The sequence below is a fragment of the Arvicanthis niloticus genome, chromosome 4, assembly GCF_011762505.2.
Source record: "Arvicanthis niloticus isolate mArvNil1 chromosome 4, mArvNil1.pat.X, whole genome shotgun sequence".
NCBI classification, from domain to species: Eukaryota; Metazoa; Chordata; class Mammalia; order Rodentia; family Muridae; genus Arvicanthis; species Arvicanthis niloticus.
This window is the reverse complement of record NC_047661.1, coordinates 36127102-36199190: the sequence shown is the minus strand read 5'-3', so window position 1 is coordinate 36199190 and position 72089 is coordinate 36127102. Positions and strand designations below refer to the sequence as shown.

Below are 72089 nucleotides of genomic sequence, written 5' to 3'. Positions count from 1 at the left end.
CAGTTTCTAAGACAAAACTTAGTCGTGAGTGCTGCAAAACAGAGAGGCTACAGCCCCTTCTGGTTTCAGCACCTGACTTTCCACAGGACAGGCTGCAGGCAAGCAGACCTGTGCTGGAGAGCCTCTGACTGTACTGTCCTCTGCTCTGCCCTTTCTTTTCACAATCCATTGTCGCCAGGGGAGGTAGAAAGAGGTATTCTGGGTGGATAATTGACATCTTAGCATCTTTCCTGGCTTTTCATTTTTCCTTCACACTCCCTGATTAGGTCTCAGATGAGTTTCTTTGCCTCTAGGGCTGCAGAGGGTCAGGTAATTGAATAGAAACGTGTAGCAGTGGGGGATGGGGAACTAGGGGTAGCCACTAGAAAGTCCCAGACTCCAGGCTCCCGGGACCTAACCAATGACTTTAGCCAAACAACCAACAAAGAGGAACTCCATCCCATCTGCAGACACCAAACCCCAACACTATTGCTGATGCCAAGAAGCACTTGCTGCCAGGAGCCTGGTATGACTGGTCCCTGAGAGGTTCTGCCAGCACCTGACCAAAACATATGCAGATGCTCACAGCCAACCATTGGACTGAGCCGGGGGACCCCAATGGAAGAGCTAGTGGAAAGACTGAAGGAGCTGAAGGGGATTGCAACCCCATATGAAGAACGATATCAACTAACTGGACCACCCAGAGCTCCCAGGACTAAGCCGCCAACCAAAGAAAGCAGCAACTCGGATCTGAAGATGGGTTATTACAGAAAAACTTCAAGACATACTCACTATCAGGCCCCAGAAGAACAGGGCAGGTTATAAACCCTCATCTCTCACCTCTTTTTAACTGTCCCTTTTCTGCAGGCTGGGTTAGTCTGCAGAAGCCTCAAGCACTGAATCCATAGGATGGCGAAACTAGTCAGAGGGGCTTTGGAATGAACTTTGCATCATTGAATGTTTGCCTCTGGTGGTAATTTGAGTGGCCAGAATGCAAAGAGAAGAGAGGGCAGTGAAGAAAGAACGGGCTTCCACTGAGAATAAGGACTCTTTTGGAAAATGGACTAGAGGCCGTTGGTGAATCACCGATTCTATGTTTTGCTCACGCTCTGAAACTTTGAGAAAGGCTTAACTGAGAAGCAGTGGACTAATTTCTTGGATGGAGGAGATTTCAAGCCAGTGTAAGAATCAGGCAGTAGCGTGGTTATTGCTGGCTCCCTTCAGCCAGTTTTATAGTGAAACACAAAACAAAAAGTGAAGTAGAAAGAAGTATTGAAAGGATGTAGTTTGACCAGAAAAAGAATGTACACATGTTTAAATTTTTATATAAAACACGTAAAGACAAAGCAGTGACATGTGTTAAAGAGATTATCGTTCTTAAGGGGAAGCAACACACTGGAAAACTGGAGAGGGGTTTAAGGAAAAATACAGAGCCTAACACAAAAGATGCTCAGAGGTATTGTCAGGAACTACCTTCCTCTCTGAGGAACCGTGAACAAAGAAAACTCTAGAACGCATATTCCCAACTCTCTAATGCTTAGTGTCAAAAAGGGTTTTGTGGTGTGTTCCACCTGAATATTCAGAAGGCATCTAGAGATGACATCATCAATATCATTAGCAAGTGGTACCTTAGCACCTGACACACAGTATGTCAGAGAGGAAGGTAGTGCCTGGCAATACCTCTGAGTGTCCTTTGTGTTAGCCTCATTGCTAGCCCTTGCACCTCCAGGAGAAATTGTACCCATCGTTCAGTCCTGTTCACCTATCCTAAACATTTCCATTCCTCATCTCTGTATTTTTCTTTAAACCCCTCCCCAGTTATTCAATCTCACTTAAGAGGTAGGAAAAAAACAAAAGAAAATAATGCAGATAGTGCTGTAAAAGACTGCCTGGAAGCTGGGTAGGGCAGGGGAATCAACTCTCAGGCCCCACATTCGAGCTACTTACTTGTGGATTCCAGGGCTACTATGGCCTTTTCTTAATAAGAACAAAACACAACCCAACTTACGTGTGACCTGCCTGCCACTGCAGCCTCCAGGCTGCTTCTTCCATACTTGTACATTGCCAGCTCCTTCCTGGCCTGTTTTTATGCCCTTATTTTCATTCCCACATAAATTACTCAGCCTCCTCTCTACTAAGTAGGAACCTGTTTTCCATCACTTGCCTTTCTTACCCACCAGCCAGCAATACTTCCAATGTGCCTCCTCTTGTTGGGTATGTTTTTTCTTGTGCTTTGAATGGCTTCTAGATAGAATGGCTTCTATTGAGTCTTTTGCCTTGAAAGGCACTCAAAGTTGCCCATTTTATCTTTAAAGAGCTGAATAATAAAGCCTATTGCTATGCATGCTGACCTAAAAAATTAATTTGAACAATACTTTGCAAGGACAGACTTCCCACAATGCCTGCCTAACGTTGAACATTTTTTAAGAGTGGGGAATCCACTGTGTGTCAACCACTGGACTCTATGCTTCAAATACATTTGTTCATCTAGTTTTTGAAATGTCTTGGTGGAATGAATTTTATCACTGTCATCTTTGGAGAGAGGATGCCAACGTTTGGAGAGATTTAAAGATCTTGTCTCAGACTCCAGAGTTAAAGAAACTTGAGTGAGAATTTAGACCCATTGCTGGCAGTGTTTAATGTTCAGCTTTATAAATCTTTTTTACTGTCCCTCATTGATAAAATAGTTCTCTTTGCCAAATGTAAGTTCATATGCTCACTTTCATATCATATCGACACTCTGGTCGGACATGTCTGATGAGTTATTTTACCTCCCTGAGTTGGTTTCCTGATCTTGAAAACAGGAATAATAATCTCCCTTTAGCCTGACTCCCTGGATTGTTGTAAAGGATTAATGTAAAGTATTTGACAGAGTGTGTGGCCTAGACAAGCACAGGTTATTGTTATTCTTGTCATTCCTATTCAGAAGATGACTTTCTAAGGATCCAAAGCTCTCTACATGGAAAAAAAGTAGATTTGATATAAAAAGAAATACAATCCACCTAAAAAAATGTCATATTGGCTGAGATGGTCTCATCACCAGTTACAGAACCCTGACTCAATTACCATAAACAACAAGGGAGTCACTCTCAGAGTCAGAAGCTCCAGACAGCGGCACTCCAAGAAAAGTTAGTGGGCCCCTTAATGTATCCACTGCTCTATTTTTTTTTTTGCCAGTCTTACATTAGCTCATCTCATGGAAGTAAGATGGCCAAGTCCACCACCACAGGAAGATACGAACTGTCAACAGAACTGAAGGGTACCCCTTCTTCCTGACCATAACTTCTTTAAGAAAGAAAATAAAACACAAGATAGACCCTCTGGGAATGGGGAGAAGGTTCAATGGGTGAGAATGCCTGCAGTAACACATGAGGACCTGAGTTTGAATCCCCAACCTCCACATAAAAAAAGCCAATCATGGCTGCACACATCCCTGTAATTCCAACACGGTGCGGGGCAGAGACAGAAAGGTTTCTATGACACTTACACCAACAGTTTAGACAGTGCTGGGCCTCGTGTTCAGTGGCAGAGCCCATCTCAATGGAACAAGGCAGAAGGTGATCGAGGACAGAGGAGACATCCAACATCCTCCTCTAGCCTCCATGTAGGCACACATTTATGTACACGTGCACCACACACATACATACATCACACCACACACACAAAATAGAATAAAATAAACCTTCCCAGAGAACCCCATCCCACCGAAAACCGTCCTTCCCATGTCAAAACTGTACCACATAGTCTTGCCTAGACCAATACCTAGAAGCATGAGCAACCAAGACTTTCTTCTGAGGCAGATGACAGTGTGGAAGAGGGTAGATTCTCCAAATACAGACACAGTTCTGCTACCATGGAGGTGAACACGGCTACTGATGAGCAACGAACACCAGGTTCTCTAAATGATGAGCAATAGATAGGCTCTCTTCTTGTCTCCATGAGAGAAGGAAGCACATGGGTCTCCAACCCCATCCCACCCTCCACTTCCATTTCATCTCAGTGCAGTTTGAGTTTAAGGCATTTACAACTCCTTTCATGTTCATAGACTGAAAGATCTTTTTCTCCCCTGGGTCTCTCACTCTCACTTTATTTTGGACACAGCTTGTAGTAATCAGTGCTAGGCTGCTGACGGGCTGATTAACACTTTCTTTTCTAGGCTTTCCCAAGTGAGGCGGCGAAGAGAGGGACTCTAGGATGGGAGGCTTTAATTAAATGAAGCTAAGAGATCGCATCACCCTTGACAATCCTGCTGCTGTTATTACCTTCCTGGCAGATTTAGTCTCTAATGAACACTGTCCCTCCTGTACCCCAGAGAAAGAGGACACTTGTTCTATATGGGTTGTGTGGAGTGTGTGGACATTTCTGGATTTGGTTCAGTGGTCTGTGAACCACAAAGATCGGTACATTCCAGGACAGAAGTTCTAAGCATCCTGTGAACCTCAGGGTTAATTATATAAGAACAGGTAATCACGATTCAGAAGTAATTATTGGGTTGTGTAGCCATAGATGCTGAGTCTCAACTCGGGAATATTTTTATCCTTGGAGTCCACTGGATTTTCCTGTCTTTCTCCTCCTCTGTTTATCCTAAAATTAACATTAATCAACATTTGATTCTCAACACACTGTGTTTCTACCATGTAATTATAACAAGTGTCTTTGGGGGGGGTTGGGGGTGCTCACATGTGTGTGTCTGTGTATGTGTGTGTCTGTGTATGTGACTTTAAACCCTAGCTTCTATCTCTGCCTCAAAGTGAGCATGTGCAGATGTGACTTAGTCAAGCTCCTCTGGGCCCCCGGATATGCCTATAGGACCTCCCCTATACTATGTGTGTGAGACCACACGACCCACACTTGTAGCAACAAACTTCCAGTGAAGCAAGAGGAGCATATTTAGAGTTTGTGTTATAGAGAAATTATATGTTACAAAGGCAAAGATATTTCAATTATTGCCTTTTAGAGACCACCAAAATAGTCAAGAGCAAAATAGACTGGCTTGACAGCTAGTCGTTCCCTAAACATTTTCAAAACCACACTGAAACCTCAAACTGGATGTCATTCTTTGGCTTTCTGGTGCTAATTCCTGTGATACTGGTTAGGAGTCTCAAAGCACTAGTAAGGGGTATGCTTTCCTCCCTCTCTGACCAAGAAAGGGAAGCAAGGCTAACGGATGCCCACTTTTCTTGCTCTCTTGGAAATGTAAATCTACCAGCATGTTCAGCGCCAAGAGTGATCAGTCTCTTTGTTATCAAAACTTCTTGGCTCTTGTTTGCAAGAGTGCAACAATGAAGGTTGCTGAAGCCTCTGGGTACCTTTTCAGAAATCTGGAAGTAACCGGTGAATTTGTGAATTTGCTGTCTCTCTGAGCCTTTGCATAGGCAATACAGGTAGGTCTGTTTCATGGTTCATTGTTTGAATTGACGAATGTGAGACTCAACTGATTTTCCAAGAATATGATTGTTGATCTTGTCAGCTTGATAGTTGACGTGTCACCCAGGAGACACATCTCTGGGTGTGTCTGTTAGGGTGTTCCCGGGGAGGTTTAACTAAGGAAGGAAGAAACACTGTGAAGGTAGGGGATACTCTCCAGCATCTGGGATACTGAGCTGAAGGAAAAAGAAAAAAAAAAAAAAAAAAGGAAAGAAAAGAAAGAGCAAACTGAGCCGGTTTAGTGTAACTAACAGCCTCCGGCTCTTAGCACCATGCTTTCCCAGTATGACGGGCTGAATCAATTCTTAAACCATAACCACAAGTGAAACATAACAAAGAACAGAAACACAACAACAGTGGCAACAACTACCAAACCCTTCCTCCTTTAGGTCACCTTCTTATATGGTATTAGGTCACAGAACAGGAGACATATGTTGTGGATTTGATCTAACACTTGTATTATGTTATTCGGGTTCCCAAACTTCAGGAGAATCCCTCATGAAAGATGCTGAGGGTCCCTGTTCCCAACTGGTTCTGATTGGTGAATAAAGTTGCCAGAGGCCAATGGTTAGGTAGGGAGACAGAGACAGGATTTTAGGATGCATGGGCAAGGGGGCTGAAGAAGAAGCAAAATTGCCATGCCATGAAAGGAATAAGATCCCGGCTGGAAAGCAGCAGGAAGAGAGGCATACTAATCATGGAAGAGCAGGGAAAAGCGGCCCCAGCACCATCCCCACCCCTTCGTTGGGTCCAGGGTAGCAAAGATGGAATACAGATTTTAGTAAGTAATAACTCGGGAGTATCATAGGGGAGGTGTTAGCAACATGGATGTTTGGGAGTGGCCCAGCCATTGAGCTGTTTAAGCATGTTAAATATAAGGCTGTGTGTGTGTGTGTGTGTGTGTGTGTGTGTGTGTGTATGCTTGAGAATCCATAGCAGCTCCAGTCATCTAACTCTTACTCCAAGGCCTCCTGGCCACACCTTTTTGTCCCTGAAACAACAGGCAGTCAGCCAACAAAAGGAAGCACATCCTCCTCTGGCTCTGCATGGACACATCATGTGACACTGCAATTAAGGCGTGATTGACTGAGACAAGGCCTGGGGATGGTGGCCACTCCAAATGTCAGTCTTCCTCTTAGCAGTGCCCGTCAGTGCTGCCAAAGCATCCCAGAGTTGCCTACAGCTCTATCACTGCTTCTTAAGAGTACCTGGTGTTAATCACGGCTGGACAAACTGGCCACAATTATTACTCTGTGCTTCAGCTGTACTGTTTCCAGGCCAGTTCTTCACTTCAGTCCTAAATTTCCCTCCTGGGGTTGAAGAGATGGCTCTGCAGCTAAGAATCCCTCATTCTTTTTCCAGAGGACCTGAGTTCCGTTCCCAGCATCCATGTGTAAATTACTGCCTGTTCACCACAACCATACATACATATAAACCATACAACCATACACACACACACACACACACATTTTAACAACAAAATAGGCAAAAAAAAAACAAAAAACCAAAAAAACCCTTATTCTTCTAATGCTGAAAGGTTGTAAAATATGCATACCTACTAAAACAAAAAAGTAGTAGGGTTAATTATATAATAGAGACAGAAGCACTAAGTTGGAGACATTTTTTAAAAATCATTTAAGAACCTTATTTTATATTGGGTGGGTCTTGTGGCATAGACCTCTTGAAAGGACCTCGAAGTCAGCACAAGACGCCTCAAGACTAAGTTCTCGGCACAAAGATTTATTTTCCCAGAGGGACAAAGGTCAGGGTATAAGAGAAAAAGACAGGAAATAGAGAATGAGGGGAAGGGAATGAACAAAGGAGAGAAGGGTGGGAGCCTGGGGGGGGAGGGGGGGGACGGACACACTAAGAATTGCCTCTAGATAGAGAGGAGACAGACATGGCCCATAGGTAACAGCCAGTTTACAAAGGTGTTAGGCTAAGTTGGTTAATTTTGATTGGACAGGTTAATTAAGGTGGCCAAAAGGGGGCTTTTGATTACTGGACTTCAATACTTTGATAGCTGGACCTCGGTGGTCAGTTTCAGCAGAAGGAAGTGGCCAAATAAGGGAATAGACTTTGGGGGCTAGCTTTAGGAGTGCAATCTAACGGCTTTAAACAATACAGAGGGACTTCCAGGAGAAAGGAAAGGCAAAACCTGCCAGCAGACATGTCTGCCATGCTCAGGCCTACCAGAGCCCTTTATCCCTAACTGCAGGTGTGAGTGGCAGGGGAATGGGGAATCACAAGTTCAAAGCTCGTTGGGACTGCAGGGTGTGTTCAAGGCCTGCCTGGGACAACTTAGTGAAATGTTGTCTCAAAATAAAAGGGGAGAGGAGACAAAAGGATGCGGACCTGTGGGAGAGTGCTTGATCAAACCTAGGTTCGATCCTGGTCACACACACACACACACAAAGCCAACTTATCTTAAAAGACTTTGCTCTCATTACACAAGTCTAGCTCTGCCTCTGCTGTATCTCTACTGAAGGGAACTGGTAATAAATACACGAAAGTGTTTGAGAATACTCTTCACTTCTCAATAAATAAAAAAATAAAAATAAAAAAAAAGAGCCAGAGAAATAAAATGCTTGTAAGTCTGATTATCCCCTATTTTTTCTTCACTCAAATCTTTCTTCAGTCTAATCTTGAATGGTTTTCTCTCCAGGAAGAGAGATTTTTATCACACCTTAGCCCAGGGCTAATGGAATTGTTCCTTCTCTTCCTAGACTTGTGTATCTTGGGGGATGGGTTTACTTGAACATTTGGAAGGATACTGTGAACAAGCTAAGTGACTAGGTTGTTTACAACTGGGGCATTATGTCTATTTGTAACTCTTCCTAAGAATCACCTCACCCCTCTGGAGACTGAGCTGCTCCAGGTGAGACAAATCCAGCCACACCCACCCATCTCTGCCATGGCCTCCCCAGCTCTGCTCTTCTCACCGAACCTGCCCTCCTCCCTCACTAATCCACTGTTCTGTGGAAAGCTTCCCAGTCATTGCCTAGCAACTCCCTCCCTGCGACCTGGGTAACACTCAAGACGAGGCAAACAAGCCTCAGCTTGTCTAGGGCTCCACTGAAAACAGAACCATATTGAAAGAGCAGCTCAACTGACACCCTGGAGCTCCCAGAAGGCTGTTTCACAGGAGAGGCACCTTTGAGGGACCTCTAGAGCCTCTCAGTACAGCACTGCGCACGATAAAGAGTCAGGCTGCCACATCCTTCAGTGCTCACTCTGCAAAGTGAGCTTCCTGTTCACTCTGAGGCCTGTTCTCTTGTGGGCCATCTAGCAAGCCTCATTCGCTGAACACTTCCCAAGCCAGGCCCTGCTGTGGACGGTTTGCACATGCTGTCCACTCTTCTAAACCACCTCCGAATGATGCTGCTACGCCACAGACACACCAGATGAAGTGAAGTTAGCCCCAGGGCCATGGAGCACACAAACTCTTGACGAACCCAGGAGATGGCTTCTCTGAGCCTTCTAGCCCTCCCCTCACAGAGTGGTTGAGAGAATCAATAAAATGGCCCAAGGTGAAGCATTTAGGGAACTGTCCTCCAAGCCCACACTGTCCTGTCTGCTCTTTCTCTTTCTGCTGTCCCTCACCAATTCGGCTGTTCCCAGACACCCACTCACAATGAAGACTAAGGTAGGGTGTCACCAAACCTGCCCACGAGCAATCACACAGTCAGACATTCTGCAGAGGCTGGGGAGTGGGGTGAGGGGGATGAAGCCAGAACCCTCTGTGACAGAAATTCTTTGAGAATCATTATCTCCTGGGTCAGCCAGAGATGCCAACCAAACCACTGGGGTACAGAGGCCGCTGACTCCCAGGTTCTGTAGGAGCCAAGCAAGCTTGCCCTCACCCAATTACTTTCCCTCTTCTGTACCTTAGCTCCTATTATCTCAATTACCAGCCCAGCAGCGGACCCACAAATGAAGAAGGGGTTGAAACCTCAATGGCCAACATCATACTTAATAATAACAATTATATGATTATATATCTCTGACATAATAATATGTAATTACCAATAATTACTATTAAACATCCCAGGGGTGAGCACGGAGGTTCCAGAGCCCTTTAATTATTGTTATCACTGACAATGAGGCAGAGCTCTCCTCTAACAGTGCCTCTGTGTATCACAGACTCAGCTTCCCTGCTGGCCTCCCATACTATCTATTTATCTGTGTGGTTTCACGTCCACGCAGCAGTTGCACAGAGAGATGGAGACCTGCCTGAGAATTTCAGACCAGGTCTCTTTTTCCTCAGTCTCTTACCTGCACACCTTGTGAATTCTGAATACTTCTGTTCTCCTTCACCTCCAATCCAGGACAAAAGCTGCTTAGGTTTCTTGCAATGGGAAAAAAACCTCACATCAAAATAGCTACATTGGTGAAAATGATTTGTTTGTTGCTAGTTTGTTTCATAAGAGAGGGTTTCTCTGTTGTAGCCCTGGCTGTCGTGGAACTCACTCTGTAGACCAGGGTGTCCTGGAACTCGGACCCACCTGTTTTTGCCTCCCCAATGCTGGGATCAAAGGCCCACAACACCACCATGCTGGTGGTGAAAAAGATTTTTTTAAAAAGCATGCCAGAAAATAAATGTGTTTTAAAAAGAAGTATAAAGGTATTACTAATAAGTTTCTTACATTAAAAATAAAGAGAAAAGAAGAGAAGAGAAAAGAAGAAAAAGGACTGGATCAACTGAGACCATTGCCTATACTGCTTTGTAAGCAAGTAACTATAGGGAGCTCTTAGAAAGGCATCAGTGTTCAGGTGCCCTGGCCTTGCTGTCTTTGGCAGCTTGGTTCCTTCAGTCTGCTCTGTGACCCACCCCCCACCCCCCAAGAAGACAAACAGGGACTTCCAGCTTCTTTTTGCAGAATCCCAAATATGTTGGGATGTGCTGGGGAGGTGAGTCAGTAAGATGGAGCAATCATGCAGGAATTTCTTTCTGGAAATTTCTCATGTGAAGGTGTTGTAAGAAAAGTTATTTCTTGCCAGGCAGTGGTGGCGCATGCCTTTAATCCCAGCGCTTGGGAGGCAGAGGCAGGCAGATTTCTGAGTTCGAGGCCAGCCTGGTCTACAGAGTAAGTTTCAGGACAGCCAGGGCTACACAGAGAAACCCTGTCTTGAAAAACAACAACAAAAAGAAAAAAAGAAAATAAAAAAGAAGAAGAAGAAAAGTTATTTCTTCCTCTAAAAACTATTCAGCAGAATTCCAAGTTCCTTCTTCTTCTGTTGCCAGCCAGGAAGGGAATCCCCTAATAGACTGTCTAGAAAAACAAGACGCTGAAACCCAAAGATTCCTGTTTCTGGCTTGAGAGTCAAACCCTCTGATCTCTAAGGGACATCACAGGGGAGAAGAAAAAGCTAAATGTTTGTGTCCCTTCTATAGCCTGGGAGATTTCTAGCTCCGGTGTCAGGACACTAATATGACAATAATGTGAATCCATTTGCTTCAAGCTAAATTCATCGTAAGTTAATATATTTTAAAGAAGAAACAAAGCAAATGATTTTTCTATTCATCAATGGAGAGGCCATTTAAAAAAAAAATGTGTTTCCCAGCTTGACTCACCAGCTACCACTAAGAGGCTAATCATTTTAGCAGATAGTAATCTAAATTATCCCTCACACCTGAGGGAATACTGTACACAGGTGACAGAATAGATAGTGGAATATAAAGTGATTTGGGGGCCTCTACCTCAGTCTGCCAGTTACTCCTCCAAGAAGACAGTACAAAGTAGACAGACAACACAGGCAGAATGTTCCTTGTGGACTAGTGATTCCTACTCCGTGCCAGAGGCCAGGCTATAGAAACAGATTCTCTGCTAGTCACGTGCTCACAGCTGTCTGTGCCAACCCTCTCTTCTGTCACCAAGTCAGCCTATGTCTGAGAGGTGTGACAATGACACACATCGGGTGGATGCCAGAAGCAGCCCCTGCCCATCACACAATCTCCTTACCCAGTGTCACTTGATGTCAGAGCCAGACAACATCCACGGCACCCTATGACTTCGAGAACTGAGATAGGAACATAGGAACAAGCTCTAGAACACAGGAGCCGTATACTCCCTCATGCTCAGAAGTTTCTGGTGGACGGATATCCAATGCATCTAGCAGGAAGCTGAACTTACCTTGGGCCAGAAGTCCCTCTATCTCTCCAGGCAGAATACTCCTATTCTAATTAGGATCCCAACACCAGCCTTCCACATTTCTCCCTAACATCTTTAGCTCCATAATGCCCTTTTTCCTTGTTCTTTGCCAGGCCAACCCTCACTGGTCTTATTTTAAATTTTAAAGAAGTATTTCCTTAGAATTTCCATACCCACCCAATCTGAATGGGCCCAGCTGTGGGACGAGCGCTTCCTAGCTTCCTCCCACTAGATAAAGACAAGCTTTATTGCTTCTTGTTTTACTACTCCATCTCTGTGAAGGGATAGCATTTAGCTCATTTTATTTACTCAGTTACAACATATGACCGTTTACAGGTATTTGTAGAATAAAAAAAAAAAATAATGTTGGTACACACATTGGAACAGTAGCAGGGTCCCCAGGGAATTGCCCAGTGGAGGTTGTAAAGGGGTAGAGGCTGATCTTCTGTACCATGGGACAGCATTCAAAGGGTTAACACTTACTTCTCAGAAATACCCCAGACACTCACCCACCCCCTACCCCTGCCCCAATCTAACATCCAAAAGGGATTTTCCAGGAAAAGAAACTGGGGGAGAAGGGAGGGGAGGGGAGGAGAGAGGGAGGAGAGAGGGGTTTTTCTGAGAATTACAAATCCTCATTTTTGTCTTAGAAATTTTTGACTGAGCTCACAAGAGTGTCAAAAGTTAGAGAGCTCCAGGGTTTCCCCAGACTGCAGTGAACTCTCCAGTTATAGGATGAACTGTTTTATTCCTGGCATTCTGCTTCTCTGTAATTTCCCAGTGTTTCAAGGCAATGGGCTCCATAGGCTTACCACCTTCTGCATGTAGAAACAATCTTACAAACTTCTTTAAAACTCTATTGCTAAAGCCTCCCCCTCCCACTCTGTTTTCAGGCAGGGAAAAGCCCTATGTATCCTTTTCTCCCTGCCTGCTGCCAGGATCATCAAAGCACCGTTTTATTTTGTCCCTCTTGAGCCATAAGCTATAGCTTCACTATAACCAAGTTTTCTTAACTGGCTTGCCTTACAGTGAAACTTCTGGAAGAACGAAATCTTCTTGTCTGTGGTGCTTGCGGCCCCTTGCTTGGAAGACTGGCTCTCAGGCAGCTGACACAGGGCCTGGTGGAAGCTCAAGGTTTCTCCCATGAAGGTTCCTGGTAAGAATCTGCATTTTAACACGGAGGAAGCGACACAAACTTTGCAACTGGACAGAAATGGTTTCAGCTGTCTTAGGGTTTTATTGCTGTAAAGAGACACCATGATCACAACTCTTATAAAGGCAGACATTTAATTGGGGCTGGCTTACAGTTTCAGAGGTTTAATCCATTACTATCGAAGCAAGGAGCATGGCAGCATGCAAGCAGACAAGGTGCTGGAGGAGCCCAGAGTTCTATATTCAGCAGCAGGAGGAGGCTGGATCGCCACACTGGGCGGAGCTTGAGATTAGGAGACCTCAAAGCCCACCCCCACCGCAACACACTTCTTCCAACAAAGCCACACCTCCTAATAGTGCCACTCCCTATGGGTCAAGCATTCAAACACGTGACTCTATGGGGGGGGGAAGGGGGGAGCATCGCTATTCAAACCAGCAAAGCCTCTGGCTTTCTGAAGAGCAGCGGGTTGCTCAGCTCCCTCCTCTATGAAGTGAAGATGATTCTCACCTTATTAGAATCTGTAGGACTGTGAGGCAGACGACGACGTAAGCGGTGTTCCCAACCGTCAGCATTGCCATCCACACACCCATGATAGATCTTGGAGGTTTTGTCTTCACTGTTGTTTGTAAATTGTTACATCCCATTCAATTCTCAATCTCTTGCTTCTTTTATTTTTTATTTTTTTATTTAGCATTAGCAATTTATTTAGCAATTAGCCCCCAGCTTTCTTAACTGACAAATCAAGAAACAATTGGGGACCAAGACCTTAACATCAGAACCAACCGCCCCCCTTCACTCTCCTACTCTCTTACCCTCTGTTCCTTCTCTCCCTAATCCCCTCGCTCTCTCTTACTCTATGTGCTCATGGACGGCTCTCTCTCTCTCTCTCTCTCTCTCTCTCTCTCTCTCTCTCTCTTCTTTACTTCCTTCCGCTTACCCCACCTCAGAGGCACCTCTCTTAATAAAGCCTCCTACGTGAGACCCATGCTGGCTCGGCTGTGATTTGTCCAAGAGGGCACCACTTCATCTAACAACTGTGGTAACTGTGGGGTGGAGCCTAGAAGGAATGCTAACATAAGTGACTAAAAATTTAAGTCTAGATGCTTTTCTATCTTGAAGTCACTTCTTCAAGTGTCCTTACACTTGAGTCCAAACTTCTTTCCTCAGCTGTGAGTTGTACTTTTGCCTATGGTGTCATTGTCCTGGGCTCCAAGGATGAGGCTAGTCAGCCATCCAAAAGATAACTTATAACCCCAGCCATCCGATAGATAACCTATAACCCCAGACGCTCGAGTTCTGCTTTACTCTAGAGCAGTTGTTCCCAACTGGGGATTAAAAATCTCAACAGGCAAACTGACGGTTTCCAGGAGCTAGCGTTGTTAGTCACCCCGTTCCTTTCTCTGGGAAAGGGAAGAGAAGACTGACATTTAGTACACTGAGGCCAGAGAGCCTCAAAACATCCTCCAGTACAGCATTACCCAGGGCAGACCTTAGACAGAAGTGTCCAGGGTCTGAATGTTCCTAGTACAGACGCTGGCTGTCATGCTGCTCCAGATTGATCAAAACAGCATCAGACATCCAAGCCTCTGTGACACTCACTGGGACCTTCTATTCTTTTCGCTGTTCTTCATGTTCCTTCAGCAAGGTCCTCCAAACTCTGTTAGCACTTTTCTGTGCTATCAGCTCCATCACCCCTGGATGCCAAGGCGCTTCTGTGACAATGGTCACTGTGTCATCCTCACTTATGTTTTGTGACCAGAACAACTTAGTGGGTACCTGGGGAGCCATTTGGGCATCCATGGTGCTTTGGCTGCCATTTTTAGAAAAAAGGAGGACACATAAGGCTTCCAGCTGTGAGGTCTCATTTACTTTCCATGTGACACCTTCTCCTGCATGCTTTCCATAGCTATAACAAATACCCAAAAAAAAAAGTTACCTTTGTCTTTGCTGCACCAGCTTATCTGATGGGCATATAGGGAGAAAATGTACTTTGGCTTCAAGTTTCAGAGGATTCGTGTCCATTGTTTCTTATTCCTGTGGTCAAATAAATCATGGAGGCCAGAGCAAGTTATGGAGGAAAGCTGTCTACTTCATGGTGACTGAGAAGGGGGGCGGGGAGCATCAGATAGAGTGCTCCAAGGAGCACCCTGGTAACCTCTTTTCTTTAGCTGGACCCCACCTCCACCAAACTATGCCATCATGTTATGAATTCCTCAAGAGATTGGTATATTCACGATACTACAGTCTCAAGATTTAATTGCCACTGGAAATGCCATCATAGACACACCTAGGAAGCGCTTCACTAATCCCTTCAATGGACAATCAAACTGCCAGTCAGACAAACTGGCACACCTGAGATAACCAATTTATAGGGAAAAGATAGATTTTTATCACATGGTTTTACATGACTCAGTCCATAATTTATTGGCTCTGTTTCTTTCTGGGTGTCTTAAGAAACAACATATCCTGAGGTAACATGGCAAAGAGAGAGAGAGAGAGAGAGAGAGAGAGAGAGAGAGAGAGAGAGAGAGAGAGAGATATGAAGAAGTGACATCCCATAATCCCCTTTTTAAAAGCTCCAGCAGCAGGCCTCCGGTGAAACCTCTAACACAAGAACCTCGTGGGGTCATGAGGTCCACACAACAGCACTATCTTTTCCTCAGTTGTCCTCAGGTATCTGAGCTCTTGACTTTACCCCCAAGGTCATTTATTATTCAGCAAGTCTTCGAATCGAGGAATCGAGCACAGGCCACGCAATGCTTTCCCACTCTCTACCCTCAACCCCCCCACTCACCCCCTCCCTGTTGCCACCTTCTTCCTCAACATCACTGACTTCTAAAGTTTGGGTTTTCAGAAAGCCTGTGTTAAACTTCTGTTACTGGATAGAAGGCCCACAGCAGGACCATCCTGCTGGTGCCCACATTGTGACTCTGCCCACATCCAGGTCATCTTTAGACAGCTGTCATCAATTTCACAGCTCCTTGAAACTTAAACTGTTAACATAAGTCCACCATAACCTGGTGGGGAGGAGGAGGTTGGGGGGAGGTAGTGACTGCTTCTGCCTACATTCCAAACCTTCAGCTAAAAGATATTCCATCTGCTAATCCCAAACGGAAGATGGAGACGTTCATGAAATGGACAGCGTAAAAATGTTCCCGGGTGATGACAAGAAGTAGAAAGGTGTATGTGACACAAAGAGCATAAAAGTTAATCGAGCCGGGCAGTGGTGGCGCACGCCTTTAATCCCAGCACTTGGAAGGCAGAGGCAGGTAGATTTCTGAGTTCGAGGCCAGCCTGGTCTACAGAATGAGTTCCAGGACAGCCAGGGCTACACAGAGAAACCCTGTCTGGAAAAAAACAAACAAACAAAAAGTTAATTGAGTGTTCAGAGAACAACGGTGTGGCTGCCACAGAGTTGGTTTGCCCACACAGGAAGGCACCTCACACAGAATCCCCATCTCATTCTTCTCACTAGATGATTCATTTCTTCTCACTAGATGACTTGGGGTGCCCTGGCTCCCTCCCTCTGAAGGCTTGCCGGGAAACAGGGCAGGGCACACACCTAATAGCCTTGGAGTGTAGACACATACACACTCCACTTTTTTTCTAATAGCTTGAGTTCTTGGTGTTTCCTTCTATTTTCTGAGTTTGCTCGGGTTTTTTTGTTTGTTTGTTTGATTGATTGATTTTTTGTTTTTTTTTTTTTTGTTTTTTTTTTGTTTGTTTGTTTTGTTTTGTTTTGTTTTGGTTATATACTTCAAAAACACCCGAAGTAAAGAAACTAGTTTTCTAGCCTTAAGGAAAATTGGCCCAGGTTGGACCACTAGACATCAGATAATCTCTGCACCTCAAAGCACTGCTGGAGACTCTCTTCAGTAAGGACGAGCATAATGAGTTCTGTTTCTTTGTCTTTACTTCCCATGATATGTTTATCTCTCAAACATTTCATAAAGACTTGTGTGTTGAAGGCCTAGAACTAAGTCTCTGGCACTACTGCAAGATGGCAGAACTTCTAGGATATGGGGCCTGGTAGAGCTGTGTTGGTGAATTGAAGGCATGACCGTTAAAGGGATATTGGTCCTAAAGTCTCTTCCCCTCTTCTGCCCAACCCCTGCCTCCTACATAGGGAAACAGGCCTCCTTCTTTTTGCTTTCTCTTCATGTTGTATTATTCACAGATGCAAGTGGTCATGAACTGAAACCTCGGAAACTGTGAGTCAAACATACCTTTCCTGCATTTAAGTTGATTATCTCGGGCATTTTGTTACAGTAACTGAAAGCTGACTGGCATACTCTATTCCTTCCTTCCTTTCTCTAGTTCTATTTCTCCAGAACCCACACATCTCACAAAATAATTCTCCCAGCACTGATTGGCCTATTTGGATGGAGTTCACCCATACTGCTTGCCAGTAATTGATTCCAGAGCTCAGATTTAAGATAACAGCTCATGACTTTTCCTTTATATCAATTATATAATATATATGTCCTAGAGCAGGACAAGGCTTATTCACCCAGCCACACCTGAGGTGAAGAATGTTTCTTTCATGAATGGGAGACTCTCCAGCTATTCCCATCCTGGGGGTGGGATAAAAACAAAAGCATGCCAACTCTGTTTTTCTCAGTGGTCATCATATAGCCCCAAGTAGAAAAGCTTAAGGATTATCTTAAGCAAAGGACATCAGAGCAGAAAGATATTCATCACAGCTCCACTGAAGTGCACTGAGCCTTCCTGCTGTGAGGCATGGTACCGCTCCTTCCTGTATTGCTCAGATTTTTCTTGCACAGCGTAGATTGTCCTAGCTGACCTCGTCTCCATCTGGGCTGAACTGGGAGGCTCAGGAAGGCAAGTGACCACCTACTCTTTTTCCAGGATTCCGTGCCATCCCCTGACCCCATCTTATTTGAAACTACATTCCAAAATATTCTCCCAGGCCACACAACAGCCAAGACACCTCCATAAAACGTGGCAAAGCACTGATTGGACACAAATGGAAGCCCATTAAACAAAGCTTCTGGGTTACCATGATATCCCGGTTTCTCCCTTTACCTCTCTCGCCCTTCCTGAGTTTACCAGCTATCCCACCTTCCCTTGCCTTGTCTCCACTAACACTCATCCTTGCCAGGGATGTGTGTCCTTCTTTGAACACTTTGCCCATGATGTTCTCAGGTACAAGTGTTTATGACGTTCATAACAAACACTTGCTAATCTCACAGAAGCCACTGAGTGTAGAATCCTGCAGTTTGTCTAGATGAAAAGACTACCTCTTTTTTTTTTTTTTTTTTTTTTAATTCTTCCTTGGCATCGGTGTTTAAGAACAGAATTCGGAAATGGCTGACAGGGCTCACAACTGGCAGAGCATCAGTTCCACCTAAAGGCGATGAACGGGGAGAGGCTAACGAAGCAGAGCAGCTCTCGTATTAACCAGTTAGCTATTCAGTTCAGGACAGATGTGGAAGATAAGCCCATATGAGACAAATTCATTAAAGTGAAATTATCCATTCAACACCTTGATATCTGAGCAGACTGGTGTTTCAAAATTATTATAATTATGATCAGGGGGGTAAAAAAGAGCCAAACTTTTGAAAGAAGACTTGAAAAAAATTAAGAATTCTAGTGCTACCCTGTGAGATGAAAATAATGAGCTGGTCACAAATCCCCGGGATATCAGCAATTGCTCTAAATCCTTCTTGATGAGGAATCTGTGACTCTGAACTCAACATTAATTCAAATGCAAATAATATCTCTTCCCCCTGAGAATCATTATTCCTGATTCGGCAGGCAGTTTAATGGGAAATCTGCAGGTGCACAGCAGACTTTGAACGAGAGAAGTTGTTCCAATGTCAGACAAAGAAGCTTTGACTCCCAAACACATGGACTCAGTCTGAGTCAGAGCCCAGAGACTTGAGTCCCCTCCCTGCCTCCTCTGAGATGGGAATCTCTGGTAAAATACATGGAATGCAGCTGATGTAGAGTTGGTACCTGTGGCCAAAAGAGCATCACCAAATCTGTCTACTTTCTGCAAGCGTGCACCCCAACCTCCAGTTCACTGCATTGGTCTTTCCATGGAAACTCCATAGACAGCACCGGCAGGAGACAATCCATCTCCAGCATCGTCTGCCATAGAGGAAATGCGTAGATGTTAAGGGTAGAAGCTTCCAGCCGTGTTTTGAGAGCTTAGGTTTGAGTGCATGGTACTAGGAATGGTACCATGGACATTTTGTGCCTCAGTTTCTCTGCCAACAAAATATGGCTCTTCATATCACTTACTATGCAAGTCTGTGGTGTAGTTTAAAAGCTGTAACAAGCTTCTCATGGAAGCATAGCAAGTGGTTCACAGCAGGAGTGCTGAAAGCAGGGTTCAAATCTTCACTCTGCTACCTGACTCACTAAATTATCAGTTTAGCAAATACGAAGTGTGCATGGAGGGGTGGTGGTAGTTGGTAATACTGACAACCTTTATGCGTTGTTATAAAGATTAATGACTTTAATTAGTTCACACCAGTATGTCTTGCTCCTGTAACAAACAATACAGAAACACTGAGTACAGAGTTTAACCCATTGTGAGACCTTGATAAATGTTATATATTAGTAACAGAAAGAGCATCAGTGTTTGTGTAAGTACAAGTAACACCAAGGGAAGGAGGGACAGAAAGTGCTGTCTTAAGGAAGGACTAGAAAGAACAAGATGCTTTCTGTTCAAACAAATTGTTCCTTGACAATTCTTTTATACCAGCTTTATATCTGGGGGGGAGGGTGGCAAAAAATACCATAGTGAGCAGCTTACACAATGGAGATTTATTTTCTTATGGCTCTGGAAACTGGAGGATCCAGGTACCAGGCAGGTAGGATGCTGGGGAGAGTGCTGCTTCTGGCTTTCTGATGGTAACTTCTTGTTGAGTTCTCATGGCAAAGAGAGAAATTTCTGTTCCTATTATTTGAATTATTTTATATGTACATATCAGCATCATGTGTGAGCAGTGTGAATAGAAGGCATCAGATCCCTTGGGACTGGAGTTACAAATGGTTGTGAGCCACCGTGTAGATTCTGGGAACGAAGCCCGGGTCCTCAGCAAGATCAGCTTGGAGCGCTCCTCTGTACTTCTTATGAACCCACGGTCTTTCCAGATTAAGGCCTCCACTTTTAGAATGTAATCCACCTAAATTTCCTGTTGAAGATTCTCTCTGCACCAGACTTCAGGAGGCTGATACAGGAGGATCACAAGTTCAAGGCCAATGTGGGCCACAGAGTAAATACAAGACTAGCCTAGGCAACTTGAGTGAACTTCCCCGGGACCCGGGATGGCCCACAGACATACAACAGGCCAAAGGCAGAGCCAGGTGCGTGGTTCCAAGCGAAGCAGAATGAAATAGTTGAGCCAAAGGGGATGCTCTCGCACATCCATGTGTGGTGAGCAAGGGCAGAGTGGCCAGAGGCACAAGAAGTCCTTCTATACCCAGAAAAGCCAAGTCATGGGTTGTGTTTCAAAATTCCAGACACAGCATGTCAGAGAGATAAGCTGTCCTTATCTAAGAGTGTAAACACAGTAGTCCTTGGCTGCCAACCTTACAGGGTCAGGAAGACCTGTCTGGTGTCAATGTTTATATTTTCGTATGCAACAATTAAAAGGGGGACACCTGGTTATTTAAAGAACTAGTCTTGAGAAATGTACTGATTCATCAAATAGCTATTAATACATACTTGGCAAACTTGTGTGATAATTGTAACCTCACATTCTGGGCAGAAAAAAAAATGGAGAAATATATTATGAATGTTTAGTTAAAACAACCCCACATAAAATCCTGAAGAAAAAATTCTTTATCAATATCACTAATCACTCTTATTTATTTTTGTTTTCTGAGGTTTATCTCTACTAAATTATAATTGGAAAACACAAACTAAGTTTACTGAGCTGGGACATATTTTATATGGGAGCCTTCTTTAAATGTGAGATTTGATTCTAGATTTCATTAGTTTAAGTATAAAGGTGTTCAAAGGTAGGTAGCAGTTTAAAGTTCTATCATACACAACTTCCTCACAGGTTACTTCAGGCCAAATCAGTTTTAAAACACTTGCTTGGTAAATATTAACCAAATATTGTTGCACCTTGTCACATCTTCCAGAGTTGTCATTGCCAGAGGTTACAATTTCATTCCGACAGGTAAAGTCACTTGAACTTCAAGGGTAGGGTAGTTGTGTGTGTGTGTGTGTGTGTGTGTGTGTGTGTGTGTGTGTGTGTGTGTAGAGGTTTGGGGTGGGTGGATGGGGGTGTGTGTGTCTATACATACATACAAGGAATTGTGTACTTAGCCTTTAGTGTTGAGGGAAATGACTAAAACCAACTCATGCAACCAATTCCCTTCTCTGCTTCCTAGATATATATTTTTTATTTCATTATCAGTTTCAAAACTTATGAAAGTAAATACACACAATGAAGTCCGTCACAACTGCTTCCCACTGCATCAGAGACACAGGCCTCAGACTTTCCCTCAGCCACATATACTGCATTTTCCTTTAGTTTCAGTGGTGAGGCAAACTTCCCAAACCCAGCCGAAGGCTCTGGCTGCATTCGTGGATTTCTTGTCTTTCATTACCTTGAGAAGCTTTTCCTTCTAAATCTGTTTTTAGCCCCAGATGGACATGAATCACCCATCGGCTCACTGCTTGGACAGGACTGACTGGCCATCCATCTCCCGCTTCTCTCCTGGGTTACAGAGAATTCCCACTCCACAATAACCCATCCCCGGAAGAAAACTGTAAGCTTGGGGAGCAGGGCAGGACCAGGGTGAGTCTCTCAAGGGGCCAGAGAAGAAAACAGTGAACCCCAGACAGAAGCCTCCAGCTCTCTGGGACTCCTGCTGTCCACAGAGGCACTGGTCTCCTACCAACACCTGAGAGACCCCAAAGCTCTCACAACCTCAAGTTCCTTCCCCACTCTTCCAGTCTGAGGACACTCCTCAAGCTAACACAGGCATCGGAGGCATCCGGTAGAAAGCTGGAACAGAAATTCATTTGTCTATTTGTTGTTTACTTTCTTTCAGAAGCAGGAGAGACAAAACCCCAGGAGGCCTGTTTTTTCAGGCCCTTACAGGGTGGTCTATTTATTTCTGTTTCCCATATTGAGTGACATGGGTCTTTCCTCCTCCCGCCACAGCAAGGACATGGCTAATAACATCCACCCTTCCATCAAGATGTGTTGACTGCTCATGTCTATGGCCCTTGTTCCAATACCCAGGTGGCATAATGTGACATTCAGAAATTCTTGGCCCTCTTTCTTGTGCTACAAACGTTTCAAATAGCACAGAAGGAAGGAAGGAAGGAAGCTGGAGAGAGGTTTGATTCTAAAGTCAAGTTGCTCTCCTATGGTTGCCTGTTCTGTGCTCAGCCGAGCGTTCTTCAGAGCCTAGCATTCTTCAGCCATAACAACTGCATCTTTAAGCGTTGCTTGCCCGTCTCACTTGTCCCTTCCGTGTTATGGTTTAAATGTGAACCGCCTTTCATGGGCTCCTGTGTTTGAACACTCGGTCTCTAGCTGCTGACAATGACCTGTCGGGAGACTGTGGGATACTTAGGAGGAGAGGGGCCTAAGTTAGAGAAAGTGGCTCACCTATAGGGCGAGACGCCAGGGTTGCAGCCCAGCCAACTCTGCCCTAGCTCACCTTGCTCCCCTGCCCATTGAGATGTGACACCACCTTGCCTTCCCCACCATGACGGACGGTATGCCTTTACATCCCAGCTCAAGATAAAGCTCTCCTCTTTCAAGTGGTTTCTGTGAGGAGTTTTGTCATAGCAACAAGAAAAGTAGCTCACACGCCTTTCATCCTACCACTTACCAGCCTTGTGTGGATTCTCAGAATGACCAGGTGAACATGTTAACAGCGCCCATTTGCAGGTCCCATCCTGAAGAACATTATTTGGGAGCCATAAGCAGGAACTCAAGAATCTGACTTTGTAACTAGAGAAAGTTAGTTCTGAATAGAGAATTAAGTCTAAGGCCATATTTGCTCCCTGTCTAGGTCAACGTGGCATTTTCTAAATCCTGAAGTGTGCCCCGTCTTTTTAAAAGCATTTCCAAATGGATCTTTTTACATCTTTTGGATTAACTACCCAAGGTTAGGCGCTGCTGTCTGCAGTCTCTTAGTGTATCTTAAGACCTCGTGAAGATGAACAATATATTTTGGATTTGTATAATTGCCTCTTTTTTTTTTCAGATTCAGTAACAATTCTATATTATATACCTAAGGATGTAAGACTGAGAGAAGCTCTGGCCTCCAGAGCTCTCAGGCAATATTAAGCCAACAAGTCTAAGATGCAGAAAAGCCACAATTACAAAGATAGACGTGGGTTGCTCTGCAACAACTGAACAAGGGCATTGCTTGAGACAATAGTAGACAGGCTTCTCAGAGACAGAATCAGAAAGATGAGACAATAGTAGACAGGCTTCTCAGAGACAGAATCAGAAAGACTCGATAAGGAGGGAGACTAACCACTCCTAGAGATAAAAGAGGCAACATCAAAGCTCAGGATGGGTAGGCATAAAGCATACTCAAGCTTCTAAGAGGAGATAGTGTATTCAAAGTCGGGGCTGGTGAGGCAAGGCAGCATGTTAGTTTGCTTCGGCCATCATATGACATACCATAATACATACCATCCCACACCATAGTAACAGACCAACTGCCTTAGAAACAAAAGAAATGTATACCTTGCAGATCTAGATGTTGGAGGTCCTAGATCCAAGAGCCAGCAAAATGTTGTGTCTGGCTTGAACCATTTCCTCCTTCACATTCAGGATGCTTGTCACTGTGTCTTCCTATGGTGGAAGGGATGAGAACGGTCACTTTGGCCTTGGTGGTGAAGATTTTATCATAGAAATTTGAAAGGAGGGACCCAAACGTGCAGTCCGTTCTGTCTACAACCAAGAGGAGATAGGTGAAGGAGATGTCAATCATGTGAAGGTATATGTACGTTACTCATTAATCATGAAGAGCTGTTGGAAGGTTCTGGTGTATTCAGAGAGGGATTGGATCAGGAAAGAACCAACACTGATCACCTTACATCATATCGCCATACTCAAATGCCAAACCTCAACAGCACCAAACGTCTGAGACTGTACTACTATGTGTGCCTTTAATTTATTTAGCAAAAAACCTCAGCATTTCTACTGCACATGGAAACCGCTGGCAACCCTTAGATAGGACATGGCAGTCATGAAGCTTTGACTGTTCACTAACAGCCTTTTCCGAACAGAAACAAAGAAGATGCTAGGGCTGGCGTGATTGGGTTTTGTTTATTTCCTTGTTTTAGAATGCTTCTTCCTTTTGTGAAATCTGTCCCCTCTTCAAGCGCTCTGAATCCCATTGGATTCCATAAGTCATTCTAGGACAAGGCGTTGCTGTCTTCACATATAGTTAGCTGCAGACTCTGCAGCCTGCAGACCTAGCACCCCAAACTCCAGCTGCCTGGAGTCCCAGCCTCCATGCCCTGTTTTCTGATCCTGGGAATTAGAGTCCAGAGCTGCTCTGTGGTTGCCTAAATCTATACATGACTTAGACACTCCCTTTTCTGCTAAGTTCTGATCATTTGAACTCAAGTGGCTGACAACCGTGCTCTTCTCTAATGGCCTGAAAATTACCCTGCCTAGGCTCACAGTAGGTGAGAAACTGTGTCCCTGAGAGGATCACAAAGTGATGACAAATTAGAGCAGGACATGGACTGAGGCTGGGATAAACTATTTCTAACCATGGCATGGTACCCTTTCCCATGACATTCAATTAACCAGATCAGAGGCCTCTGCTCAAGAAAATAAGGACATAAAGGTATGATGGTCAACAGGCCCCAGAACTAGAGGGAGGTAAAAGATTCGGGGTATTGGATATGATCTTCAGATTTAGTAGCTTAGAGAGTAAGTGACCTTTAATAGGGGATCCTGGGGTGCTGAAGAGGTAGGCCAGTCAGTGAAGCACTTGTCTTTACTTTGTGAAAGAGCTGAGTTCAGCTTTCCAGAACCCATGTAAAAAGCCAGACACAACAGCATGCATCTGCAATCTCGACAATGGCAGGATAGGGGTGGAAACATAGGAATCCCTGGAGCTGACTGTCCAGTTAGCCTAGACTACCTGGATGTAGGTCAAAGAGAGCCTGTGCCTCAAACAAAAGTCACATACATGCATATGCATGTACATGCCCACAGATGTGTGCATGTACATGCATGTGCACACACAACTTTATAAAAGAGGATGATGGAATTCTTTGTCTTCAAGTAGGTTGGATTATGGACTGGGTTCCTCTTTGTGCAACTTTTGTTCTTAGCATATCTATGACACTGAGCATGTACTCAGAAATACCAGCTGGGAAGGCGCACACCTGTTCCACCTCCCAGGCCCCTTTAACAGGCGTCCTAGTGCCCCCGTTATTGAGCAAGGGAGGAAAAGAACACTGTAGCTCCTTGGAGTCGCTGAGAAAATGTTCTCAGGCCTAAAGAGATTTCACAGAGAGGAAATGTTAAAGACAGAAACCCAAACCTCTCATTTTATAACTTTGAGTGGGGGCCCAGGGGGAGGAGGGGGAAGGGAAGAGCTTTCATTGGCTACAGATACCACATCAGAAATAAGTAAAGCTGGAGAGCTTCAAACCACATGAAGAGACAACATGTCAACCTCAAGCAGGCTCTTAACACTTAACAAGCTCCTGGTAGAACTGAAGTCTCCCAAATTAAAAAAAAAAAAAAAAAAAAAAAAAAAAAAAAAAAAAAAAGCAGAGTGTTCTTTGCAGTCAAAGTTACCTTAAAAGAAACTCATAAAGTTTCTTCAAATGCAGGACAAAGCCTATTTACATGACTATCCCACCATACTACCTTTCTCTACTCATCAGCACAGGCCAAGACAAGAGGGAGCCCTTCCTGGTGGGAGCAGTTCTTGGTGCTCTGTGGATTGGAGCACCTAGGCCCAGGTGAGCAGAGAAACCGCATAAAACTCAATGTCTGTGTCTGGCCAAAGGGACCCTTGAACCCAAGCATTCTCTAAGCTCAGAGAGGCTGCAGATTGTGACTTAGATCCCAGCATGAGGCACTGACATCTCTCACCAGATGGAGACTTGATACTGGGCCTAAAGGCTTTTCTGTGTGCTTCTTCTGATGGTGAAGAGACCTCCCATGGAGAAGGGTCCTCCTGCCCATACAGAGTGTGACGCTGTCCTAGCTGCTGGCAGCAGACAGTTAAAGAAAAGCATCAGAAAAGAAAAGGCAACCTGGCGCCAAGCAAATGACAGGAGTAACATCCATTGGCCCTACAGGAAGCCAGCCTCGCAGAGCCACAGGAGCAGAGACAGCAATTCAAAGTCACTTACACTTGGCTCTCCAAAGCTTTTTGGTGCTTGGATTTCATTGTGGGTGTGGCTGGCATTTCTATAATTCACAACACATGAGGCCTCTGTGTAAGAACCCGAATCAGTAGGAGGTGGGGAGCCATCCAGCTTCTCACATCTAGCCTGCCCAACTAGCCCTCAACTCCACAGGGCAGGGGTGGAGGCGGGAAATGGCTGGATTCCCAGCTGATGAGAGCAGCCCAGGCGCCTGCTCAAACGAAATAGTCCTCTCTGTGCTGGGAACTCATGCTAATCCTGCGGGGGGGGGGGGGGGGGGCGGGGGGGGGAGAGACAGGAGCAAAGGGACAGGGGAACTCAGATGCCCTTCTGTCCCAGGATTGGGCCCAGATAGGAGAGTGGCTGAAGGACCAGGAGAATCTAGTGAGCCTCAGAGATGCCCACAGCCTGTGAGTTTCCAGGAGTTCTCTGTGGCTTCTGTGTGGGTAGTTCCAGGAGAAGACCCAGGTACCCCAACATGCCATGGATGCCAATGAAAAGAGGGATCAAGCTTTTAGACATGAGCTCACCTCGCTCTTCAGGGGTGTAAGGAGAACGCTTTCACATGGAGCCAAGTATGGAGGCAGGCAGAGTGCAGAATAGCATGGTGCAGATCCTGCAAATCTCTCTGCTCCCTTCTGGAAAGTTCTGGGTGCACTGAGTCAGCCCATGCAACGAAGACGCCATACACGTAGTAGCTGTGTTAAAGAGAAGAAAAAAAAACCCCACAAAACACCCAAAAAAACAAAATATCACAGCCACCTAGAGACAGGGTAACTTGGTAACCACTCCTCAGAAAACGCTTCCCAAGACTAGCCTTGTAGAGATGACAGAATGGGGAACCCATCCCATGCCCACAGAAGGCTTGAAATGGGGAAAAAAAACACCATACATTTAAAATATATGAAAAGATCCTAGGGCAGGCATAATGAGATGGTTCAGCTTGGCAACTTGAATTTGATCTTTTGAACCATGTAAAGGTTGAAGGAGAGAACCAACTCCACAAAGTTGTCCTCAGACTACCACAGGCTCATCTCAGCCTATACACCCTCTGAAACACACACCTTGTGCACACACATAAATAATTTTTAAAAAGGAACCTGTATGTTCCTAAAGAACCTGTGTGGGCTTTGCATATGTCAGCTTAAGAAGGGTCCTTTCCCAGTAAAGAATGATTAACCATTAAGTCCTTTATCCTTTTAAAACATGTGATAAGTCCAGCAGGATGTCCCACTGGGTGAAACCAATTGTCACACGAGCCTGACAACTTGAGTTCAATCCTTGGGTGACATGGTAGAAGGAAAAAAGCACTACCTAGACGTTGTTCTCTACATCCACACTCGCTCCATAACATGCATGTACATGCAGTCAAACAAGTGTACATGTGTACACACACACACACACGAATGCATGCACACACACAGGCACACACATAATATTTTAAATTGAGAGATAAGGAGATAGGTGAGCCTTGTGTATTAATAAACTCCCTTGGCAAGACCAACCAATCCACAATCCCATCTTCCAATAATTTTTTTCAACATTCTCTCTGAAATTAGTATTTATATGAATTGGCAAAATGATTTCTTTCAGGTTTTGAGGCTTTGGATGAATTCGGCTTTTTATTAACTCAACGCTGACAGGTTACAAGAAGAGCTGACATTCTAGATGGATTGTGTGCTGGCATCAATCCGGATTCTTTCTTCAGAGTCCGTCATTAAACTCCCAGTGTGACTGTGGGGTAGATTGGACTTAACCTGATACTTTCTCAAAAGAAAAACAGAAACTTTATAGTGTGAACCAAACCATATGGTGGGGAGGCTAGGATTCAACTGAGCGCTGTCTGACTTAGAAGCCTCCTGTACCTCAGCCTCAGCTGTCCCTGGCAATATCATGCTCATATTGCCAGGCCTAAAAGGTCCTGCAGCCTCAGAGTCAGCAGGGAAGATTGAGGCACAGGGAGGCAAGGGGACTTGCCCAAGTTTACTGAGTAACTGGTGATGGAGTCTATCACCCGTCGCTCAGCCCTGTGCTTTCTCTCCTGGTCTCACAACCTTCCACTCCTGCATTGCCTTACCACACAACCACCAACCACAGACGAGGAGATGGCCACCTGAGTACCGCCCATATCTTCGCTGAGAACAACAGACATCTCTTTGCAGCTTGCCAGTTATGGATGTGACTCCCAGGCTGCTGACGAGGCTCACCCCACTCAGGGCTGCTGAGGAACAAGCTGAGAACTAAACTGTTCCTTTGGCCTTTGCCACCCTGCCTGTTCAGGCCATGCCTGGAGGGAAGCAGGCCCTGAGGACAAAGGAGCATTGTGTCACTTGATACAAGGCCCCTGAGTGTATAGACGCTGTCTTACCACATTTCCTTTTAATTCCCCTCAAATGAGGACATTTAAAGAGCCCAATAACATTTTTTTCTGAAAGGAGCCTCCACCCTTCTTTCTCAGAGGAGGAGCAGATTCGTTTGTCTCCCAGGGGGCCTCCGAGGAAGCGGAGGGGGGAAGCAAAGGATGGTTTAATAGCATCTTCTCTCTGGTGAATTGGGGCTTCATTTTACACTGTGGCTTTATTCTCTGGCCCTTTGACACAGCCAGCTGCCTTCACATTCCAGCTCAGAAACAGGCTGGCTTCAGGCTGTAACAGGCACGAGGTTCCAAAGTCCTTTCCCTGGATGACTCAAGTTAGCCTGTGAGAGTCTGTGTGCCTAAAACTGCAGGGCCATAGAGCTTTGTTCTGGCTGAGACTTACACTCGGCTGTAAAAAGCTTCGTGCAGTAACATGATGTCCTCTGAAGTCGCCTGCCTACCGTGGGCCTGCATAATTGATTTCGAAGCAGAACCTTTGGTTCCTGTCTCACTTGGGTTCATCTTGTTATCAATGCACCAGACAAGAGGAAATGACATCACACACCCAAAGCGCTGCTCTGAAGCTGAAGGTGCACACCAAAACATTGTATGCAGTGCTCACTTGGGGCAGGAAACCTTCTTATGGACCATCTGTTAAGCTATTTAAAAAGTAAATAGCATGGGCCAGGTTTCTTCAGTGGGATTTTAAAGTCGATGTTCAAAAGGTAAAAGGGGGCCTTTTGTGGATTCTGCACTTAGCCCAGAGGCTACAAAAGGAGTGGAGATGGGTTTCCCCTAAGTGCCTTGAGACTTAATTCTTGTACAAAGCACAAATATCAAGGGGAAATGTTCTGCTGAGCAGCTTTCCATGTGGCCAGTGAAGCAAAGCCACTTAACACGAGTCACTAGGGTTCTTAGCCAAGTGTTCTGGGCCCCATGTCTGTTCGCGGGCTACTTTTCTATATAAGAGTGTTTCCTGAGCAGAGTCTCTGGGGGCATTCTCAGTGACTGGCAGCTCTGGGAACGCTCATGTGGAGCTGAACAGCTAGCAAAATCACTTTACTTTGAAGACAAAGGACATCAGTTTCCTGTAGTTTTCTTTGCCATCTCTATCCCTCTTCCCTTTCCAGCTGACTCCCCCCCCCCTCCTCTTTCCCCATGGCACGAAATAAAATGCTTGGAAAATGAAAGGCACAGCTGCCCCTTCTTCCCATTAAAACAATCAAGAATGATGGTGAATTTAATATATTTGATTAGAGAAACTCCAATTTGGTACACTTGAATCAGCTGCCTTTGTCTTCAGCTCCCTATGGCCCAGTTTCAGTGGAATGTCCTCACTGTCCACTGCCAGCTCCCTCGGGCTCGGAGAACATTCCACATTGGCCTGGCATGCTCAGAAACAGGGCAGATATACCGTGGAAGATGCCAGGCCCGCTCTGCCCTAATCAGGGGGCGAGCCACTTCATTAGTTCATGGTCGCTTGCTGGTGACCCTCAAGGCTGTATCCTGAGGAGAAGGGGATATTATGGTCCTCTTTAGCAATGTTGATTTTTCATGGGTTTTATTACTTTGCTCGGTTGGTACTTAACCACTGAGATTCAGGCCTGAACCCTGTACAAACAGCCCCAATGGACTCCGGTGTTCAAGTTGAACAGATGAATTTTGGAGGAAGTGCTCACATTTACATATGGAGTCCCTTTCGTTGAAAATAAATAGAACCTCAAGGGAAAAGAGAAAAAGTGTCCTCTTTCCCCCATGGCATTAAGAGAGGCGGCAGTAGTGTCTAAGCAGCACCCACTTTGCAGAATCCTTGAAAGGTGTTTCGGGAGAGCAGGGGAGTACAGGCTTAGACAATGTTACTTATTCACACTTAAAATGCATGGCGATTTAGCACTGTCACTATATAGTCTATATAGTCTAGATAAGTGTCTGCTTGGTGAACAAGTAATAGATGAATTAAAGATGAGAGTCTGAATAGCTATCACAGGCATGTTAGCGCTCTCTTGAATTTGTATCTCTGAGATAGTTTCTGCTCAAACCACTACCAGTATCATATTGAACTGAGATGAAAGAGGCAACAAAGCTGCTAAACTCATTGCCTGCACTTTAATCACAAAGGAAAAAAGTTGGTATCTGCCCCACATTGCCACCTGGCTTAGTCCCTGCCTACCGGCCTCTCTGTGGGTGTCAGCACCCATATGTAGTCTGTGAGTTGCCCTGTCACCAAGAGACTTAAGAGTCTCTGCTACATTTGGGAAGAGTTACCGAGGAAGGAGGGTACCCTGCTTTCCCCCAGACCTGATGGAAAACCTCTCACCCACGCCCTGGCAGTGGGTGGCTGGGGGCTGCAAGGGATACTTCACTTGGAGACCAACTGGCAGCCTGTCAGCTTGGCCTGCTACACAAGTCAGAGGCCTCTGAGGAGGCCTGGAGATGTTTTGTCTCCACACCCGAAAGTACTCTGAGCGTGGGGCAAGAAGAACCAGCCAGTCTTCTAGAAGAGCCAGTTTCCCAAGTGCAGTGAGGGCTGCCAGGTTCAGGGTCATGCAGCCAAGGCCACCAGGAGATGTTCTGAGCTGTGTGGTGAGGGAGAGAGAGAGCTTCATGCTACTCAGCTAGCTGAATGTGATCAAACACTACAAAGAGCTGGCTGCCTTCTACCTCTCCCTTTTCAGTGTAAAAGTTGAGTTTGAAGATTCCTCTTGTATAAGAATTAATATGAAAAGAATTCTGAGTCCTATTATGGCATTGTGTTATAATAATGGAATGCTCTCCCCGCCCAATCTGGCTTGCTCTCCCCTGGACCGTGCCAATAACAATCCAGTTCCACAGTGTGTAAGGGTGGCTGTGGGGACAGCCTCCAGAGCTGACAGAGAGGCTATGAATGTTTCATGATGGTCAAATGGAAAGAGTGGGTCCTGGGACGCCAGCTACCTTTCTGCATACACATATGGACATCGGAGGGCACATGCTTGGTGCTGGGGTGTCTCTTCCCTCTGAGAGCTAACGTGGACCTGTGTGGCTAGTGTAATGCTGATGGCTGCAGCTGAGTGACCAGCTCATTGTCCCTGGTGCAATACACAATGGGTTCCAGAATCACAAAACAAAATGCTCTTTAAGCAGTGAGTTGTGTCCCGGGTGGAAATTAGGAGTCCAGAGCAAAAGATTTTCCTGCGCAAACCAGATGGGGAGGGGTAACTGTGGCTGCACTTTTAATCTGTTGGATAATTACAGCTTGTTCCCTGGAGTGTAAGGGTTTGACAAAGTTTTTTTTGAATGTACCAGTTCAGAGAGACGTTCTAATGACCAAAGGGGGAAAAACATCTATTCTCAAAGCCATCAAATGCCTGGATGGCTCAGGAAAGAGGAAAGGGTGACAGTTTCTTTTCCACTTTCATTTAAACTTTGCAAGTAGGATTGAACTCCAACTGTAGCATGAGGGATCCGGGTAAGACATGAGAAAGGTCTTCGAGCGGGAGGAAGGTTCAGCCCTGCAATGTGTCACTGGAAACAGATGCTGAAGCATTGCCTGGGCGGGAATGTGTCTGATGTGTGAGGGGCGGAGTCCTGCAGCTCCACAGAAGCCCCTGGCTGCTTAGGCAGTGATAAGGGAGGTTTGTTTATGTTGAGAGTCTGCGTTGTTGGGTTCCTATCATTCTGTCTTCTCCCAGAATCTCTCTGTTGGAAACAGAGCACCTTTGTCCATTTCCTTTTGACCAAGTCTAAAGTCCCCAGACTCTGCTTAATCTTGCTTTAGGAAATGCCTCTCTGGGTGGCCTCTTCCTTTCCTGCCAGGGCTGGGCCATTCTGAGGATTGAACAATGGCTGTGGAAGGTAAGTCTGGTTGAGTTAGCTGCTGTGTGCCCACGTGTGTGCATACATTTCCTTTTCCCTATAGAATCCATTTATCTACTAATATGTTTTAACAGCCAGGCCAATCCTCTTCCACACAGAGCAACGTCAGAAAACCCAGGAAACTCTCAGAGCCAAGAAGGAAGCTATTACCAGTCTCCATGGGCGTATTCTAAGGCCCAGATGTGAAAGAAGGAGGCCTCACCCCACGGGTGCACAGAGAGCTGAACACTAGTTGAAGCTGCCCCAAAGCTGAGGAACTATCCAGATGCACCCAGATGGACAAGCCAACTTCTTCAGATTAAAGGAGATAAAAAAGGACCCCCCTCTTGCCCATTTCTGTGCTACTCTTAGGGCACAAACCAGATGCCTCATTCAACTATGTATCTTTACCGCATGGGAAGGCATTCATTCTGCAGTAGTTAATGGCTGCTAGCTTCTGAATAGGCACATGAATAAATTTCCCCCAGATTCAACATCAGAAAGGCATTAATAAATTATACAATGGGAAAAAAATGAGGGTTAGTAGGTTAATGTCACTAGTAAGAAGATTGTTGGGAGAGGACACATCAGCAGGACTTGGTCCCAAAGATTCAGAACAAATACAAAGAAGGAATTATTCATGGGTTTGCCTGTGTTGTCCAGTACCCACACTGCCACACGTGCATGAATGGAAGAGCAACCCGGCCACTGCCGAGGATACGGTCAGTCAGGTAATCTCAACCAGAAAGAATAAGCAACTCACAGAATGTGGCTTCCAACATACTTGTTCTCATAGCTGTTCCTTTGGAATAAAGAAACTGTCCTGGAGCCGAAGTCATGGGCTGAGCTGTGTGCTTTTCCGTTGGGGAGTAAAGCAGGTCTGTGTCCTGTGAAGCCTGTGTCCGTGGATACCTACTGGGCCTCATAGAGCACTGAGATGAGCATCGAGCCCCACGGACATTATCATCAAAAATACTGCGACAACTGTGTTTTTGATGAGTGCTATGCTCTGAGCTCTGTGAAGGGTCTATGAGTTCAATTGTATAATAACCGTAAAAATGCGCAATAATAATAATTGCATGTCTCTGATGGCAAAGAAAACTGTAGATCCACACAGAAAAGGTAAAGAAAGGACGTGCTTAGATCATAGCCTTTATCAGTGTTAAGAAACTGCTGGTATGGCACTGGAATGTTTACTTGGGACACACTTAATTTATATTATATATGCATATATCTAGTTTCTGGCAGCTTTCTTTCAAAACACTGGAAAAACGCAGTACCCATGAATACTTTAAGGTTGCACCGAACTATATATAATTCTTTTTTGAAATGATCAAAACCTTTCTTGACATAATACCACAATGCCCTGAACTATCTCTCTTTGAAAGCCAACAACAACGTCATCAGCAATTGCGATTTCTACATTCCTTAACACCCTAGGGAATGGGCAAGACAATAAAAGCCATCAGGCCACACATTTGCATCAAACCCCAGAGAAAAGCATTAAGGAGAGACAGAACACAAGACAAAGAGACAGGTTGAGGAAAGAGCTAGAACAGGATGGTGTCTCAGGGGAACAGTTGGGGTTTACTGCCAATGCCTCAGCTGACTCAAAGTGCACCCGCTGCCTCTTCCTTGTGACAGCCTAGTATGCAATTATCAAATGGTACCACGAGGATAGAGCACACATTAAGAGCTTACTGCAAGACTGCTGAGAGAGACTGAGCAGCAAGCATGGATGGTGGCTGCACATCACACAGGATCCTTGGAGCCAGCCGTGGTGTGACCTTCGATGGGCAACAGAGTGATCACAGCAAGGAAATGAAAGTCAAAGAGAATCAAGCATTGAAGGATTGGGGGGGGGGGCATCCCCACTATTTTTAGGTTAAAAATAAATTATACCAAAAGCAAACCCTAAGGTCAACAGTCATTGATGTGTGGCCATCAACACAAGTGTATTGGTCTGCTGCAAGACCTTGACGTGAGCCAAGTGGGGTGAAAGTGGGGTAGAAACGTGGGATATCTGTCTACTGTCTATGTGACTCAACTGTAAATATACAGCTGTTTTGAACTAATAAGTTTCGAGAGTAAGGGATCTATTACAGTCCCTGAAATAAGCAATTGGGATATTACATATCCATGGCATTCATCTTGGTGAAAACGGAATAAGGAAACATCCAAACACAGAGATTAAACCTTGAGTCGGCCTATCCCAGCTTCTGCTCCAGAGGAAGTGACTCCCAGAGTTTTGCTGTGAACCTGTTTCCAAGCTTCAAAGTAAGTATTTTAATGATCAAGAATCATAAAAATGTAGTTGACTTGGTCCTGCATCTGCAGCGTTTCTGAAATTACTTCCCTAGAGCCATCTTGAACATTCAAAGGTCATGTCCATCATCGCTGCGTAACCTCTCTGCAAGATTTGCTGTGCTTCTACGTGCTGTGATATGGATGCTGGTGACTTCCTCCATGTTGGCCCATCCAATAATAAATCTTGCCCTCATCTCCCTGGTTCTGTGACTCCCAGTCTGTGTCCAGCTTCCCTCAACCTTACTTTTGGATCATAACTAAGGCTTCTTTCTGCTCCAGGCTTGACCAATTCCTAGGTCTGCATTCTAGGTGTCCCCATGACAGAGCCAAAGCTTGCTCTTTCACAGCTGGTCCTTAAACATCCTCCTCCTCTCTGCCCTCTGCCTCTGCCTCAAATCCCTCTCACCCTGTCTGTCTCACCTCTTGAACATTCCTGCAATCCACTCTCACTCCTTTATATTTGTTGTGACCACTGGTGATGTTCAGGGTTTTTTGTTTTGTATTGTTGTTGTCAACAGTGCCTAGATTATGACAACAGGCTCTCAGCCTTGTGGCTTGTCCCAGACTCCCAACTATTCTTCTCATTGTCATCAGACACAGATGTGATCTTACCACCCCTCTTTTTAAAAATATCATGGCCTTGGGCTGGAGAGATGGCTCAGAGGTTAAGAGCACTGACACTCTTCCAGAGGAGCTGAGTTCAATTCCCAGGAAGCACATGGTGGCTCACAACCATCTGTAATGGGATCCACAGCCCTCTTTTGGTGTGTCTGAAGAGAGCAACATTGTACTCACATACACAAAATAAATCTAAAAACAAAACAAAAAAAATGTGGCTTCTTGCCCAACAGCATCCCATTTAGCCCATGGCACACAAGCTTCTGCTGCTAGGCTCTCCATGATGGCTAAGCCCATCACTTATTATTCTCCCACTCAATGGCCAAATCTACAATGTGGTCTGCAGACTAGCAGTCCCAGTACCATGTGGAAGCATGGAAAAATGCATTGTCAGGTCCTGCTCCAGGAGTACACTCTGCCTTTTGATAACATTCATATTCACATATCCTATGCACATGAAATCCTAAGACTTACTTCTCCAGAGAGCTGAGCTGCTTACAAAAAGACACACAACCTTCTGCACACACAGAAGCATCTGATTAAAACTATTTTTATGCATATTCCTTTTTATTTTAACTTGAACTTTTGCACATATATTATGAGTTGTCCATTTTAACACACTATCCTGCACATTTGGCTATCCTCTTTATTTTGGATGGAATGGTGGTTGCCTCTCTGTTGGCTGAAGCTACTTTTGTATTTTCCAACATCCCCTCTTCCAAGCTTTCCCCATCCCTTCAAACAGCTTGCTTCTGCTACCGTGCACTCTTGCAAACATTATGATTGCATTGTTTTGGATGGCTTTAGTTGTTGCTTTGCTTGGGGGCCTGTTCGTTTACCTCTCTAGACTGTGGTATCCCCAGGGACAAAAACTACGCCATCCCTAGCCCATAGGATAAAGGTAGAGAACTGACAGTTTCCTAACAAATCAAAGGAGCTCTAAGTACAGAAAATGCCTTTCACAACACATGGCTGCCGAGACTTCCAGCTGATTTCTAGTTGCTGACACCACAGCTGAGCAGATAACTGGAGAAAGACAAGGCTGATCCTCATTTACCTGTAAGCAATCCAGAACATTCCAAATAATACTCTATTTTTTTTTTTAGTTCTGTGTCTCTTTGGGGTATATATATTCTTTTAAGATGTTTAACTTATCATCATCATCATTAGTGTATGTGACATGTGTGAGGTGTGTGCGTGAGGTGTATATATGTGGCATGTATGTGACACATGGGCTGTATGTGTGTGTGAGAGCATAGTGTAGAGGTCAGAGGTCAGGTCTGTGGAGTTGGCTTTACCCCTCCTCCAACTCCATGTAGGTTCCAAAGTTTGGGCCCATGCCACCAGGTCTTTGGGGTGACCATTTTTCTTAGTTGAGCCAGTCCCCAAACTTTCTTTTCTGTTTTACATTTGCTAACATATTGGGTGGGGGGCAGTGTATATGTATGTATATATGCATGCGTGGCACAGTGCATACATGGAGATCAAGGACAACCTGAGAGATTTGGTTTTCTCCTTTTACCATATGGGTTCCAGGAATCCAACTCAAGCCATAGGCTTGGCAACAAATTTCTTTGCCCACTGAGCCATCTCATCAGCTAGGGGAGATAGATTCTATAGGGTAGAGCAAAAAAAAAAAAAAAAAAATCTACAAATGTCTGACATGTTTTGCTTGGTGCATACTTTGAGCTTAATAGATACACAGCCAGGACAACATGACTGCTCATAGAAGCAAAATTCTCATTTGGAAGACACTTGTGTCATGTTTCTGTCTGCTCCAGGGTAACCCTGGCTGATTCTAATCCTAACATGACATTAAATTAATTAGTGGAATAATCTGACATCTAGAAACAAAATAGTAGCTAATAAATTATTCAGATACACACACTTCTCTAAATCATTTATAACGAAATGTGCTGTGTCCACAGGTCAAAGAGACATTATTGAACCAAATCTTTCTGTTTTCTTTTTCTGTGGTGTTGGGTAAAGAAGGTTACCTAAGTGCTCAAACACTGCGCTACATCTCAACCCTAAACTTGTTTCTTTATACACAAACTTGAAATTAGAGCAATATTTCTACCTACTACACAGGGTTACTGTGAAGCTCTAAAAGGACGGTACATAGAAAAATTACATATTTGGGGCCAGCAAGCCAGTTCATTAGGTAAAGATGCCTGCTACCGAGCCTGATGACTTGAATTTACTCTCTAGTGTCCACAAGTGTGGAAGGAGCGAACCAATTTCCTCCACGTGCACATGGGCCATGCACATGCCCCACCCCCACTTATACATCTGCACACAATATAAATAAAATAAAATCTAATATACCTCAAGAGTAAAGTTGAATTTACATTTTTAAATTAAGAAAATAAAAACTATGTACTTGAAAACTCTTAAAATGTATAGCATTATGTATTGACATTCATCTCTTTAGTGATTTTTTTTTAATATCACTTCTGGCAAGTGGTTGTACATCTTCTTTCTCCCTTAAGTGTTTCTTCCTGGGCTAGAGGGATGAGTCAGTGGTTAAGAGCACTTGTTTGTGTAGAGAACCTGGGTTCAATTCCTAGCACCCACGTTTGCAGTTCATGACTTTTAGTAATTCCAATTCTAGGATGCACGGGATACTCAGTCAGATGAGTAAAATGCTTATACACATAAAAACAAAACAAAAAATAATTTAAATGGCTCTTCCTGTCTTTTCTGTATGTATTCCCCCCACCCCGACTCTTTCATTCCAAGGGTACAAATGCCACTTCTAGCTAATGGTTACTCAGATATATACAGAGTGAGCTCTTCAGGGTATACACAAGGCTCTCCACTCACTCACTTTAATCAGAACTAGAACAAATTAGACAGACACATTCTCCCCTGATATATGGTGTACTTGACACTGTATAGAAGGGCTCGCAGCCAAAAGGGTGACATCATTTCCTGTTGTTTGAGTTCCTCTCTCCTACCCTGCCATGTGTATCGCGCTGGATGAACGTGTGTTTGCTCATGTGGAAAACTGCACAGACACAAAGTAGGAAACAGACAGGAAACAGCAAAGAGGCCAGAACGTTGCGGTATCACTTTCTCTCTGGCCTCAGCAGTGCCCGCCACTGGCTTCTTTTAACAGTAAGATGCTGGATCCAATCAAATTGAGCTAATCAAACTTTATGAATTTCCTATTGCTATTCTATTCCAATCTCCATTAACCAAAAATGCTAATTAAAATAATTAAAGTTGACAAAGCTCGGGGTTAAGTGAACCTTAGTATTCTGAAGGCCCTAGGTGATTTCCCCAGTGCCAAATAAATAAATAAAATGAATGTGCCTAAATAACGTTAGCTCCCAAGGCTGTCCTCTCATCTAGCAAATGAAGCAAATGAGACCCACTTTGTGAAGGAGAGTATACCTGTAGAGAATACACAGGGAAGCTGGCTTTGAACAATTAAAATCTAAAAGTAATAAAATGATTAATTCATGGGAGACAGAAAACATGGTCATGCTTGGAGTCTACGCCAATAGTGAGAGGTGTTACTCTCACATTTTTCCTCAGAGTGCAGGCCTCAATTAGAGACCCAGAGATGAATAGTGGATAGGAACAGAAGGGATCCACTCAGAGAGTAACAGTGGGTGAGAATAATCCTGGGTGTGGCCAAGAGCAAAGGACCTGCACAGAGGCTCCAGCTGCGGCTTGCCAGGCTGTCTGTCCCACCGGCAGACCGGCTTCATCAGGAATGAAAAACATGTAAATATCATTGAACTTACTTATGTGGCTGGTTTTTTAATGGTTCGTATTAATGGGTCTGTAATTTGCTTATGATAACAGTTTCCCTGATATACTTTGAACCACCTGCATGAGCCAACTCAAGTCTAACAAATAGCCTTTTGCATGGCAAATATTCTCAGCGGTGTTAAGAGAGCTAGATGGTCTGCCACCAGCTTGCTGTGACTTGCTGCTATAGTCGGACTTCTCTTCCACAGGACTTTACTTCAGCCATGGAACTGCCGTGATAAATGATAGCGATGTCGGTCTTGAGAGGTGCCTGACTTTGAAAGGCCCACCGGTCTCACCACCTTTCTGTTTCTTCATTAGTCTGAACATATGTCAGCTATCACTATAGTTTCAGAACCGTTGCTTTGAAATTTTCCCTCGAGCATCCTGAATAAAACGTGAGGCAGGACATTTGATTTCATTTTCCACCTTGTGATGGATATCAGCTTTCCAACATACATTCTGAAAGGAACAAGTTGGGGTTTATGGGATAACAGTGGATTGTGTCAAGGAGAAACGGGGACAGTCACACTGCATTGCTCAAAGCTGCTCTGCATTTAAGGACAGGTGGGCGAAGCAAGTAGTGTGCGCCTCATTTGGCAGCTAGGGAAAAATTTCAGAAGTTGAAATGCTGTTTAAGATTGTATGCTCCTGACGAGGGAGGAGTGATAATTGTGATCAAAATACATTATGTGAAATTCTCAAACGATTAAGAAAATCTTTTTTAAAGTCACACACCCACAGGTGCCCATCGGGTACAGAACTGGAACTTGAGTTCTCATGTATTCTGCAGACTGGACGTAACTGCAGCAATCGCAGGACATTTTTTTAAAATTAAGGTAAAAGATAAATCACCGTTCATATGCTACCATTTTAAAATGTATCTCTCAGGGTTTGGCAGCAGGAAATAGAGGCCATTGTAACTATTTCAAACAGGAAAACTAGTGATCAGGAAACAGGAAAGTAGGCTGTAGGCTGGGTTTCCAGACGTGGCTTCAGGTACACCCTGCTGAACTGTCCTTTCATGGGGCTGTTCTTTCTACCCTAGTAAGGAGATGGGTGTGGCCCATGACTTTGGGGTTCTAGAACACTGACCCAGCCCTGGGGGACTGGAGATAGTTGTTTCTCTAGACACTTGAAACCAGTGACCAACCATACACGCATGGAACTTGGCTACACTAAGCACTTTGCTTGCTGCCAACTGTACCTAAGGCTAAAGAAGGATGGTACTTGTCCTTGTCATATTCCTATTTTCAAATATTGAATGGATACATCTAGTGGAGAAGCCTGCTCTGCACAGTTAACTACTTAAACCTACCTGTGAAAGACTCTGAGTAATGTATGATTGCAGTGAATACTGTCAACTTATAGGCAAATTCCAAAGCATTGAAATTCTTGAGAGAGAGAGAGAGAGAGAGAGAGAGAGAGAGAGAGAGAGAGAGAGAGAAGAGAGAGAGAGAGATGGGAGGCTTCTTTTTATATGCATTATGTTATTCCTTATTTATTTGTCTTTATGACTTGTCTCTAGAGTTAAGTGCAGAATATGATTTTGGATTCTGGTCTTCTCACCCCAACAAAAACATCGAGAGTGTGGAATAAGCCAGAAGGGAGTGGTGGTGCAATAACAGGTCTGATCCTAATGGTACAAGCACCCACTCTCAGCCTTAGAAGAAGAGAAGAGGAAGAGGAGAAGGCTGTCATCTCCGCATAGGCAAGGGAGCCATAAATCTGGGAATGGAGGAACTCAGATAATCAATAGAGACTTACAGGAAGGATGAGCTGGGCTCAGGGATACTGCTAGGTCTGGTGGTAAGCTTAGCACGCTGTTCAGGTAGGCAGAATTCCCTGTGGCGTGAAATAATTCCTCTGAATTACATTTACCATTTGGTCATATGCATTTGAGGCATAGATTAATATACAGCAGAAGAATGTATAGATTTTCTCCCTATGCCTCCAACTCATTTCAAAGCACATGGCATTCCTCAGATAGAATCTAGATGGAAGCATGAAGTGATGAACACATCCAGGTAGGTACTACCAGTGCATGAGCGGAGCGTTACTGGTCTTCGTGAGCCACCCACAGGAACTGGCTCAGAGCGGGAGAGTGGGCAATGGTGAGGAGATCTGGTGCCAAAGCAGCAGTACTGCATAGGGAGAGGCTAAAGTGTGCACAAGCAAAAGAGCTATGCCCATGAACTACTCAGCCTGGAATGAACATGGCTTCCCTGTGGACAGTAGGAGAGTATGAGTGAGCAGGCCACTAGGCAGGTTTGGGCACCGCTGCCAGGGCAGGGAGTTTTCAGTGTCCATGAGAAGTGATAAGAAGACTATTTGGGGGGAATAGGATTGTGATAGAAAACCTCCTTCACATGGAGGTTTCTCCCTAGGTTGTCAAACGTTTTATACATACAACCTCACTCATCCTCCCTTTTCCCTGTGGAGAACCAGATATTATGCGGGTTCCAGAAGTGGCGCCAGCCTGTCTGTAACAGGTGGGTGCAGAATGACTCTTGTCTGGAAAGCGACTGACTCCTGGAGAGTCAGAGAAGTACCCTTACATCCTAGTGACATCATGAAACAATTTGAACCGCCATCAGTCCCCTTTCCTCTGTACTTGTGACTCGCTGATAAAACCTAAAGAATACCTCATCAATTACTAAGTTACTAACCTGTGAGTCAGGTGGATTAGAGAGGCTGAGCAATCTATGAAACAATTGTACATGTGCTTCTGACTCAGCACAGGGTGTTAAAAGAGACCCATCCTTGATCCCACACCTAGAAACACCTTTCTCACTCATTTCCCAGCAGGCCTAGTGCTCCAGTGTGCTCCAGTGTGATAAGCACGAAAGCATGTGGAGCATCACCTGAAGGTCAGCATCTCCTGCCCTCTGATTTATGATGCCCTCTCGAGTGAAGTTCACTGAAGTTTCTCATGTCCACTACCTTTTTGGGCACCAGAAGGCTCAGCTTTCTATAACCATCAGGAGAAGTCCCTCTCTTCCCATTTCTCCCTACATGATGTCATAGAGTTCAACATAGGAACTTGGAACAAGTGGCCCTGAGTAGCAATTTGAGATCAGAAGAGAGGGGTTTTTTATCTTGATTCACAGGAAGGGCATTTATGCATTTGACTTCCTGGTTTTGGTAGACCAAATAAAACAGATTAAAGAAAAAGAAGAAAAAAAAAGGAAGGAAGGAAGGAAGGAAGGAAGGAAAATAAATCTGTAATTGACAACCAAAAAGTAATTTATAACACAGAAACTGTCTAATTGGAGCTCTGTAATATTTCATTCTTCTTCATATCGAGGTGTCCAAAGCCACCATTAAGCATGGCCAATGCTGGAGAAGACATGGTTCTTGCAGCACAAAGTACAACTGTTTCTAGGAGAGGAAGTGAAGAAGGGTGTTGCTGGGTGACTCAGAGGGCTGGCATATGGAGCGTGGAGCACTGAGGAGCCCTGGTTCCCTTTCTAACAGTCAGCTGCTTTCTCTAAGCATCCACCTTACCCCCTCATAAGGACCTTGTTTGTATTCCACATGGATGAGTATGGAAATGCATACTGCAATTGTTAGTCATACTGCTGAATGGATACAACGGCCACCTCAGTGACATTAGCTATTGATGAAGGCAGATGATGACACTCAGGACAAACTGTTCTCTGAGTGATTAAAGTGACTAGGGAGCTATGGCTAGAGGAGGCAAGTCCTGGCAGGCAGCGAGAAGCAGCATGAGCCAATGTGTAAGCCTAGACCTGCTCACTATTCAGGCGCTGGCTAATTGATGGAGTGGTGGGATCCAGACAAGTGTGTGTGGCCAGTGAGTACTCACAGATCCTCCTTCCTGTGTTCTGGTTGTCTTGGAAATATCAAGTGTATTCAACTGTAGGAGATCAGTGAGTGATAGATTTTCTTTCCAGAAAGACCACATGGTATAGCTGTTAGCATGGCCATAGGCATGATATTTCAGTTCTTCTAGTTATTAACTAGACAGTTAATAACAAAAAGCTTTGCACAAAATCTTTCAACAACCAACATCCGGTCCTTGTCTCAGAGGATTGTTATGATAGAGTTATGTAACATATCTCAGACAAAAATGTGGATGGTGTTCTTCATTCTTGGTATGTAATGAGTCACTATTGCTTCACAGTAGGTTAAGAATGCATTATTCCACCATGTATTTCCACACTGCAGAGTTAATATAGATATATGAATATCTGCCTTCACCCATTGGGTTATGTATTTCTCGGGGAAAGAGCTATTTTTTGCATCTTACCTAATTCCTAGAACTGCTGGGGACCTTCCCGGAATCACAAGTACTGAGGTGGGACACAGAACTGGACAAAGGCCAAAGACTGATGATCTATGGCCTTGTTAACCTCTCTTTCTGTTCTGGGAGCCAGAAGCTGATGGCCCCTGGAAATTCAACTATTTCTTACTGTTCTGTGTTGATAAGTGCTAGTTTCTTAATCTGTAGCTCTCTATTTGTGCTTTAATAAGTGCTGGTTTCTTCTCTCTCACTCTCTCTCTCTCCCAAGGACCTTTCTCAGGTAGGATAAGAGGCTTAGAGTTCATTAAATTTATGAACCAGAGACAAAAGAAAGGAAAATAATTAAAATCTTTTACACAGGACATACACAGACACATATGCATAGATACATGCACATACATACACACAGAGAGATACATACACACTCATACACACACACACACACACACACACACACACACACACACAGGTCAGGCCCAACCACCTGTCTTGTCAGCTCTACAAGTGTTCATGTATACTTATATATATGCACATACACTTACATATGTCTGTATAGAAAAACAGACATATGCATATATACATTTGATGAATGGGACAGAACCACAATTATTTGCTGGGTGGATGGGGCTGAGCCCCAGATGATACACTTCATTACTTCTCTCTGGCCTTCTTATATCTTCTTAGACAAAATTTTCTTAGAAAATTACCTCATTGATAAGTTGTTACACAAAGGGGAGTTACAGAAGGATGTTGATACTAAGTTCAAAGCAGTGTTTCATTCTATAAGCTCATTATAAGTTCAAAGCAACATTTTACATGGCCTTGCTTTATCATAGCACACACCTGTGGCTTCATCCTTGGATCTGACCTAAAATGAATGTTTTTTTTCTCAATCATAAATTTGTCCAAAGCCTATTTCTCTTTTTAGTGTGATTGTCAAAACTCATCGTTCTCTTTATTATGTAGCTTTTACTTACTATTCTCTGAGGAGTAGACACATTCTACTCTTGATTCTGATTTTATTCCATCTTTCTGGCAAAACAACCATCTCTTAAAGCTTGCCTTCTAAAATTATTTGAATCAAATCATAAATTCTATAAAATCATTAATTCATCTAAACAGCATTAATTTGTGAAAGTTCATCTTTATGTTGATATTCAGGAAATATGCCCAATAGGGTAGACTAAAGTCCAGGAATCAATCCGCCAAGTAATAGTGAGAGGAAAAGGCATATCAGCAGTAAGAAGCAATCCTAGGATGAAGTCTCTTGGGATGTTGCCTCTCAGAGCACACCCATCGCAGGCCATATAAAAATGATGGGCCATCTCTAGGAAAGTCACTTACTTGCCTTTAGCCTTTCCTAGATGGCTTCTGACATAAAGCACAGTATAGGGACCATCAGCCAGTAGGTGTTGAAGAATTGAACATCACTTAAAACTTGGCAGCTGGACCATTGAACAAACAGTCATGCACAGCCATGACAAGAAGACATGGTAGTCCATTTAATTCACAATCTCAGGCCTCTCTATTCTCTGTCAGCATGCACAGTCATCAACTACTTGGCTTGGGTATGACACTTCTCGAAATAGAGAACTCTACTCTAGATATTTCAGATTTGGAACCTGCAGCTTGCCACAGGCCCCAGGAGACTCCAAGCCCACTGCACACTGATCAGCACTAGGTTGGGAAAACATGCCTTCATTAACTTAGGCATGGCTAAAGCCAGAAACAGAGAGGCTGCCTCTGACATCCAGAGGCCAGGTTCCCTTGTCCATTTCTACAAGAAGATGAGCGTGCTACAAACAGGTCTCTACAAACAGTACTCACATGGAGAGAGACAGACAGTGGGCCATATCCCTGTTGGCACTATTAAATTCAAGAGCCAGTACTGAGGTGAGGCTTAGAGTCTTTATTAGTAATGTAGAGAGGGAGCAAAGAAGGGATCTAGTGTGTACTGTGTCCCTACTATGTGCCAAACTTTGTAAACGACCCACGGCAAGTAATAAAGCGTGTCTCTGCTGGAGCCTTTAACGTCTCTTGAAGTTAGTCACAATAAACTCCACATTCCCTCAAGGAGAAATTTTTTATTTTTATTTTTCCAAGAGACCACAGGTGGTTAAAGTAAAAAAACAAACTACTAGTTAATGTCTTTGTTTCCATTAAAGCAAGGAAGGGTTAACATTTGTCAGCCAAGGGTACCTTCATTAAAGCAACCAATGTCTTGTGCTCTGGTTAGAAGAATCATCACAGCAATAGAGACTAGAGTGGATTTCCCAGGCTTTTGAAAATCTTTTGCTGATTTTTTTTCCCCAAAAAAGTGCCCTGGTTCACAGAACTGCACTGGAGAGAGCCACCGATTCTGTACAACAGGTGACTGCAAACTGATAAATGTTTCTGTGTGGAACACTCTCTAGGCTCACCCAGTTCTGAGAGTTGTCCATCCGGACAACAGGCATCTCACATCTGGGAGCATGGCCAGGTTGCCACGAGGACTTGGGAACAAGAAACCCATACAAAAGCTTTATACTAAATTCATACTTTGGGGTACAGATAGCTCTTTGCTCTGTGCTCCCAACAATCCAGCCAAAGGCCAAGGAGTCACGCTGCAAGGCAGTTCAGTGCCAACAGCATAAGCCCAGGCCTTGCCCTGAGATACCATCTTTAGATGCTCATGGTCACAAGCAGCATCTGACCTATATAGGAGCCTCACTGGGGCTATATGCTCAAGGCTCTGTCTCTTCTTCTGGTACAAGACAGTGAAAGTCCCCCTGTGGTAGTATAGTGAGTACTGGGCCACATTGAGGATAATGGGTGGCCCTTGATGTGGGTGAGTGTGTCAATGGTCAGTCTTCCAGAGTCGGTGTCCACGTTAACAGATTTTCCAAGTTCTCCTCTTCCACCTGCCAGCACCTTCTTGAGCATTTCATTCTTATTCTCAACAAGGTGGTACGTGGAAGAAAGACTCCTTGCAATCTTCCACTAACAACAACGGTAACAAGCCTTTAAGAAGGGTTAAAATGCCACATGAATCTGTGCCTCATCTTTGGATTCATGTATAGGAAAGGTGTGCTCTCTGTGGATGAAGGATTCTTCTGTTTCTTCTCTCAGGAAGCTTCTAAGATATCACAAATTTAGCGTAGGTATCACTCTCCAATGCTTCTATAAGCCTCCTGTGGTCCGTTCTATAATGATCACCTAATTATTTAATTCCTATTGAAGATTTTAGATTATGAGGACAAAGACTATACAAGGCTTTGTTTCTGTTTTCATAAGTATCTGGAACAGAGTTACGAATAATAATTATTTATTGGCTGAGTGAATGAATGAAGTTATGCCCAACATACAAGCAAATACATGACCAAAGGTTTGCATGTTGTATACTGTTTATATCTTTGTTTTAAACACAATCAGAACATTGGCAAACTGCAAGTGTAGGGCAGTGGAATTGTAACTTACAGGAGCATAAGTCAAGACAGGCAGGCAATAAGGAAAGATCAGACAGGTGGGAAGCTGGAAGGCGCGCCGTACCTTCTGTCAGAAACACAAAGTTTTCCACATACAATTATATATGGAAGCTTCTAGAGTCTTCAAAGTGTTTGCCTATGCTTGTTTCTAGCTTCATCTTCATCATGAGCCTCTGCAGAAGAATAGTGGGTCTGAAAGCAGAGGGAGAAACTCAGTACAGTCATCCAGGAAGTCAGGCTGAAGGTGACTCGATGTCCATCATATGGCCTCCAAAGTCGCTCTGAAGACCATCTTCCCTACCTGCCAGTGTGAACATCTGGAGAATGGAGCCTGGGGAATTAATAAGAGGCACACACCATTTCTACTCATGTTTCTATGGCTGGTACATGAAAAGTACACGGGGGATGTCATCTAGCTTTACCTCTAGAGATAGGACGATGCTGTGCTGAGCTACAACCCAGCCTCCACCACACTGTGCATCCTTTCTACCCTCACATTAGTACAACGAGGTTTCCTCTTCCTATTCAAGGACCTTTTCCTTCTGCCGTGAGTTTCCTTTGTTCCCACTGCTTAGAGGCTAATTCTTTATTATTTTCCTCTTTTCGTTTCTGTATTCTAAGCTTCTTCCTCTTCGTTTGAACTCTGTCGTCAAACTACATCTTTCACTTCCTAAAGCCACCAGAGAAGGCCACATTCCCACCTCCAGCATCTTTCTTGAACCCTATGAAAGCTGACGCTGGGGAGCCTCCCCCTCATTTTCCCCTCTCCCATCTTTAGTGATGAGTCTCTCATCATACAACCTTCCTTCCCCTCCTCTACGAATATTTTTCCAGTCTTCCTTGTTTGGCCTGTTTTCTTCTGCTACATATCCCTGTCTTCTGCCTCTTGCTTTTCTCACCATGTCATATGGACTCTGTCTACATGCATCAGCTATCATTTATAGTCATATAACTTGCAAATCTGTATTTCCATATAGAAATCCCTGCTATTATATCTAAGTACCCAGGACAATTTCACTGAGTTTTCTTTAAGTATTTATGCATCACCTTGTTCCATAAAACTCCAAGTTTGGTCATTATTTATTTATGACACACTTAAACATCAGTGAGAAAGTCTAGGTAGGAAGATCATTGAATCAGAGGAAGTTCACACATCCCTGTATCTCCAAGCTTCTTTTAAGACCTGTCTAAGGAGAATGTGTTCATTGCCATATTCAGCAAATCCATTAGGCAAAAACAAACTGGGTCTCCAGAGATGTATATCCTTTGACCGCTTTAGGTTCCTAGAGTGGTTTCTCATGTTGGAACTTACCTGTGTGATAGTTTGGAGGGAGTGCTTGACTCATTCTCTACCTTAGAATCAACAACAGCTTCCACATGTCTGTGGCTTACAGTTGTCTATAAAGCATACCCCAAAGCATAACACAATGAAACGTATGTGTCAGAGTCCAAAATAACACAGCAAGCATGTGACAATGGCCCGAGGCAATACAAGCGGAGACTTGAATCGGTAAAGCAATGTATCTGCTGCAAATTATTCAGATAAACGAGCTTCTGATAGATTCTATCAAGTCCTTCACAGGATTAGATAGACTATTTCCAGATCTCAGTGTCTGGCTACAAGCTAAAATGTGAACAACAGAGTACAGCTATGGCTCAGATGCCTAAGTCTTATTTATAGTCAGGGTATTGTCCTCTTAACAAGAATGTAGAAACTTGGCCTGGGGAAAGGGCTCCGTGGGTCATGAACTCAGATCTCCAGCACCCCAGTAAAAGCTGAGTGTGGTGGCACACATCTGTAACCTCAGAAATGAGGGATGATCCTGGGGCTAGCTGGCCAAGACCAGGGGGAATTAACCAAAACAATCTCAAAGAGGTATATTCTGGCATTTCAAGTAGAACCTGCTTGAAACTTCATCATTGCCAGGTGGTGGTGACGCACGCCTTTAATCCCAGCACTTAGGAGGCAGAGGCAGGCTGATTTCTGAGTTCGAGGCCAGCCTGGTGTACAGAGTGAGTTCCAGGACAGCCAGGGCTACACAGAGAAACCCTGTCTCTAAAAACCAAAAAAAAAAAAAAAAAAAAAAGAAAGAAAGAAAAAAAGAAACTTCATCATCTTTCTCTTGCCCCTCACAGACTCTGTGATCTAAGCTATAAACTAAATAAAGAGTATGCTTTACAAATATGTGACTAGAAACTTCTATCTGAGGTATGTAAGCAAAACCTACAACATTAAAAACAAAAAAACAAAAACCCCATGAATAAAATGGACAAAAGATTTGAAAAGGCGTTCCCATAAAAGACAAATCACACACAACCACCCGAAGACCCTTCAGAGTGATCGCTGCCGAACGCTAGGTCAAGAAAGGACTCGTGGAGGGCGACAAGAGATCTGAAGTTCCTCCAAAAGTCAGCTATCACTTTGAGGAAGATCACTCTGATATTACATAAAACAAGAAGTGCTCCCAAGCCAGAGATGGAAAACTTGAACCAACTCAACAGGAGTCGTTGATGCTGGGTACCTCGCAGGAAACGGCGTGCGGCAGGGGCTGGGCGCGATGACCAAGGAACTCATTATCAGAGGACTATTGTAAGGTAAAGACTCTTTCCATGATCATTGTCTGTGACCTCCCACTCAGGCCACCAGCCACCCATCTTTAAGGCCATTCTCAAGTTTGCCTGTCTCTGCTACCTGTGTCGCCGATGCTTCTCTGTCAGTTCCTATTATGGCTCCTGGTCTCCCATCTATCCTACTTTCAGCCTTCTGCTATATAGAGTCTCTCTGGTATAAACATCATCATTTTCCTTCCTGGTTAAAATCTTCCCACAGTTCTTTAGAGGTTCACATTCGGATTCCTTAGTGTGATAGTCAAGGCTCTTTCTCCCAGACCCAAGACGTCTTCCAGATTTGAAATGCTATGTTTGCTTTGTCAGTTGGACTCTTTGGCATCCTTGGCCTTCCCAGGAGACCCCCTTCACTATGCCCTCCTTACCAGTGCTCTCTGTCTGTGATCCTACCCTCTAGGCAGTCCAGCTTCCCTAGGACCAGTCCAGGGATGAGTTCCACAGGCTTACTCTCCTCAGTACAGCACTGCAGCATCTGACGCTATTGTAACTGGCAAGTGTGTTTGTCCACGCCCCTGGACACCGGAACAGGAGCACCTAGGGTCAGCCTGGCAAGTGTGCTTGCCCATGTCCCTGGACACCAGAACAGGAGCACCCAGGGTCAGGCTTTGCCCTTTGTCCCACTCATTTTGGTGTCCCACACACCACAGATCCCAGCCGTGTTACTCCCGCTTCGTGTTCAGATTTCATCTGAAATCCATTCCCGAGACCCATTTCCTAGACAATTTCCTGGCTTGGCTCCCTACCCAATCCTATCACTTTCCCTCGTTTCTCTTACTTTTTTTTTTTTTTTTTTTTTTTTCTTCATGCCATGTAGCCACGTGGTTTCTTCTTCACTGTGAGTCTCTCTAGGAGGGTAAGGTCATTCTCCATTCTGGCACAGAACTAATGTTCTGTAAATAGTTAACAAACCAAAGAATGGATGAAAGGTAATAGATGAATCTATGGTAGCCCGTGGCAGAGGCAGAAGACGATAACAACATAAATGTGCACCGACTGTATATATATATACATATATATGTATATGTATATATATATATATGCTAAAATTAATTTTTTAAGAAAATATTACCCCAAGATATCCCATCAGAAAAGAAAAGACCTATAAAAATAGAGAGATGTTCTTTCCCCATGTCCGGTGGCTTCATGCAATTTACTACAGAAAGTCCTACCATCCCAAGTGTGTCAACTGAAAGTAGAGGTGATGGCTATGATGTGCTTTCTTTTCTGACTTCCCAGCAGAATTTAAATACCACCACTAGCAATTCATAACAGTGGTTTTTCTTTTACAATAATATAGTGCTAAAAACACTGCTTAAAACAGCATGTGAAAATTCAATCTAGAAATTATTTACCAAATTCCACTTCCTCTCTAGAACTCATCACCGGAAGTTGGTTTAATTTGTAAAATACATATCTTTACTCTTTGGCAACTTTATGCAGGTATATAACATATTTTGCCCATATTCACTACCATCCGGTTAACCCTTTCTTGGACCCTCCTAGTCCTGCTGAGCTCTTCCTCACAAATTTTTCTCCTATTTTTGTGTCTTTAAAGATTCGTGGTTTTTTGTTTTGTTTTGTTTTTTAATTTTTAAGTGTGTCTGTAAGACAGACTGAAGATACCCTCAGGGGTCAAAGGTGTCAGAACCCTGGAACTGGAGTTTGACGTGGTTTTGAACCACCAAACATAGGTTCTGAAAACTGATCTTGAGTCCTCTCCTAGAGACGTGTGTGCTCTTAACCACTGAACCATCGCTTCAGCCCTCGTGTCTTTTGTGTGTGAGAGAGAAAGAAACCCATTGAGTTCAGGGTTCATACTATAGCCTTGGGTGATGGAGGATTATGGGTTATTTAATGGAATACAAGCAACTTAACAGTTGATATACTACTGAAGAAAATGACTCCTCTCCCAACAACCATTAACTACCTTGAGGGTAGGGGCTGAGGCCTCGTGAGCCCCACCCCCATAGAGAAGGGAACGCTGATGGGCTCAATATTGTGCAAGTCTTATGCAGATAACCACAGGTAACTGAGCTCGTGAACACAATAACTGTGAGCCATGTCCAGAGGACAGCATTTTACAGCACTCATCCCAACCTTCAGCTCTTTCTTACTTCCCCTTCTTCTGTGATAGTCCCTAAGCCATGGAAGGAATAGTACAGATGTCCTATTGAGGGCTGCACACTCAACAGTCACTTATCCTCAGGGCTTTACCCAGGTATGGGTCTCTCATGATAACGAATAAATACTGTACAGACACGGCACATTACAAACCAGCTCACTCAGATCAAACGAGATGGAGTTCCTCATTCCTGCTCAGCGGCATGCTCAACCCATTCCCCCAGCTCTTTATCTCAAAGCTTTCTATTATAGGCATTGATTTTTCACAGCATTGCTGCTAAGAAGACTCTATTACCTCCATTAAAATACAGAGTAAACCGAGAAGACAAATTAAGCGATTTGCCAAAGCGAGAAATTAGTGGCTTCACTGGGTTCAAACAAAACCACTCATATTTCTGAGACTTGTTGGTCAACTATACACTAAGATTTCTCTGCTCTGTATATTTGCAAAGGGTCCAGCCTTCTAAGTGAGAATACCCTAGCCAGGTTCGAGTCCTCACTCTACCATTTCCTCAGCTAGCTGTTCCACTTCATTAAGTGCTTCCAATTTGGTGGTAATAAGAACACTTGTTTCATAAAATTGCTGTGAGGATTAAACATGATCATGTAAACTGGGTGGTTTCAAGGAATCTCATTAAACATCTGGAAGGATCTATCTCTCACCTAGCCCCCTCTCATAAGCGGTTCCTCATTGCATCAGAAAATAAGAAAGACACACCTGCAGCTGTGTGTTTAGCTTTGCTGTATGACACACATATTCACAGATAAAGTCAGCTGTGGGAATATTATGACAGCTGAAAGCATCCCTAGAAAAGTGGCTCATCAGTAATTATCCAATTCATTAATGCACACACATGTACCTTCACTGATTCACTCATCATTCATTCACCAAGCCAGATGCCCACTCATCTACCCACCTACCCACCCAACTCTCTGTCTGTCAACCCATCTACTCATTCATTCATCCAGTAATTTGTTTATTCAAGCATCAATCTATCTATCCACCCACTTGCCATGTCCATTTGTGCTTAGTATGCACAGTAAACACAATCACATTCACCACCAGCTACTCATTAGGAATAGAAGAAAGGAGGTGGAGACTGATACCAAAGGTGCTAAATGTATATACTTAGCTCCTCCTACAGATAAATAGATAGATAGATAGATAGATAGATAGATAGATAGATAGATAGATAGCACCTCCTGACCACTACCTGTGTTAGCTCCAAGAATACCCTAATGAGCAGGTCAAGACTCGGCTTTCCCTTCATATAATTTACAACCCAAATAAATCCTAAAATAAATAAATAAATCCTTGTATGAGCCTCTACTCATACAAGACACCGCTTTTTAGGTCAACTATTATTTTTTTGAATACCACTAAGTACAAAACAGACTTAAGTGGCCCCACCAAGAAGACAGTAGACAGAGAGAGTTTCAGCATAACTGATGTTTCACATGCTACCTACAGCCAACAAAAATCAGTAGCTTTCACCAAAGGAAGGAAAGGGATGCTCAGAGGCATGGAAGAACGACGGTTGAGCAAGTGATGGAGCTTATTCCTCTCACGTCTGCAGCAGGACCATTTTTCTTGGGGTTCTTTTCTTCTTCTGTTCTGGCATTGCTGCAAGCAAAAGCAGGGACTAGCAGAAATATAAGACCAGGAGAGGCTGGGCTGCTGGATTTCCCTTTGTTCCTGGTAAACACTGTGATTGTAGGCACTGGGGGTATTTTCGGGACAGGGGTTGTTTTGCTTTGGGTCTTGTTTTTGTTTGTTTGGTTTTTGGAGGGTTTGGTTTGGTTTTTTTTTTTTTTTTTTTTTTTTTTGTTGGTTGGTTGGGTGTCTGGGTGGGTGGGTTGTTTGGTTTGTTTGTTTGGTTGGTTGGTTGGTTTATCAAGACAGGGTTTCTATGTATAGCCCTGGCTGTCCTGGAACTCACTCTGGACCAGGCTGGCCTCGAACTCAGAAATCCGCCTGCCTCTGCCTCCCAAGTGCTGTGATTAAAGGTGTTCGTCACCACTGCTCAGCATGGGTTTTATGTTTTGGGGGTTTTTTGTTTTGGGGTTTTTTGTTTTTTGTTTCTTGGGGTTTTTTGTTTGTTTGTTTGTTTTTGTTTTTGAAGACAGGCTTTCTCTATGTAGCCCTGGCTGTCCTGGTTCTATAGACCAGACTGGCCTTGACCTTTGAAATCTGCCTGCCTCTGCCCCTGGAGAGCTGAGATTAAAGGCATATGCCACCACCACCGGCTGAGATACTTTTGATAACTGCTCTCTTCTTTGTTAAGCAGGGCCAGGCCTCTATTTGTCTGCTTTCAATGAACCAAAGTGAGGTCACAGCTAAGTTGTGTAAACAGTCTGCTTATGGGTATTCAGATACTCCATGTCCGCGTGTCAGGCTTTGTACCTGGTCCCCTCTGTGAGATGGCAACCAAACAGGAAAGAAGGGGATACAATTCGGTCTGAAATGTCCCTCCCACCCATGTGTCTGCTGAACACCTACGTACCCTTCACCTCCTCACTCTGAAGATGGAAGATAGAGAAGTCCTTCATGAGCCAAAGCTTCCCTGGTCCAGTGGGGAACATGCTCTACCCAGTCCATAGTCTGAGCAGCATCCATGGCTTCAGTTTCGGTTTCTTTTGTGGTAGTAGAATTGGAAATTGAGCCTTGTACATTCTAGACAACTGCTCCATCATGGAGCCATTGCCCCAGAGATTCTGACACTGTTTTACTTCATGAGTATGCCAATAACAAGAGTATTTTTTATAGAGGATGCACTCTTGGGTTAGCAATATCCTGTGTACTTTGTAGTACAATTTGCTAGGCTCCCCAACCCCCCCCAAAAAAAAATTTTTTGAGAATCTCACTATTATCTTCTTTCACTTTACAGGTGAAAACCCAAGTCACAGACAAGCTGAGCAACTGGCCCCAGATGAAAACTCTTTTTGAGACCCCATCACCTTCAGCAAACTGTAGGTTAAGCAATCTGAGACAAGAAAAGTTGTGACATCATTTTAAAACTGGGAGGTTATTAAAAAAAAAAACAACCAAACAAACAAAACCTTAGTCCAAGCCAATGCTGAAGCAGTGGGGTGTTCTTGTTTTTCCTGCCCTACAGGGGATTCCAGCCAGGCTGTGTGGGTTCACCATTTCACCCAGTTCATAGCAAAGGATCACCTAATAAAATAACATAAAGTATAATCAGCACCTCCCCTTCTCACACTAGCTCTGAGGATAAAACTCAGTAGTCCAGATTTCTCCTGTTGGTTTCCAGTGACCTTCCCACCGTCCCTTTTCCGTTTCAGCTCCTCTAGGCTCACTGGACAGTAAGTAGAGGAAAGCGCTCGCAGCAGGAGAGGAAAGATGGTTTGCTTTTCTGAGTGGTAACACTAGCCATTTCTACCCACTGCCTGTCTCTAAAACTCACCCCTTTGATAGCCACAAACCTAGAAACGTCACGACAAAACTGAGTGTGTAATATTCTTACTCATTGAAAGCAGGCATGGCTATCCTACTGCATGCTCCACAGAAAAACAACAGAAGAGTGGACAGCATCGTACAAGCTAGTTCCCTGGAGCAAAGGTGTCCAGTTTAAACAGTTACACAACCACTGCTGCAAACCAGAACATTCCGTACAGGCACAAAAGGCTTAATTAGCCTGAACCAAGAGTCTAAGGTCATCTGATTCAGAACATTTCAGTCTGAACTGTAACATTAGCTACATACAGGCCATCCCACCAGACCACGATAGGCCCCCAAATGGAAAGCGTTTTGTTTCTTCAAGCAAGGCTTAATTTAAGAGGCAAGGATTGTCTGTACTTTAGAGTTGTTTATGTACCTGTATATATATACACATACATATATGTGTGTGTGTGTGTGTGTGTGTGTGTGTGTGTGTGTGTGTGTGTGTTTAGGGAGACCGTGAGTGTTTGCATGTTCTGTAGATGTCTTTGCAAAAAAAAAAAAAAAAGAGGAAAACACTTTATAGCAGCAAGAAGTGTTATCACCCTAAGTCGTCTAGGATGGGACAATTATCCCATAGTCTAGAGTTCATTTATTCTTTCATTCTTTAAGTTATAATTCAAGAGGACAGCCATTCTGCATTGGGCTCCATTACAAGACACAAACTCACAAAAACATGCTTGCCCTACATCTGTACCTACTGTTATCACAACAGATGACCACAAACCTATTATCTTAAAACAATACAAACTTTCCAGGTATGATGATGCACACCTTTAAACCAAGCACTAAGGACACAGAAGCAAACAAGTCTCTATGGGTCTGAGGATAGTCTAATCTATACAGCGAGTTCTGGGCAAGTCAGGGTAACACAGTACAAATCTATCTCAAAACCAATGCTATTATGTTGCATTCAATGATTCAGAAGTCCACAACTAGGTCCCTCGAGTGAAAATCCAAATGTGACATTGGTAAGGCTTGGTTCTGTCTGGAGGCTTCTAGGGATTCTCCACTTCTGAGCCTTTCCAACTCCTAGAGGCCACCTGGTCTCTACTCCTGGTCCTCAGTGTTCAATGATGAAGTTCGTCTTGTGCTACTATTGCCTGTACTCATCATGCCTCCCACCTCCCTCTTTTAACTTATACAGGCAAACGGGGGCTGTTTCCCTCAAAGTCTTTCCACATACCTTCCAACACTCCTTAGGACATCGGAGCTATACTATATCCCACTACATTGTGCCAAAATCCAAGGTCACATGGTTACAGGTTCTGGTGTTTAGAACTAGGGTCTCTTTAAGGGCATATTTACTTCCATAGTCCCAGTCTGAACAGTGTTTACTTTTGTATCTGATCAAAGTAGATTCACACTTCTTTTATTCCATTCCTCCTCATTAGACCTCTTGAGTATGCTTTAAGACGTTTTCGCATACATGACTTGTCGATCCTTCCTAGGGACTGCCTAGTTACCTGATAACCATGAGGCTACGTACTCACCTCTTTAAATACCTCCTTCCTAGACACCCCATCACCCAAAATAAATTATTTATTATTTAAAACACATTATTATTATCAGTCAGATTATTAGTCTGACTTTTGATTTTGAACTAGAAATATAATATTCATAGGCTTATGAGCAAAAGCTGGCATGGGTTCTCTGGACAGAGCCCAGAAGGGCACGTATACCATAAGCTTCTGATCCACAGAATCTCTGCTTTATATTCAACACATCTTAGTCCCTACCAGTTCCTGGCCTACCACACCATGGCAGTCCCCTGATACACTTATTCCAATTGGAGACTGAGTTTTACTTGGCCCTGATTTCTAACCTCTGGGCGCGAGTGAGTATTGGGTCAAATGATAGCATCCCTGAAAATTTGTCCTCATCCTAATCCAGTGGTCCTCAAGTTTCCTAATGCCTTGACCCTTTAATATAGTTCCCCACACTGTGGTGACCCCCAACCATAAGATTATTTTGTTGCTACTTCATAAGTGTAATTTTGCTTCTGTTATGTAATCATAATATAAACATATGATATGCAGGCTAACTGATACGTGATCCCCCTGAGGGAATCTAAACCCACAGTTTGAGAACTACTCCTAATCCCTTAATCCTGTAAATATGTCACCTAACTTGTTAGAAGAGAGCTACAGATGGGACCGAGGCTGAACAGCTTGTGGTAGGAACAGTACCTTGGATAACTTGGGTATCCTGATAAAATCATAAAGGTCTTTCAAATGAATAGATCTTTCCCAGAGCAGCTAGTCAAGAGGGAACACCATTAGGAGGGCTTTGACACTGTCCTGCTGATTTTTCTCCTATTCTCTACAAATAGCCAACTTTGTGCAAAACCAGCAGAGTTCTGCAGATGCTGAAAGGGACAAGAAAAAGAGATGCAGTCTGTCCTGTCCCTTGTCATTAGCCTAGCAACCCCCCATCAGACTGTGTTAGGCTCTCCATGGTAGAAATATATCTCAGCTGCCATGGAAATTTCATACAATGTACATACATTCTTTTTCATTCCATGTTGATGACCTAAGCCCTCAAAGTTAATGCAATTCCAAGTCATTAGTAAATTAGCAACGCCCTCTTCCAGATCATTAGCCCACACATAATGGGGACCCCCACAGGAACTCAAGTGAGTAGATGTGAGATTAGTTATTACCCTGTATTTCCTGAACCAATTCCTACCCGGTTTGCTCGAGATGACCCTGGGCAGTCTTTATCTCTACAAGGCTGTGTGTTATTCCTTGTCCTCCCCTCCACTGAAGCAGCAGTTGGTGCTCCACATCTCACGCTGCCTCGGCTCTCCCTCTACACTGATGTGGGTGCACACATGGACACACAGTCATATATATACACACACTCTGTCTACAGCTCTCTATACTGATGTGTGCACACATGGACACACAGTATAAACAGAGACGTATACACATATTCTCTGGGGTTCTCCTGAAGCCCCAGGTTGGTGAGCTTGTTTCCTATCCTAAGAACTTTATCATGTTGTAAAAGGACAGATTTTTAAGAAGGAAAGCCTAGGTCAGTGGTCTTCAAGCTTGAAGAGAAGACTTACACTAAATACTTTCCTTCTATAGATTTCCAAGAACTTGGTGGATTTTTGACAGTAAGTCTGGGAAGATGCCAGCACATACAAGGTAATGTGGGTAATTTCAAAATAGACAATCATTGTGCCTGAAGCATTTCATCCTGTACACAGGGTGTATGCATCGTGTATACTGGGTGTACACATCCTGTATACTGGTTGTGGGCAGTGGGGACAGAGGAGGACAATGGGGACATATTCTTAACACTTGAACTTTAAAAAACATAATGTAAAATATACCTGAGAAAGAGATTGTAGTAAGTTACCTTGTCCTTGGCTCTCAGAATATGTAATTGTGTCTATATTTTGAAAGGATTAGGGCTGAACCACACTCAAACATGCAAAGTAGGGGGAGAAGGGGGGTTCAGACCTCACTGGAGATCTCAAAGAAATCTGATAATAATAAAGTTCCAAGTGGCAGGTTGGGGTAATCACAACAAAAGGAAAGTAGTCAGGCAATGAATGAATCTCCCCCCACCCCCAGTTGATTTATGGCAGTTATCTTGTAACTCACAAAGGCCACAAACTGCAACATCCATGGAATCTGCAGAACAACCAAAGACAAAGAAGAGGTGTACAGAGACCAAGACAGGTGATATCAACAGGACACCAGCCCACAGCAGACTCATCAACAGCAACAACCCAGCTAAACCATTGGAGGCTCTTGGGGCTCTCTTTGAAATGAGAGGGTGAGAATAACACCTTTTTTAAATAGGAAAAGCCCAAGAGCGTTTGTTACAGAGCCGACAGACTCTTACAAAAGAGCCGGCTGCAGGCAAAAGAAAGAAAATGATTCCCAAGAATAAAGAGGAACAAAGAACATAGCAGGCATGCATGTAAATGTCTTAACATAAAAATAACCATCGGGCTATTAGTGAATTTTAAAGAAAACACGTAGAAATAAAAATAAAATACTAAGCAACACAGCAAGTCAGGTCAAATTGGGCTCAGTGCCCCCCCCCCCCCCAACGATCATTACTAGCTGTTTTCTGTACCACTTCAGAACCTAGTTAGTTGCTTTTAGCTTCAACCAGTTTTTTTTTTTTAATATTTTGCTCAAAGCTTCAGTGCTTGTATTTTCTATGAAGCCAGTTTCCTAATTATGACATCTCGCTACAAACCCAAGGCATTTAAGAACCTAGACCGAGTGGGACACACCCAAACACTCCCGGATTTTTGCTTTTTCCATTTCCATCTCCCTTTAATTCCTATGAGAGCTGAGATGGGTGCGATGACTCCAACCTCAGTGGTTGTACATTTCGTCTAAAATGCTCTGAAATCATCCTAAGTTATTATGTAAATACCCAAATCTGCTCATTATGTTGTTACAGGGAGGGGAGGCTCGAGAGTCCCCTGCTGATGCTGTTTCTGAGGATGAGATCATTAGAAAAGGATTAGTGGTGTAATGTCTGAGGGGCTTAAACAATAATTTCAGTTTTTCAGACAGGCACAAGGTAATTTAAAATAAGTTCGAGACCTTCTCTGATGATAGCCCTTGATTCACTCATAAATGCCTTTAATGAAATGTTAATTTGGGGCTAGAAACAGAGCCCAGCAATGAAGAATATTTGTCCCTCTTCCAGGGTACCAGAGTTTGGTTCCTAGCACCCATAGGATGCAGCTCACAACCACCAGCTCTAGGTAACCCAAGTCCTCCTTCCGGCCTCTTTGATTACTAACAAGTATGTATATTCCCCCCAAATCCTGATTTAGCTAACCATCACTGCTAAGATTGGTACTTGGGCAAAAGTTATAGGCATTCACATTGTGCAAGACTCCGGGGACACATCTAGTGACAACGTATATGCCATCAAAATCTCGCCCATCTAGGTCACTAATCTATACATTACAAACATCACCACTGTGAAAGAATCATGGGCAAACTGAAAAATGTAAGAGACAGAATAGCTAATCCTGACTGAAGGAGAAATAAATCTAAAACAATGGTACTAACCAAACAAGAAACCTAAAGCTCTCTGTAAGACCAGCCCCATAGAAGAGAGTTCACAACTTACTCTGCCATGGTTCCCATCAAGGCTGACAGTAAACATTCGAAGTATCCTGAATTTCCCCAACACTTATCTAATTAAAAAGTACCCAAGAACTGTCCCGTTGCTCACAGACCAATTCTCCAACTTCCCTCAATGTCTGCCAACCAACCAGAAGCCTTAGCAAAGAGGAGGTGACAAGGCAGATGCATAAAGAAAACATGGTAGTCTGTTGGGAAGCCAGCGTCCCAAAATTTACCCAGGGAACTGGGGATTTAGATTCGTTGGTAGGACATTTGCCTTCAAGAAGCTCTAGTTCAGTTGTATAAACTGGCCTAGGTGGTATATGCCTGTGACGTCAGCATTAAAGAGGTGCACGCAGATGGAGCAGAAGTTCAAGGTCATCTTCTACATAATGTTTGAAGGCAACCTATGACTTCTTTTGTGTGATCTGTACTTCTTGTAACATACATGTTCCCCATTCAAAGTATATATGTATGCACTAAATATCCATTGCAATCTCCCTCACAACTGTCTTTCTTAAAGAAACTTTTATTAGGAACTGTAGTAGAGCCACTTTCACTAAATCCTCAATATGGGCTTAGTTTATTACACATGACTCCTATAGCATCTTTTGCATCTTTCTCTTTTAAGACAAATGTAGCCTAGAAAACAAGGTCATTCTTAATAGCAAGTGACCTTGAATTCTATTTCTCTCCCTCTCCCCTCCTTCTCTTTTTCTCTTCTTCTCTCTCCTCTCTCCTTCTCTCTCCCTCTGTCTGTCCCACCCGACTTCCCCCAGAGCTTCTCACTAGGAAGCTCTGGCTGACCTGCAATTCCCTTTGTAGATGAGATTTGCTTCAAGCTCACCCAAGATGCCTTTCAACTGCTAAATTAGAAGGTGTGTGCCGCCACACCCTGCTGAATTCTTCCCTCTTGTAATATGGTCTGCTTTGCCCTATGTCTGTATTTTTGACCTTGTGCTGTGTGAGAAAACTTTTCCTGGGTAGATGCTACACACACATACATCTACTCATCCCAGCTAGGGATCCCATGACAGATCGGAGTACAGATACCACCAAAGCCCAGCTTGGTGAAGCAATGAGTTTTGGGGGGGTTAACTTGTAGGAGAAATGGTGAAAGGTTACAACTCACCAAAGCCCACCCCCAGCTTGGGAACAGCTCATAAAAGCTGGGAACCGGAAGCACACGGCACAGCCTGCAGCAGCTCAACAGGTTGGACAGTGTTATTTTTCTAGTGACTCTGGTCTAAACCTCTTCCAAACAACTCAGCCGGTTTCTCTGTCTTCCAAGCAGCTGGTCTAGTCAAGTCTTCTCTGCAGCTTGGCTTATCTGAGAGTCTTCTTTGCAGTTTAGCTTCCTTTCTTCTGAAAATGACTCTCAGCTTTTATTACTTAGTCTGGCAGGGAAGGACCTAGTGAATCTGCTCAGCTTCGGGGACTTCATGAAGCTTTTCGGAATCGTTTGCCTTCCTGTTTGAGGAATTTCCTGAAGATAGAATGTTTTAGTCTTAGATCGACCTGTTGTGCGACACCTTGAAATACCTTAAACTTAAGGCTAATGAGACAGAATCCAGGGTCATTCCCCTCAACCTAGTCACATTCTCCCTTCTAGAAACGACTAGAAACCTCGGTGCTGTTAAACAAAAATGTCCTACCTATCTGTTAAGTAATGAGTAAAGATGACAGAGAAATTTGAATTGATTGCTTAAATCATGTGCACGTGTCAACACTTGTCTAACTGCGGGATGGGGCTCCCTGTGACAGACCACAGGCAGGATGATTCACGAAACCACGAGATAAAACTGCTGTCCCTTCATAACTGCAGTTTTACTTGAAGACTTGGAGAGGATTTTCTCTTAATATTAAGTAAGTACAAATATATTGAAGAATGGATTGTCATGGTTTCATGCTGTTTTTAGAGACAAAATGTGATAACTTCAAAGACACGGCAGCCCTCTAGACAAGACTGTTTCCAGCTCCTTGAAGCCAAGAGGCGGAGTCCCTCTTTTCTCCCACAGGGGTATTTGAGATGCCTGGAGGATAGTCTTGCTGCCTGGAAGAATAAAAGGAATGAATAAATTCCCATGTCAGTCTGGCAAAGCAAAAATGTCCAGAGGATGAAATGGGATAAAAATACAGCCCCGGTTTTCAGTCATTTCCCTGATAATGTTCCAACTTTGAGATCAATGTGACGGGGTGCACATTCAGGAGAGATCATGCAGCAGATTCGGAAGTTTGATCTTTTCCTAGTCAGCTCTGAGCATGCTGGGCAGCTCCTATCCAGCCATTTGCAATCAGGAAGGGAAGCAACCACCATGGTTCCCTGTGCTATGCAGGTAAGCGACGATGCTCTCCAGGCTGGGCTCAGTAAATGCACGTTAAGTTTCTATTTCCAATGGTTCATAGTCTTCTCAGGACAAAGCCTCATGACAAATGGAACATTTGTACACAGCCCACCGAGGTTTCACACTGCAGCTATGTATCAGAGCAGAGCAGAGCTGGTCTATGGACAGGACATTGTGTCCCCATCACACCTAAGGCTATTTACTCTTGACATTGCCCTGCCTTGCCTGGCTGTAAACTAGTATTCCTGAGACAAATGGAGTGGCTTAATTTTAATTGCAAATTATTTAAAAAAATCAAGTCTACTTTAACTTGTGCGTCTTCAGTCACAATAACCAGTTTTAAGTGTTCAGTAGCCATTTGCAGCTAATGGCTATCGAAATGAGTATCATGGATACAAAACAATCCACCACCACAGAAAGGTATTCAGCAGAGCTACATGCTTAGTATAACACCAGAACCTCAAGCTAGGTGTTGGCTCCCTCCACACTGAGATTCCAACTCTTTATAGGGAAACCCCACTTACATAATAATGTTATTCTGTAAGGGCCTCTTAAAATGGCTTATCTTCCAAAGCTGGGGAGATGGATTGGTAAGTAAAACACTTGCTGCGCAATCCTGGGATCCTGAGGTCAATGCCTGGAGCCTACATAAAAATTCAAATGCAGAGGTGGATATCTGTGTCCCCAGCACTCCCAAAACAGCACGGGATGCAGAGATAGGACAACTGTCCAGGAGCCTGTCACATGCTCCACTGGAACAGAGAAACAATGACTGGAGGAGTTGTGAACCGACCTCTGAAAAGCTGTCCACAGACATGCACTGTGTAGTACATATTCCTACACACACACACACACACACACTAGTTTATTAATTTAAAATTTTAAGGTAAATAATCGTGTCCCCTTCCCTATCTATTGCCATGGTTGGAAGAAATGGTTGAAGGGGACACATTCTTGTGTTGGCTTTGGTTTTGAGAGGAGAGAATTGGTTTTGGTTTGCTTATTGTTTCATTCTTGCTTGGTTTTATTGTTTTGGTTTGCATTAGGTTGGATTGAGGTTTTGGTTTGGTTTGGTTTGGTTTGGTTTGGTTTGGTTTGGTTTGGTTTGGTTTGGTTTCATGGTGTGGATCAAACTCAAGGCCTTACCACACAAGGGCTATACCACTGAGCTATTTATATACATTCTTGGGCCAAGTATGCAAGTGGCATCCACAGGAAAAGACTCTCCTGCTGCTTTATGTCTTAGCAGTTAGCTCAGCCGGGCAGCTGGAAATCAGCAGGTGCAGGAACTCCACAACCTCCAGCCAGGGCTCATCTCCTTTCACTCCCAGCCAGAATCTGCCCAGCTGCGGCAGGGGGAATGGCAGTTTCCATCCTCATATAAGCAGAGGGTAATTAAGACACAGATATGCAAATGGCCCCCATTCCAGAGGCAGTTCACTGTAGAAGAATTAGGCGAATGTAAAAGTGATTAGCTATGGAACAACATAATTGAATAAGCCCTGGAAAGTTTGGCCCTGGGGCACAGAGACTGGCCTGAGAGATGCTCTGGAAGGAGAGGGTGGGTGTGAACTGCACTTCAGTGGTGCTAATGTGTAATTACAAATGAGCCAGATTCTTCCACCTTGTTCATTACAGCCAGCCCCTCTGGGACAACCAGAGGGCAACACTTAGTTAGCAGTTAATCCACTGCTTTGCAAGGGAGCAGCGAAACTGCATTTTTCCTGACACTTTCCCTCGCACAGGCTTCCCTCTGCAGACTCTGCGAATGTGAAGTCACCCTCTTGTCTTTTACATGGATTCTGGGAATTTGGGAGAGATCTTGCTTGGCATCTTGGAAAAAAGGGATTTGCTAGTTTGACATTATTTAAGATCCAGCAGTCTGGGGATATAGCTCAGTTGCTTTCCCAGCATGCAAATTCCTGGCACCTCATAAAAATGGTCATGGTGGGGTAAGGACACAGGAGAACCAGAAGTTCAAAGCCATTGTCAATTACATAGAAAAATATAAGGCCACTCAGGGAGACATGAAACCCTATCTGAAAGCATGCAGGTAGGAGTTTGGGGAGTGGAGCTTGCTTGGTGGATTAGTGGATAAATCACTTGACAAGAAAGAGTAAAGACCACAGTTCACACAGATGCCCAAAGCCTGTGTGAAAAAAAACAGGCAGTGGATGCCTGCGAGCCTAGCATTCAAGGCAGGAGAAACGTGGGGTTCCAGAGCAAGCTATCCAGGCTAGCCAGAATTGGCGTGCTCTAGGTTCTCAATAAACAAAGAGGAAAGCAATCAAGGAAGATACTTAATGTCCACTTCAGGTCTCCACAGTCACACACACACACACACACACACACACACACTCACATATACATGTGTGCGTGTGCACGCACGCACGTGCTCACATACATCAAACACATATTAAAAAAAGAAAAAAAAAAGACACTGCTTACCAAAGGAAGGAGGAATAACAAGACAGCTTATAAAATATATATAAGCCTACTCACCCTACTTTAGTTAGATAAAGATTGTGGGAGTGGATGAGGGTGGGAACAGTCATTGATCAAAGTCATTGATCAATATTTGAAGTGATAGATATGCTAATTACTTGAAATTCGTCATTGTATAATATATGTGTCTCAAAATATCACTGGACCCCACATATATATTAGTCGTTGCATAAAAAAAAGCTAAAAACTAAAACTTAATTAATTTAAAATATTAAAAATAAAAAAATAAATGTTCTGAAGAACTCTAAGTTGCAGAAGAATGCAGAACGCCTCAACCATATTGTCCATATCCAGCTTTTCACTGATCTGCAGAAAGACACGAACTCTGCCATCTCAGCCTCTTGCTTAGGTGGATTGTTACAATTTGTCCTATGGTGGTCATGAGATAGCCAATGGGTTAACCAGTCACTTGCAGAGAGTGATCATGGATCACTTCAGGTACCAAGGGCACAGAACTTACTTGATCTCTAGCCCAAGACTTCAGAGAAACCACTTGCACATTACTTCCCATTGTTCTGGGGTCATGTTTGGTAGGAAGAGTCAGAGACTTACTTAGCTATTGGACCCTGTATGTGGGCCAGGAGGAGATGAAATAGAAGAGATGAGAGCAATACAAGAAGTTTTCAAAATATATATTTTTTTTCATACATATATATTTATATATATTTTTTTTCATATATATATGTATACACACACACACACACACACACACACACACATATATATATATATATATATATATATATATATATATATATGCAGTTCTTAAGCCATGAAACCAAAGCAGAAGAGGAAAGGCAGTTAGCAGAGTGGGACGTGACCAGGCACAAGTCCGGCTGCCAGGAATGACAACAGCTGCCCATTTTCTGTGTGCAGCACCCAGACTAAGCACGTGTCCTCACATGTCTAGGGCAAGGCCTGACAGGCATAGCTGTCAGATGACAATACAAGTGCCCAGGCTTGCCTATCAGTGGCAGGGCAGGGCTCCACAAGAAATCCTCATCTGTTTCTGGACTGCTTTGCAAACCTAGTAAATAAGTGGGTCCCCCTGGATATGGGCCATCTAGAGTTACAAGCTCCTGCGTGGCCTGGGTTTGTGGCCTGAGACACACAGCTGTCCTGTTTTGACCTAGACATAAGCATTCCCTGATGAATTTTGTCTTGATAGCTCAAACAGATGGCTCCAGAGTAAGCTTGATTCCAAATCTGACATGGTGACTCTGGATACAGGAAAATGTCGAGGTTGTTTGGGGTTTTGCATCTAAATAAATAAATAAATTAAGGTGTGATGAACACAATCCGTCCTTAGCTCTCCATAGTGCCTCACCAGGTGGCCAGGTCATTCCTGGGGCCTGGACATTGTTCTTGTCAATGCTCTGGGTGGCATGTGCAGAGAAGTGGCCATCCTGTTCATTCTCAGGCACCGCCAAGAGCTTTCTCTGAATTGCATATGATCCAAGCCAGGAATCTCTCCTCCCCCTGAGAATTCTAATGCTTTGACACACCCCTAACATACCATAAAGCTGCTCACATCTTCAGACACTTTGATTCTTGACATTTTGATTCGTTTTCCAAGAAGAGAAAGGGACTCCAATTTACTGTGCCCTTGTAACAGTTACCCACAGGGAATGGCCACCTGCAGGTGCTTCTTGGATAAGCTCTCCAAGCAATAGGAAAGTTTAGATTCAATAAGACAAAATGTTCTATGAATCCTGACAAACCCACCAGGCATGGGGCAAATGATGCATGTTTACACTGTCCGCTGTGGACAAGGCTCACAGACTCAGCGAAGGTGGAAAGCACCTGATCTATTCCAACAGTTTTCAACCCTGGCTACAGAACAGCTACCTGGAGATCTATATCTGGCTTTTAGAATGGTGAGGATGAGATCATAGCATGAGCTGGCAGCAGCTGTCTTTTCTCCTCCTTCTCCTTCTTCTTTTCTCCTCCTCTTCCTCCTCCCCCCTCCTCCTTCCTCTTTTTTTCTTCTTTTTCTCTCTTTTTTTTTTTTTGTTCCTTTAATTATGTTATTTAAATGTTCAGGGGCTCATAAGTGTGACAGGAAAGAGTACAACCCCAGCCCCATCCTCCCTAGTGTCTCAAACTTGGCTAATCACATACATGATACTACCAAAGTGCAGACTGTGACTCGAATGGTCAGGGATGGACTTGGAACTTGTTTTTTGCTTTTTGGTTTTGTTGTTGTTGTTGTTGTTGTTGTTGTTGTTGTTGTTGTTGTTGTTAAGCAGAGGCTGCTGCTTATCTCTGGACCACTCTGGGAGGGACTGAGCCATGTCATCCAGTCCTACAAATAGATGAGTAGATTTCAGGACCACTTCCCTTTGGCTGCTTTACCATAAAGATTAGGGGCCAGAAGGAAGGAGATTCCATGGGGTTGACCTCTGTTTTTAGTCCTGATCCTGAGACTTGTTTGATATGCAATCTAAAGCAAGTTACTTCCCTGGTTTCCTTAAGTATTGAATTAGAGAAGAAACATGTTCTACGTAGTTGTTAGTGTGGAATTGACTGTGACCTATAAAGCCCTACAAAACATACAAGTTTATTATTACATTAGACCTTGAAAGATAACACCAGCATTAGCCTTCAAATACTGGTCATCTATATATGCACATATTTTCATAGTGCTTGATTTCTCCTAACAAAAATATGCATATATAGGCACTCAGGCAATAGCTGGTTTTTATCTACTAAGATGTTTTGGGTCTCTCTGTGTATGCATGCATTCAATGTGTAGAGTGTGTGCATTCTTTCCCCATTGCCTGGGGTATAAGAACTTTAACCAAGAAGATTCAAGAATGCAGAGCAAATGTTCGGGAGCAACAGCCAAATTGGTAGCTTTTCTCCTCCCCAACTCCCCCACCCGCGCCCAGGAACATGCTCCTAGCCAAAATAAGATGGCTCAGTGCCCTGGCCAGCTTTACCTCAATGCTCTGTGTGCCTTGGCTAGGCTACTACATACTGAGGCAATGGGCTATGATAGGCCTAGCCAAATCCCTAGTACCACGCCTTCTAGGACCCTAACCTTTTCGGAGGTTTGAGGTTGCAATTCACATAGACACGGCCACCAATACTAGCCCTGCCATCTGTGAGTGTTCATTCCGCAACGAAATGAAACCTCTAGCGGAGTCTTGCACCGCCTTTTGGGCACTGCTGCCGAGGTTGCGCAAACACTTTTGGCACGGGCCTCGGGGACCAAGCAGTTCTCTGGGTTGAATTGGAGAAACAAAATGTACTTGTCCTACTTCCGAGATGGTGTCTGAGGACTTGGCTCCCTTGGCCCAAGAACTGACTCCCTGCTGATGTCATTCTGCCACGGAAAGGCAAATAGCTCTCCGGGTTCAGCAGTTCAGGAGCAGAAGTAAGAGAAGGTGGGGATCAAAAGAGAACACAACCAGGCTTGACTCCATCTGGATAGATTACACACACACACATTCTTATAGCTGAATCATCTGAAAATAAAAGCGTACTGGCGATGTTTGTGACGGAAAGGCCAACTCCAAAACCCTAGGGCAAATTTTACTGGCCACTGTGCCACTTCCGTGCAGTGGGGCTTCATGGGGTTCCATGGGGCTCCAGCCTGCTCCATTCACCCACAGGAGTATCCAATCCCAGAGGCCCAGCAGGACACTTGACACTCAGACTTACTGTTGAAATAATTTCCATGTTGCACTTGTACCCAGCATTCAAATCCCTGCGTAATATCTTGAACATCCAGTGACTGCACTTTCTCAGCCAAACTGAGGCGGATCCTGCTGGCCTTTAGTGCATTTCCTAACTCCAGGTTACCTCTGAGCACACAAAGTACCACAGCTGGGTCAGGCTCCTGGGAAAGCCATTCTGCAGAAACAGCTCCCCGGGCCCCTTTTCTTTTCTTGTTTTTTTTTTTTTTAAAGTTCATCTTTTCCACATTTACATTTTTTCACCGGTGAAGTCCAGAGTTTTTTATATGCTCTGTTGAGGTGTGGCCTTAGAGCTGGTATCTCAGGCCAAAAAGAGTCCTACTTGGGTTCCATGACAAGAGCAAAGCCACCATGAAGACAGTGTTAGTAGTCATTAGGCTCACATGTCTATGTCATGTGGATGTTTACCTGAGGAAGTCTTAGGAGACAGTGGAAGATGTGCATTTTCCTTAAGGACCCAGCCAGCTACCTGGGGACATGTCCTTGGCTGTCCACCAAAAGACCTCAGAGGCTTTGTAAAAAATCTCCAATATCTGGGCCGTTTACCAGGCTGTATGAACTGGACTCTACGGGCTGTTCGGAATCTCTTTTTGGGAGGAGGCCCCTGCAGCCGCTCAAATGTTGGCTGGAACACACCATCTATTAGTTTCATCTACCCCGCACTCCCCATTCCCCTGAGTGAAACTATTTCAGCCCAAGAATTCAAGACCTGTGATTAAGGTCACTCAGATAACTAGAGGCCACCCATTTACACTTGTTGCTGCCCAGGGACACTGTTTCATTTAACTCCAAGAAAACGGAAGTAGCTGGTTTTGAAGTTGTCCTCATGGGAAGCCATTTTACAAATGGTTAAAAGGAGAGTTGCAGGAAGAAGGGCCCGGGGTGTGCTAGTTGAAAGAATCACTTTGATCTCAATCTAGTCTGTCATATTACTGAGGCCTTGACAAACCACTGAACTTTGCAAAATCCTCATGTCCCTTGATTTAAAAAGCAGGGTATTGGAAGACATGGCGTTTTGAGTGAGGCGGGATGATACTAATATGCTCTTTCTCCCAGCATTGTGAGTTTCAGTGAAATAATGCCCAGCATAGTGCTTGCTACCTAATGCTTAGTAATGTGGGCCACTGTCTCTGTTGTCACCATGAAAGTTTGAGTGATGGTCCCTAGGCTTTGAATCATTAATACATGAAGGCAAAATCAGAAACCACACAGAAACTGGCTCAGATACCATGGCCAAAGAAGGCACAGTCATTCTTGACTTCCAAAATGATTTATTGATCTCAGGCCTAACCTCATTGCTTGGTGTAAAGTTACCACCACCTTCAGATACATGTTGACTCTATGCTATAGCATTCAGTAGACACAAAAGGATGAAAATTTTGACACTTTGTCCCTTCATACACAGACGGAGAGGTCATAGGGATCTGAACTCTCAATGGGGCTCAAGTTGCTGCCTAAGAAAAATAATTTTGCCTAGCAAATTCCTTCCCCAGTCTTGATTTTAGTATTCATTCCTGATCCTGCTATTTCTTTTAACCTTGATTCTATACCGCCCTTTTTTTTTCTTAATTCCTCTTGATTGTCCAATCTCTACCTCCACTGTGAAAGAAAAACTTATCTTCTCTCTACTCACACTCCTAGCCTGATGAAAATAACAATTAACGTTTTGCTATCAGCAGTGTGGCTTGCATTCCAGCATCTCAACTCCAGAACCAACTTGTTGAAAGCATAGACTACTGTGTCTCATCCATGACCTATAGATCCGGAGTCTGTATTGACAAGGTCTCCAGGGAAATCATGTGGACATTTAAGTTGAGAAGCACTATGCATACACCATCTCCCCGTGCTAATGACGCTACCTAATTAACTTGTTGGAGCGCTGTCTCATGCCATTTCCAACATCAAAACCTTTGAACCTCCCTTCTGAGTACCAAGCCATAAAATGTTAATATCTATTATGAATGTACTTGGAACCTTGCAAATAGTGAGATTTTACTTAGCACTTTATCTAAGATCATGTATGATTGATCAACAGTGTATGGTGACACTTCAAATGTCTTCAATCCAGCCATATATTAATAAATTAGTTAGGGTTCTTCAGAGAAAAAGAATCATTGAAAACATTGAATATAGATATGGAGGGTTTGTGTATGTATTAGATAAATAGAGAGAGAAGAGAAAGGCTCATTATAGGGGCTGGCTCACAAAATTATGGGTGTGATAGATTCTCATCAGTTGTGTAAGCAGTTGTGCAATCATAGAAGCCAGTGGTATGGTTTGATTTGATTGAGCCCAGAGCCTGAGAACCAAAGGAAACCAATGGCATAAGTCACAGTCCAACTTTAAGGTGTTTGTGAGGGTGATGTCCCCAGGAAGGCCTGAGAAGGTGGGTGTACCAGATGAAACAGGAAGGAGATTCACTTGCTGTTCATCATATTGTTCTCTCCAGGACCTTGCCAGACTGAATGATGCCAGCCTCATTCAGGAGGGTGATGTTCCTCAGTCAATGATTCAAATGCTAACTCCTAAAAACAACCATACAGACACACTCAAAAGGAATACCGTATCCTCCACCTGAGCATCCTTTTTGTCTGGTCAAATAGGTACACAGAATAGAGCATGCATCTATTGCTGCTTCTCAGCAACCATCCTGGTGAGGCCATCACCATTTCTTGCCTAAAATACTGTAACAATCTCCTGTCTGGTCTCTCCATTCTTGTAATTTGACAATTGTCTTCTGGAAGACTGACTGGTTTGTGTTCTAGCCTTGTTCTAAATGAGGCTGTGTTTCTGGTTGCCCTTAGACTTAAAAAAAAAAAAAAAAAAAAAGTAAAAAACTCAGCAATAACTAGCCTCCTCTCACTAAGCTGTCCTGGCTGTCTCCAGGAACCTACCTCCTCATTCTCAGCCCTTCACCTGTGTCAGCCTTTACACCACCCCTCAAACATGGGATCACTGCTACCCCTGACTGCAAGCCTAGTTCTCTGGTTCTTCAGGCCTACTGTGCCGATCCCCAGTTTTCATCTCTGACCATGCCCCTAGCTGACATATCTAAAGCATGGACTTGGCTCTCCGACACTTGTCTCATCAGTCTTTACCTCATCCTTTCCCTTCACAGCAATTACCACTACCCGAAACCACGTCGCTTCCTTCTGGCTGGTATGTGCATGTGTCATCAGACTCTGCACTGACATATCAACTCTTAGAACCTTGGCCCTCAACCTTCCTGATGCTGTGTGACCCTTTAATACTGTTCCCCGTGTTGTAATAAGCTTTCAAACATAAAATTATTTTATAACTGTGATATTGCTGCTACTGTTGGGAATCGTAATATAAATATCTCATATGCAGAATGTCTGATACACAACCCCCAAAGGGGTTTTGGACTCACAGGTAGAGAACTGCTGTCATGGAGATTAGAGCCCTGGTTCCCTCAATAATCCCACAATCTGGGTATTGACTTAATATTTCTTGAAAGAATTGGTGGAAAATATCCTTCCCTTTACTTTGAACCTCAGTGCTGTGACCACTAGCTCAAGCAT

General features: G+C 43.9%; 2 long non-coding RNA genes across 2 annotated transcripts; one reads left to right on the top strand and one right to left on the bottom strand.

Moving 5' to 3' along the window:
* Nucleotides 1-46499: 46499 nt before the first annotated feature.
* LOC143441981 (uncharacterized) lies at nt 46500-50083 on the bottom strand. The gene is made up of 2 exons (XR_013109814.1): nt 49670-50083; nt 46500-47007 (listed from the first exon to the last, which is right to left on the bottom strand). It is a non-coding gene; the product is annotated as an uncharacterized LOC143441981 (long non-coding RNA).
* Nucleotides 47007-58913, top strand: LOC143441982 (uncharacterized). Its single transcript, XR_013109815.1, has 4 exons — nt 47007-49271; nt 54314-54395; nt 57978-58037; nt 58504-58913. It is a non-coding gene; the product is annotated as an uncharacterized LOC143441982 (long non-coding RNA).
* The last annotated feature ends 13176 nt before the right edge of the window (nt 58914-72089 follow it).